This window comes from Solanum verrucosum, unplaced genomic scaffold (assembly GCF_900185275.1).
Source record: "Solanum verrucosum unplaced genomic scaffold, falcon-dt-bn FXZP01000062.1, whole genome shotgun sequence".
Classification (NCBI taxonomy): domain Eukaryota; kingdom Viridiplantae; phylum Streptophyta; class Magnoliopsida; order Solanales; family Solanaceae; genus Solanum; species Solanum verrucosum.
This window is the reverse complement of record NW_026020477.1, coordinates 4,284,650-4,356,738: the sequence shown is the minus strand read 5'-3', so window position 1 is coordinate 4,356,738 and position 72,089 is coordinate 4,284,650. Positions and strand designations below refer to the sequence as shown.

The window sequence follows — 72,089 nt, the reverse complement described above, 5'->3', positions numbered from 1 at the left end:
ACTAATAACTCTGTTAACCAACCTAAATCCTCCCTCAAGTTCTCATGCTAACACCCTGGCATTTTCAGATCAGTACCTAAAACTGACACCTTAACCCAACTCGTCCATCTTGACTCAAATCCCAAACATTAGACATGCTCTAGACACAGAACAACCATAGCCAACCCCAAAATGCGACTATGCATTAGACCCTCGGTCATCTACCGGACCTAGTAATCACGACCTTGCAAAAAAAAATCATACTATAATATCACAAGAAATATATAGCTCGGGCTTTCGTCCTTACGCTAAGTTAACATTCACATGAAATATGCCCCATATGATCACATATCAGCCATGCATGAGTCCAAATCATCTTCCAAGTAATCCAGATCACTCAAGGATCCAACACACATATATCACATAATAAAAGGTAAATTCGATTCACTCATGGAACCGCAAATACACACCCGATCCTCTCATTGGGCCTACATTCAAACTATTAATGTACCAGCGCGATACTCGAGCCAATAAGAGTTAGTGTTTATATCAAGCATGACATCCAAGTGAATCGTTAGTATTTCTGTATCGGCGTGGTACCCAAGCCAACCAACAATCACAAACAATCATGCACAAACACCATTACAATGAACAATGACACTTGAAATCCACAAGTAAAGTAAATATGTTCATTACATGAGATTATCAACATAATGTCATTACATATCCTTTCCTATGATTTTCCTAACATGCATTACAAAAGTGATACCATAAAGCAGTAAATATGCTTACATACCTATATTAGACAACACACAACTATCACCTCTGTCTCAATTGCCCGATACTAGACCATATTATGAGTACACATTTATTTTTCTTGATTCTCATAAGTTCCAAAAATAGATATAGCCCAACAACTTGATAACACTCTATCTTACAATTACCATAAATACCGCCTCAACAAGAAAACTCAAGGTTAACAATCCAGAACTAGAGAACCATTCCCCCTAGTCATTGTCTTTTTCCTCCATAACAACAATAAACAACAATCTTTAGCCATCCAATTTTACTGTTTTTTTAATCTAATTAAAAATTAATGATAGGATTACAACATAAGTAATGTTGCACCATAAATATTTATCAAAATAATTATGATCCGCCGATTCAAATAAATACAAATTTGAGAAAGTTTGATAAATATGAAAATAATTATAATTCATGTAACATCGTGTCATTATTTTACAAGAAATGTATTCAAACTTCAATGTATGAATTTGAAAAAAAATCAATATAAACAATCAATGATGTTATCATGTAGATAGAGTCCTCAACAAATTAGATTGAGTTCATCTTGAGAAGTAGTAATGAAGGGCTTAATCATAGGTGGCCCCTTAAAATTGTCTGATTATTTCAGTTAGACACCTCAATTCAGTCTTGTACCTATTAAACACTTAAATCTTAACAAATTTATATTTATTTGACACAAAATCACAATCAATTGAAAAAAATGCGGGTATTTCAAACGTCTGTACATAACAAACATACCAATAAAATGATGACACATGGCATTGGATCCAACTTTTTAAAAAACTCTATTTAAATAATCCAAAATGAATTTTAAGAAAATAAAAATCTATTGTTTTGAATTACCCTCCCACGCCGCGTCTTCTTCTTTGAGACCTATTTTCATCGTCATTCTTGTAGTAGAAAATATTATTTTCAATAGCTTTACATGCCTAAAGAGAGTGTAGCACACGTTTTTTGACATATCAGTAGTTTGTGTCTTATATGAATGACTTTTGAACAGATAAAGTGTTCAATAGGCACAAAAATAGGTTGAAGTGTTCAAATAAAGTATGCAGACAACTTTAAAGGGTTGCATATGACTTAAGCCGAAAAGAAATATTTTATAATAATGACATACATTGAATTTGATAGGTTTAAATGAAGTATTATTTAATAATTATAGTTCATATTTTTTAGTTCTATTACTGATGTTTTAAACTTATATATAGTACTGTGTTATACTGGTTGAGGTTGGAATGAAATTTGAAGGATATATATATATATATATATAAAATATGGTATACCTTATCGTTTAGTCAATGACATATATAATTCAACATAATTTTGTGTATACTTTCATAATGAATTGAGTAAGATTTGAATTGTCATTATCATCACAATCTCCAATTGCTAGAACCAATATGGAAATTTCATTATGAGATAATCAATTTTATTTTTTTTATATTTCATTAATAATTCTCAAGTTCCTTACCTTTTTTCTTATGATGGAAAGATAATAAACATTATTCCTTTTTAAGCTAGTAATGGATGGAAACAATTTAATTAAGTGTAGATTTTTTTTAATATTAAAGTCAAAGATCCTTAACTATTTCTCACAATATAAATAACACAATCACCATCTCACTTATCACAACAAATATACATATTAACTCTCAAATATTTCTACTACAATATAAGCATGGCCATCAAGAATGTTTCAGTTCTTCTTTTTACGCTCCTTATACTTTTCATAGGTATTTTTAACCAACATTAATTAATTTTTTTTTATGTTATCTCAAATCATTTTTGATTCTCACGTATTTTGACATTTTAATTTTGGACCTATTATTAAAATTTCAATTGTTTTTCATGATAAAAATTTTAATGTCAAATCGATCAAATTTGTATCTTAGATCCATCTTTTTATAATTGTGCATCTATCATCTCGAAATTCTGAATACGTCTCTGTTTGTAGGTTGCAATAATATAGTTGATGCAGCTGGAAAGTGTTGTTTGGATCACCCAGATATAAGTCCATGTATAGCAGGGAAAGATGATAATCCAGAAAATGATGGCAAATGTTGGATATTTTGCATTGATTCATGTGAGCGTGGAGGAATTTGTAAAACAGTTGGACAAAAGACTTTATGTCATTGCACATGTTCTTAGTTTAATTTCTACAAAAATTTAAATATGAAAGTTATATTTACATTTATTCATTAAAGGGCATTTTCGTCCTTTTCGATGAATCATAGTGAATGTTTTATTTCTATAAAATATGCTTCTTCTATAAAAAAATTCTTTTGAAATAAATTTAAATTTATTCCTCTAAAGGTAATTACGATAGGAGTTAGGAATTTAGTCAATAGAATCAGTTCCATTTGTTCTAAAATAATCACTCAAAAAAAAAGGTCTATTGAATAAGTTACTCTTTCTAAGTGTTCACTTTCGTATTAATTTATCTGGTATATCTTAACTTGACATAAAATTTAATAATAAAATGAAGAACTCCAAAATTTGTGATCTTTAATATGCCATAATTTTGGTGGATTATAAGAAAGGAAAAGAGTCTGATATACCCCAATTTTACCATTTAGAGGTTATGTACCCCTTGTTACAAATATGAGTTATATTTATCCTATTATAATACAAATGACTCACATATACCTTTTTTTCTAATAGAAAAATAAATTTTAATTTATTAAAAGAAAACATTTATGTCGGCGTATATTTGATTCTTCTCCCAAATATTTTCTTTATGCTTAGAAACGTCAATTTGAATTTATTATTTTGATTGTCACATTTATTTTTTTTCACTCACTTTCTTGTAAAATTCATCATCTATGCCCAAGCCTTTATTTTTACATATATAAAAAAATAAATTACAATATAGCCAAAAAAATATTTTTTACATTTTTTTCTTTTATTTTATTTCTCATATTTTAAACTAAAGAGCGAAACAAAAAAATAAAATAAGAATAAGAAACTCAAATAATGATAATCAAAGAAGTAAAAAAAAAAATCACATGTGAAAAGATTAGATATACCCCAACATGAATTTTTTATATTAAAAATAAAAAAATAAATTTAAAGTGAACCTTTTCATTTCTGTTAGTTAAAAAGATATATATGAGTCACTTTTATGACATGATTATATTTGAGCTATTTTTGTAACGAAAGACATATAAAAAACCAAACAAATAAAAAGTTACACAGATATAAGTTGTGGTACTCAAGAGACTTAAAAATTGAGTAGGCATTTTGTTGGTGTCACGACCCAAACCATCGTGATTGACACCCACACTAACCTTCCGGTGGGAGAACCATTCATACTAATTAGCTAACCAACTTAATAAAAATGCTAAGACATTTAAGTTATGGAAGCAAGTTAAATGCTAAGGAAAGAAATAGAGAGTTCCCATAAACTCCAACAAAAGTCTAACAACTAAACAAATGCGGAAATAACACCTAGAACCTGAAAGTCAATGTACCAAAACATCTAACAAGATCCATAAGTCTAAACAAGAAGGGTTACAACCCCAAACTAATGTGCTACCAACTATTAGAAAGCCTAAGTCCGAAATGTGGACATAGACAAAAAAAGAACTCATGGCAGCCCGAAAGAACTGGCTCACCCTTGAATTCAAACGACAATCACTGATCTTCTAAGCGAGGTCTGTCAATAGCCGCCTGAAGATGCCATGTACTCAACAAACAAAGAGCAAGTGCAATATCAGTACATAACCACAGTGTACTAGTAGGATTACGCGGCTATCCCACTAAGTGCAACATACATAAGTCAAAGCAACAATACAATAATATGCATACACCGAACATATACAATATCATCATCATTTACAACAACGAACAGTTTCACGATTCTCAAATATCACAGTTATATCAAGTCATTGGTCCTCTCATGGAGCTCAAACCCAAACTGTTAGCATACCGGAACGTGGTACCCGATCCAATGATTATGCCGGAACGTGGCAACCGATCCCATAATTATGCCGAAACGTGGAAACCGATCCAAGTTAGTGTCTCGGAACGCAACACACGATCCATTCAACAAGCCACAATCACAATCACAAAATACATTCTCATAATCCTACAATCAAGTCATGATTCATGGCATTCATCATTCATATATCCTCATTTACAATTAATGTGATCAATAATGCAACATTCGCATACATACATGTATCATAATGAAGCAAGAACAAATATATATCACACAATCATAAAATCACAGCCATACCTACCTCGAAACAAGCTTGAATCCCCTACGAAACTTGATTTTTCCCTTTCCAGATTCGTTCCACTTGTTCTTGGTCTACAAACAATTAATATAACACGGGAATCAATAAACAATAATTAGCAACCCGAATTATCAACAATCCTATCAACCATAGATCATACCCATGATCCTCATACCCAGATTAGGGATTTTTCCACCATAATTCCCAAATCAAAACCATCCCTCATCGTTAATTACCCACTACATTACGTTTTACGGATTGAAAAAAGGATTCGGGGAGTTAAAATCTTACATTTAGCCTCACGAATGGTGGAAAACTGTCAAGAAAACCCCTGGGTTCGTTCCTTAGCTCTCAAGTTCAAAAGATGCAAAATAAAATAATTTTGGGGATTTTTTTCGACTTTAAGTTGCGACTGTCCCTCCACAACGGTACTCACCCCGCTATAGCGGCTCGCCTAACATGAATAATCCTGCCTTAACGGCTTGCACGGGACCAGTGAGTTGATTTAAGAATTCTAAACTTCTATTTCACAACACACCTTCATCCCATGACACCCGCTCACGCTAAGATCAATTCAGGTAGTTCTACTCCCCCGAATTCAATTTCGTTAAGTTGTACGGGTTCCTTAACGTCTTAGCTATTCACTCATATGATCAAATTCATAATTGGATAACCCAATTATTACCAGATTTCCCTAGACTTTAATGACTCCTATTTTATCCAAATCTAGACTAGGTTGGGAAATCTCAAGATACTACGAAAAAGTTTTCCGACCCAAAATTTTTCCCCGTTGGCTTTTCTATAACGATGGGAACAGGTCGTTACTATAGATACCAATTTACCCATCACTCGTCCCCAAGTGACAAACTTAGGAAAATAGGCAAATGAAAGAATGGAGTAATACCTTAATCGACGAATAACGGGGGATACTTGTCTCGCATGTCCTTCTCGGTTTCCCAAGTAGCATCCTCAACTGGACGATGCTTCCATCGAACTTTCACGAAATTAATCTCCTTGATCCTCAGCTTACGCACATCACGATCAAGAATTGCAACCGGTTCCTCCTCATATTAGAGGTCTTTGTCTAACACAATTGAGTCACACTTAATGATATAATCTCTATCACCATGATATCTCTTCAACATGGACACATGAAATACCGGATGAACTCCCGATAGGTTAGGAGGTAAAGTCAATCTATAAACCACTGCCACTACAAATTCAAGAATTTTGAAGGGACCAATGTATCGCGGACTTAGCTTTCCCTTCTTGCCAAATCTCGTCACCTCTTTCATGGGTGATACCTTAAGAAGAACATTCTCACCAATCTGAAATGTCATGTCTCTCACCTTATAATCTGCATACTTCTTATGTCTACGCTGGGCAGCTAAGAATTAGTTTGGATGCTCATCACCTTATATTGAGCATCCTTCACTAAATCAACCCCCAAAGGTTTCACATCTCCAGCCTCGAACCATCCTATGGGTGATCTATATCCCCTTCCATATAATGCCTCCATATCAATATTGGAGTGATAACTATTATTGTAAGAGAACTCACGCAAAGGTAAGAACTTATTCCAATGCCCTCCAAAATCAATCACATATGCCCTTAACATGTCTTTCAACACTTAAATAGTCCTCTCCGATAGCCCGTCCATCTGTGGATGGAAGGTTGTACTAAAAGTGAGTTTTGTGCCCAATTCATCATGTAATTTCCTCCAAAACTTGGATGTGAATTAGGTACCACGGTCTGAGATGATAGAGAGGGGCACTCCATGCAACCTCACTATCTCTTTCACATACACCTTAGCCAATTATTTAGCATTATAATCTATTCTTACCGGAATAAAATGGGCTGACTTAGACAATCTATCAACCACTACCCAAATAGAATCAAACTTTCCCAAAGTCTTGGGAAGACCAACCACAAAATCCATGGCTATTATCTCCCACTTCCATTCTGGGATTGGAATTCTCTGAAGCAAACATGTAGGCCTTTGATGTTCATACTTCACTTGTTGGCAATTTTCACACTTAGCCACAAACTCCGCTATATCTTTCTTATGCCCAGCCACCAATAAATTCGCTTCAAATCTCGGTACATCTTGGTCACACCCGGATGAATGGAATATAGCGAGCCATGGAATTCTGTCAACAATTTTTGAATCAAGTCATCAACTCTAGGAGCACAAATCCTTCCTTTAAAACTGAGCACACCTTGCGCATCAAGAGTGGTCTCTTGTGCCTTACCAATCATAGTCTTCTTCTTAAGTTCATTCAAATTTGCATCCTCAAACTGTTTGGCCTCGATCTCCTCAATGAACGTGGCCCTTACTTAAATGATAGTTAATACTCCACCTCTTTCTGTAATGCCCAACTACATGAACTTAGATTCCAAGGTCTGAATTTCCTTGGTCGCTTGGATACACTCAAGCAATCTAAACTACCTATACTCATCGATTTTCGACTCAAAGAGTCTGCCACCACATTAGCCTTACCCGGAGGGTATTGGATGGTGACATCATACTCCTTAAGTAGCTCCATCTACCTTCGTTGTCTCAAATTCAGATCCTTTTGAGTGAACACATGCTGTAAACTACGATGATCAGTAAGCACCTCACACTTAACTCCATAGAGGTAATGCCGCCAGATCTTAAGAGCAAACACTACCGCTGCCAACTCCAAATCATGTGTTGGGTAATTCCTCTCATGCACCTTCAATTGACACGATGCATATGCTATAACATTCTTATCTTGCATCAACACAACGCCCAAACCAGAATGTAAAGCATCACAATAAACAATAAAATCTTTACATTCTATTAGTAATACCAAAATAGGTGCGGTGGTTAAGGGAATCTTGAGCTTTTGTAAGCTCTCTTCACATTTTTCAGTTCATTTAAATGGTATCTCCTTTTTGGTCAAATTAGTCAAGTGAGTGGCAATAGATGCAAAGTTCTTTACAAATCGACGATAATAGCTAGCGAGCCCCAAAAAACTCCTAACTTCCGTCACAGAGCTAGGCCGAATCCAATTCTTAACCGCCTTAATTTTTTGAGGATCTACCATTACCCCTTCCTTTGAAACTACATGCTCCAAAAATGCAACAGAAGTCAACCAAAATTCACACTTAGAAAATTTAGCATACAACCTTTGTTTCCCAAGAACACCCAGAACAATACGAAGATGGTTGGCATGCTCTTTCTCACTTTTTGAATAGACCAAAATATCATCAATAAAGACTATGACGAAATAATCAATAAATGGCTTGAACACACCATTCATTAAGCTCGTGAAAGTTGCATGCGCATTAGTCAAACCAAAAGACATAACCAGAAATTCAGAGTGCCCATAGCGGGTTCTAAATGTCGTCTTTGGCACATCCTCAGGCCTAATTTTCAACTGATGATAGCCAGACCTTAGATTAATCTTGGAGAAAACTAATGCACCTTACAATTGGTCAAAAAGATCATCTATTCGAGGCAAAGGATACTTGTTTCTAATAGTGACCATATTCAATTGCCGATAATCTATACACATCATCATACTACCATCCTTCTGCTTAACAAACAAAACTGGAGCACCCTATGGGAACTCTTATCAAGAAGCTCTTGGATTTGAGCTTTAAGCGCTTGCGATATGGAGGGATAGAAATGGGACGAGTACCAGGTTCTAAATCAATGCAGAAATCTATATCTCTATCTCGAGGCATACCAGGCAAATCATTAGGAAACACTTCTCTAAATTCTGACACCACAGGAATAGACTCAATAGATGGAGACTCAACCTCAACATCCCGAATATGAGCAAAATAAGCCAAACAACTCTGCCCTACCAGTTTCCTAGCCCGAATGAAAGATATGATCTTAATTTGCTTAAGCTTGTACACCCATTCTCACTCTAATTTTTCCCTTCTCAGAATTTCTAAAGTTACAGACTTAGTATTACAATTAAGCACAACATAATAGAGGGACAACCAAGTCATGCCTAAGATTATATCAAAATCAGTCATATCCAAAATCACCAAATTAGCCCAACTCTGAAAACCCATAAATAAAATAGGACAAGCACGATAGACATGGGTGACTATGACAAACTTTCCAACTCGGGTTAAAACATGGATGGGGCAATCAAGTATATCACAAATCATAGCAAATTCGGAGGCAAATTGCATGGATACATAGAAATAAGTAGAACCCGGATCAATAACACATTAGTCATCCGATCACAGATAAAAATAGTACTTGTGATCACTGTGTCAGACGCCTCTGCCTCATTCTTGCCCGAAAAGGCATAACACTGAGCCCTATCATCTTGACGGGCGACTTCTCTGCCTGGTTGTGTTGCACCTCTGTCTGTGTTACCATTTCCTCTACCTCCACGGCCTCGCATATTACCTTCTCACCCACCTTATGGACGCCCTCGACCATTATTACTATTTCCCACGGGTACCACTGCTCTGGTTTGCTGCTGCGCGGACTCCATCATACGTAGGTGAGGACAATCTCTCCTTATATGTCCAGGTTCTCCACAGTTATAACATGTACGATCAAAAGATGGCTTGCTGCCGTCGAAGGCGTGGCTCCCTGCTTTCCAGAATCAAATTATGAGGTGGAGTTCCCGAGTAATTACCTATAGAGGCGGGCATAACGGACTGAATTGGCCTAGCTGCAAGTGTTAGCCTCCCTGACCCCTTGGAATAAGAACCTTGAAAGTTACCCAAGTTTTGACCCTTTTAGCCAATTCCTTGGCCTGACCATCACGCCTCACCCCCTCCACTTTCTTAACAAAGTATGTTACCTCATTAAAGCTCCTCCCTGCAGAGGTCAAATGAACAGATAGTACCTGCAACTCATAATTTAATCCCCTAATAAATAAAAGGATCCTCTCCTCCTCAGTAGTCACCAATTGAGTAGCATATCTATACAAGGCACGGAACTTGGCCTCACAAGCAGCCATATACATACCACTTTGCTCCAAAGCCATGAACTCATCCTTCTTGCGATCTCTCAAAGTCCTAGGCATATATTTCTCTAAAAAGAAAGCATGAAACTGGGTCCAAAAGAGTGGGGGTAAAGTTGAAGATCTGCACTCCACATAAGCTCTCCACCATTGCTTAGCCTCACCTTGAAGTTGAAAAGTCACAAACTCAACCCCATGCTGATGGACAATTTCCAACTTATGAAGCCTCTCATAGCAGTCTAAGATAAAACTCATAAGCATCCTCACTCTCAGAACCAAGAAATACAGGAGGCTTTAGCTTAAAAAACTTAGTCAACATTTCATGCTCATTACCAGTCATAACAGAACCCAACAAAGGACTGAAGAAAGCATCATTACCTCCAGTTCCACCCACCTTGGGCGCAGTGATAGCAACATGGGGATTGGCAAGAGCTTGAGTTGGTTGAACAAAGGGAAGCACTCCAGGACCAACCAACCCATTCAAGAATGACATGATCTACTGAGATAACACTTGGTCCAAATGAGGAATACTTGTAGTCTCAGCCTGCACCTTTTCCTCTTGCCCAACATTTTTCTCATCATCAACCTCTATGTTCTCTTCTACCTCTTCATGATGCGCAGAAGGGGCCTCATTTCAGGAAGCATCTCCAACCGGTGCTCCATTCCTAGTAAGTGATGCCTTTCCTCGGCCTCTATCCCTAGCACTTCCTCTACCCCTACCTCGACCGCGACCTCTCGCTGTAGATTCCTCAGCTAGAGCATTGACGGGAGCTACGGGCCTGACGCCGTTGAATCTAGTATTAACCATTAGATACCAATTTGAATCACCACATACCAATTGGAATCAAGTTATAGCACGAAAGGAGACAAGAGAAAACAAAGAGATTTCCTAAAGTCCTATAGCCTCTCGAATAAAAGTACAGACGTCTCCGTACCGTTCCGGAAGACTCTACTAGACTCATTTTGGTAGATCGAGATCAACGAACCTAGGATTTGATACCAACTTTGTCACGACCCCAACCATCGTGATTGGCACCCACACTAATCCTCTGGTGAGAGAACCATTCATTCTAATTAGCTAACCAACTTAATCAAAATTCTAAGGCATTTAATTAAGTTACGAAAGCAAGTTAAATGCTAAGGAAAGAAATAGAGAGTTCCCATAAATTCCAACAAAAGTCTAACAACTAAACAAATGCGAAAATAGCACCTAGAACCTGAAAGTCAATGTACCAAAACGTCTAACAAGATCCATAAGTCTAAACAAGAAGGGTTAAAACCCCAAACTAATGTGCTAGCAACTACTAGAAAGTCTAAGTTTGAAATGTGGACATAGACAGAAAGAGAACTCATGGCAGCCCGGAAGAATTGACTCACCCTTGAATTCGAACGACGATCACTGATCTTCTAAGCGAGGTCTGTCAATAGCCGCCTGAAGATGCCATGTACTCAACAAAGAAAGAGCAAATGCAGTATCAGTACACAACCACAATGTACTGGTAGGGTCACACAACTATCCCACTAAGTGCAACATACATAAGTCAAAACATCAATACAATAACATGCATACACCGAACATATACAATATCATCATCATTTACAACAACGAACAGTTTCACGATTCTCAAATATCACAATTATATCAAGTCATTGGTCCTCTCATGGAACCCAAACCCAAACTGTTAGTATACTGGAACGTGGTACCTGATCCAATGATTATGCTAGAACGTGGCAACCGATCCCATAATTATGTCGGAACGTGGCAACCGATCCAAGTTAGTGTGTCAGAATGCAACACCCGATCTATTCAACAAGCCAAAATCACAATCGCAAAATATATTCTCATAATCATACAATCAAGTCATGATTCATGGCATTCATCATTCATATATCCTCATTTACAATTAATGTGATCAATAATGCAACATTCGCATACATACATGCATCATAATGAAGCAAGAACAAACATATATCACACAATCATAGAATCACAGCCATACCTACCTCGAAACAAGCTTGAATCCCTTAAGAAACTTGATTCTTCCCTTTTCGGATTCATTCCGCTTGTTCTTGATCTACAAACAATTAATATAACACGGGAATTAATAACCAATAACGAATAACCCGAATTACCAACAATTATATCAACCCTAGATCATACCCAGATTAGGGCTTTTTCACTATAATTCCCAGATCAAAACCCTCCTCCATCGATAATTACCTATAAGATTACGTTATACGGATTGAAAGATGGATTCAGGGAGTTAAAATCTTACTGTTAGCCTCAATAATGGTGGAAAACTATCAAGAAAACCCCTGGGTTCGTTCCTTAGCTCTCAAATTCAAAAATTGCAGAATAAAATGATTTTGGGGTTTATTTCCAACTTTAAGTTGCGACTGTCCCGCCACAGCGGTACTCACCCCGCTATAGCGGTCCCGCCCTGGCAGGAATAACCCCACCTTAGCGGCTTGCACGGGACCAGTGAGTCGATTTAAGAATTCCAAACTCCCATTTCATAACACATCTTCATCCCATGACACTCAGAGAATACCTGCTCATGCTAAGATCAATTCCGGGAGTTCTACTCACCTGAATTCAATTCCGTAAAGTCGTATGAGTTTCTTAATGTCTTAGCTATCCACTCAAGTGATCAAATTCATAATTGGATCACCCAATTGTTACTAGATATCCCTAGACTTTAATGACTCCGATGTCATCCAAATCTGGACTAGATTAGGAAATCTCAAGATACTACGAAAAAGTTTTCTGGCCCAAAAAATTTTCCGTTGGCTTTTCTATAACGACGGGAACACGTCGTTACAGTTGGCTTTTTAGCATATTAATATTAATATTATAATAATGATATGCATCATATATGTTTCAGTGTGTCCTTGGTAGGCAGGTTCTATACATATATAATAGGAAAAATTACTTGGATTGGTACCTTTTAATAAATCATTATTTATTTTAGTGATACTTTTTATTTATTACCATTTATAGCAATACTATGTTAAATCTGCAATATGTATTAAAAGTGAATTATGTATGCAATATATATGTATTATAACTATTTTTTAAATATATTATGCTTGTTTTGGTAAGAAATTGACACATTGAATTATAAGTGTATTAAAATGTGTGATAAATGTATTATCCATCAATAAAACTTGTATTATATGTGAATAATAAATTTTTCTTTGTAATATGTATTAAAACTGTATTATAAATGTATTAAAAGTGATTAAGTGAAAAAAAAAATTATTTCTATAAATGGTAAATATTTTCTTAATATAGTATATTTATGTAAATTTCCCTGTAATATATACTAGATATGAAGAGGCCCGTTAACGGGTCCAATATTATAGTCTTAAATGTATTTATACGTAATCAATCATATTCTTAAACAATAAATTGATTTTCAATATTTTCACATATATAAATTAAAGAGTAATAATGGTCATTGCACTTTGAAGTACTTTTTTTTATTTGTATAAAATTAAAAAAATAACTTGTAACTTATATAAGTTATCGTGACTAATATTAAAAGAATACGTAATCTAATATTCATTTTAACATTATGTTAGACATTAACATCAAAATGACAAATATATGTTGGATATAAAATATGTCATCTTCTTTAATTTTATGTATTCGACTCATATGTAAAAGGGTAAACCTCAAGCATGTTCTAATTGGGTGGACGTAGATATAATTAAATGAGATGACATATTTATGTGGTTAACATAACTATCTAATAAGCGTTTGTAATCACGCACATATAGTAATTTTTTTCAAAATTTGAACAAAAAATATGTGACGTGTTTAGATGCTCGATCGGAACAAGTCGTAGTTTGAGTATCAAAATGAAATTTAGTGACAAGTTTAATGGACTATTAATATATAAAGCCAAGTCATAAATTTATTTTATTAAATAATATTAAAATACTATATCTAACTCGCACAACTACAATTTCATTCAAAAAAATTTTGTTTATAACAAAATAACAAAACTTTGGGTAATATTACATTTGTTTTGTCTATCTTAAAGATAAAAATAATTTTTTTGGTAATAATATTTTTACTTTTTTAGTATGATAAAAAAATATTTTAATTTTTTTGATAATGGTGAGATGATTCATACTTAAAAGTATTTGTGTCATTTATGTCTCTAATGAAAGATATTACATGTATTTCAATGCATAAGTTGTGTTTGTAAGTTTTCTGTGTAGATTCAATTGATAAATCTTTTAATAATGTTTTTCCTTTTATGAATTACAGCTACATATAAAATATTTTTGAAATTTAAATTTGTCAATATAGTTTGTTCACGAAATTTATTAATATTTCAAAAAACGAGATAATTTGCTTAAAAATAAATTAATTCCTCCTTCTTATTTGAGACAAGAGGATAGTAGTATTGAAAATTAATTGATAATTTATCAAAATTTGCATTGTTTGACTTTCAAAAAAAAAAATTATGATAATTATTTAAGAATGACAGGAATAATAAAAATCACATTTTACTGTTTAAAAATCACATGACAGGAGTAATGCAAAATCACAAAATTTGCATGATTTCTATAGTTAAAAATATTTTTAAAATTGTACTATTGAAAAAGCTAAATTGATTTTAAATTGTGAGGACTAAATATAGGGCATCTAAAAAATATAGTGAAGATTGAATAATAAATGGGGTGCACAAAATATGAACGAAGTTGATAATGGTTTAAAATTTAGAATAGATAGTAAAATTGTAATGATATAAAGAGAATGGGCTCACATTGTTACACATGTTTAGAGGCTATTGGTGAGAGAATAAGACAAGGCTAAGTACACAGTACAATTTGTATTGCTCATTGTACAACTCTTCATAGTCATGGTCGTCCTTCCATGACTCTTCAATATAATAGAAATTTGTATTGCTCATTGTACAACTCTTCATAGCCATGGTTGTCCTTCCATGACTCTTCTATAAATATAGCAGCTCATGATCCTCAATTGTGGAACTCAGTAATAGACGTATGGAAAGAAATAGTAGTAGCAGATTACATATATCATTATAGTGAAACAGATGCAGAAACTATGTATAGATACATGGAAACCTTTTTAGGAGAATCAATCAAAGGAGTGTGGGAAGCATACAAGGTAACTTACCCTCAAGAATTCCAAGAACTAATAAATATGGGACCAAATCCGTATAATTTCACTAATAAAATACACAGCCTAGTAACAGGAGAAGACCCTAATAGCGGTTTAGTAGTCTTACAAAAAAATGCATTAATAAAACTAGAACAACTTAGCATTACAAATTGGAGTCATATAAAAAACTTTTTGAAAGACTATTTTTACTTATGCGCTATAAGCGGCAATACATTTGATCAGAGCTTGGAAAAAAAGCTTTTGATAATGGTTTAAAATTTAGAATAGATAGTAAAATTGTAATGATATAAAGAGAATGGGCTCACATTGTTACACATGTTTAGAGGCTATTGGTGAGAGAATAAGACAAGGCTAAGTACATAGTATAATTTGTATTGCTCATTGTACAACTCTTCATAGTCATGGTCGTCCTTCCATGGCTCTTCAATATAATAGAAATTTTTATTGCTCATTGTACAACTCTTCATAGCCATGGTTGTCCTTCCATGACTCTTCTATATATATATATATTCAATTGTTCATCAATGGAATCACAATCAACTATGAGTGCCTTCCCTTTCCTTTTCAAATCACTAGGGGTTCCACCACCCACGCACATTATCATGGTTTTCATCACCCACAACTGGATCGGCCTAACCTTTGTTGTGTTGACATCCAACTACAATGAAAAGCTTGACTCAGACATTGTAAAAATCTTTGATTCTTCGCCACGTACATTGTCACTATCATTGTCACAAATACTTGAATCAAGAGCACGATGACCCCACCAGCGAGTCGTTGCTATGTGTTTATTATTAAATGTTATCTCTAATAAAGAATAAAATGAAAAAAATAAAAATGAGAAAAGAATAAAAGAAAAAATAAAAATAATAAATGAGAAAACAACAAAAGTAATGAACAAAAAATAATTTATTTTATTTTCTTAAAAAGGTAAAAATATAGAAAGAGAAAAAGAGGAAGAAGAGGAAAAACTAATTAAAAAGAAGAAAAAAGGAAAGAAAGAAATAATAAAATTGTTAATAAATGGTATCTCTAATAAAAGATAATATGTATTTAAATAAAAACAATAAATGAGAAAAGAATAAAAGAAAAAATAAAAATAATAATAAGAGATACACAAAAATATTTTATTTTAATTTCTTAAAATGGTAAAAATATAGATTGAGAAAAAAAATAAAAAGAAGATAAATTAACAAAAGAAAGAATAAAAAAATTATAAAATGGTATATCTAATAAAAGATAAAATAAAAAAAGAATAAAAATAATAAATGAGAAAAGAATAAAAGGGAAAATAAAGTAATCAATAAGAAAGAATAAAAGTAAATAACGATAGGACAAAAATAATAAATAAGAAAAAAGAACAAAAATAAATAATAATAAGATAAAAACTTTGGGTTGGTGCGAATTGAGCCTAAATTTTAAAAGATTGGAGTGAAATTTGACCTAAATTTAAAAGAGGACATGAATTGTAATTTATATTGGGCGAATGTGTATTTGCTGAATTAATTTGAATTAGGCTGTGAAATTGTAATTATTTTATGTTTTGTAACCCATTTATGTAGTTTATCCTTATTTTTACTTCATAACTTCTTCTTTCACTTCATTATTTTATGGCAAATTCATTTTTAAAATGTTAATTACTTTATTTGTAACTATATTTTTTTCTGCAAAATATATATCAAAGACAAAATCTTTTGTGTTTAAAGTGAAAAAATATTGAATATTGAAATTGCATTTTATTATAAATATAAATTGAAGTTACTTTTAAATGTAAGTGAATTATATCGGTACCTTATGAATTTGAATATATGAAATAACATATAATATTGAAAATTACGTAAATGATATTATAAATCATAATAATTAACAAGTGAAAATATTTAAAATTCATACAACAAAAAAAATCACTGATTCTCTAATTCCATGTGTGCCACTTATATTAAAACAAAATGAGTAACATATACTATTTGAAATGACGTAAAAGGAATTATAAGTTATATAAATTAACAAAATATTTAGGATCATATAAGAAGTTTTATTGATTCTCTTAATTTCATAAGTACCACATAAATTGAAATATAAGGAGTAATATATATTATTTGAAAAATTGACGTAAAAAATACATACAAAAATGTAATTGACTCTTACGATTGAAATAAAAAAAAAACATATATTGGACGAGTGTTGGCACGAACACCTAATCTTCTATACTACCTTAAAAGCATGAACTCCCAAACTTAAATTTTAAATTACTATAATACCCCCAATTAAAAATAATCAATTTATTTTATTTATTAAATTGATAATATTAAAAGTAAATACCTTTTCACATTAAAGGATTGTGATTTTTTCAAAGGGTTGTGACTTTTTTGACGGGTTGTGACTTGTTCGATGAGTTGTGACTTTTCCGAAGAGTTGTGATTTTTCCAAAGAGTTGTGACTTTTCCAAAGGGTTGTGCCTTTTCCGATGAGTTGTGACTTTTCCGATGAACAATGACTTTTTCGAAAGGTTGTAACTTTTCTGATAAGGCAGCATTAGCACCTATTCATACTACTATTTGTTAGCTATAAATAGAGGGTTTCCTCTCACTTTTAAACTACAATTTTCTTTTTAAATTTTCTACTCTTCTTCTTCTTCTTAAAAAATCTCGAGGGTTATTTGGAACAGTTGATTAAGTTAAAATTTCAACCAAATTCGAGGTACCACATAAGAAAGAGTCCGTGAACAAATTGTAGCAAATCATTCATCAATTCACTCATATTTTTTCTTACGGTTTTCATGAGTTAATAGTGACGAAAAGTTGTGGAAAAGACAATAATAAACAAATGTGAAAAAAGTCACATGATTTGGGTAAAATATTTCTTCTTTGTTTTTTCATTTTTTATTCTTTCACACTCAAACAAAGGAGTTTCTTTCTAATTTTACTAAAACAACGGGCATCAACATAGTCCATTGAATTATTAGTTTTGATGTTATATCCATTATTTCAAAAAATAGATTTTCACTTTTACTTATAATATGATAATATAATCATGATAATAATTATATTATTTTTTAATACATATGTAAGTAAAAATGAACGGAGAAAGTAACGTGTTGATGGGAAGATATTTCAATCAAATGGAACGCTATAGTGAATGTAGCATGAACATATATTTTCTCTTCCTTCTTCATTGGCTATGTATTGTTCCATATGTTTTTTCTTTTTTGTATTTTTATTGAGTATGCAATTTTTTAAGTATGAATTTCCTATTATTTTGTGCGCATTTTAATTTTAGAAAATGTTATGTCACAAGATATACTCCTTGATAGCTATATAAAAATAGATAAGAAAATAGTGATTGGTCATAAAATATTCTTAAATCAAATTAAGAATTCTATAAATAACACTTTAAATTTTATTCATCAATTAATTTTTATTATTGAAAAAGGTAAATATTTTATATCACAATAAAACTTCTGTAAGATACTAGATACATTTCATTAGACAATAACTATATGATATGTATGCGGCAGAAAAAATGTAAAGACTACAATTCTACAAAGATAAGGTAGAAACTTAATAAAATGAAATATTTTTCACCAAAGGTGATGTTCATATATTAAAATTAAATTATGGTACTACAATGTATATATATAACAAAGTGTTGGTCAAGCTAAATATTTGACATACACTCAAGCCTCTATTTAACCACCATTCATTATAACAACAAAGTACCTTTTTTTTTTTTGTAAAATTACTTTTTTATGATAGTCTTACTCAAATATTAATTGAGTAATAATATTTTGTAAAAAATAGATTACGTATAAAGATAAAATATTGAAATATTTATGATAATCCTTATTAGTGTCATGTACATACTAAATTTCAATATGAATTTTTAAGAGAATAATTATACTTAAATGATGTCCATCATTTATGTTCATAATCTCAAAAAGAAAGGCTATTGATATTTTCTTTAAAATAAATTTGTTGGTTAGATTTGTTTACAAATTTGAGTGAAGTAAAAATAATACTTCTCACCATATTTAAATTCTGAATGTATTTTGAAATGTTTCAATGATATCTGATCAATATGATCTCAAAATACAAGTAACTCTATAACAATATATATTAATCATTTAAAAACATTGGTCCTATGTTCTTTTAATTATAATTATTTATTAAAAATATTAATTTAGTAATATTAATTCTATTTTACAACATCGTATACGCATGTGTCGTGAAACTAGTAATATTATACGCAAAGGATCTCCTGGCGCTATTTTCCCATTTCCCGTCATTCAAAGGGCTTTTACAACTTTCCCTCCTTCTCCAGTACGCTACTTCTCTGCTCTCTATTCCTCAATGGCCACACCTCTTTACATAGTTGACGACGACGACGATGTAAGCTCTTTATACGCTTGTGCTTTGTTTCCCTTTGCTTTCTGATTCTAAACCTTTTCTCTCTATTTTGTACAGGAATTTGATTGGGATTCAGCTGTGAAAGAAATCGATGAAGCAACAGCCATTTCTAACAGACCATCTTCTTCCGATTTTGCTTCTACTTCTCATTCAAATCAACAAATTAAGGAAACCCAGAAATACCCTTTTGCTTCTTCTTCTTCTAGACAATCCACACTTGATAAATTTATCCAAAATTCCACCAAGAATGCCGAGAAATCTAGTCGGGAACAGGAAAATCGAAATGGGTTTGGAGCAAAGAACGGAAATGAAGTTGAATCATATGGGCCTAGTTATGTTGAGATTGATCCGGAGGCTGCAAAAACATGGATTTTCCCAGGTTCTTTTTTTCACTGTTTTTTCTACTTCAAATTATCTGTTTTACATATTAATGTTTTATAGAAGTAAAAATGTGAGCAGTTATGTTCTTTTTACTTTATGTTTCATGGATTCTTCATTTGAGTTGATGCATATGTCCCAAATAATATGAACTTCGATTAAAGCTGAACATGTCTCTACCTGATGCAAACATTTATCCTACTCAGTGTAAACGTAGGATTTGTTGGCTAATATATATACCAATTGAAGTATAATGCTTTGAAGATGTCGGTTTTGAATTTTGAATATGAAAGAGGAATTCAAGTGGGTTGTTGGAAAAACATGAAATATTGGAAAATCACCATTGTTGCAAAATGAAGTTGTTAGATTTGGTGTTGTTTTGACAAAGTAATAATTTAGGATTTGTTCTTTATGATATTTGGAACTATGTTTCAAATTTGAGCTCATTTGGAGTAGCTTTAGGTATTGAATTGTTGAAATTTGAAGAACAAGTTGTTTCTAGGCAAAAGTCTGTTTAGACAAAAATGACTAAACTTCAAGCATATGTGCCCTAAATTCAAGCAATAAAGGTCAAACTTTAGGCATATGTGCCTTATGTTCAGGCAAAATTGCCCGAAGTTTGCTTTCTTTCAGATTGGCTGATGTTAGACTTTGACAAACCAAACTTCAGATGCGAATGTCTCATGCCAAACAAAACTTTTGCCTAACCAAACTTCATACACCTCATGTCAAAAGTTGATTTATCACCGCATTTCAAAAGTTGATTACCCGTTGAACTTCAGACATTGCGGGTCTGAAGTTGATTTAAAGCTGGTCCTGTAAACTGTGCACTTCCCCTGGGGTTACATCGTCTACTTTGGCCCAGGCCTACACGGTTTCCCCTAAAACGCTTAATACCATTAAGAGAATTCAACACCTCATAAGTAACTTCTTTTTCTTTTCTACTGTTCATTTAGGACTTTATTCACACGCACCCACAATCTCCCTCTTGAACCAAGTTCCACATGACCCATCACTATTCATGGGCTAATTTGAAGATTAACTGTGTGCCACCCACATTATTCGAGTATTTATGATCACCAAGCCCACAATCTTCTTCTTTGTGTGTTGTCTTCAAGCTACGAGTAAAGGTAGTAAACCCGACCCATAGGCATGCAAAGGCAATAAGTCGATTGAGTTGTTGATGGAATAAGGGCTGCTTTCAAACCTAAAAGAGGTCTAGATCTTGGAATTGGGCTAGGATCAGCTATTGAATTTGTCCAGTCGAAAGGGAAAGGCGATGACTATCAGTTTAGACTCTTTTTCAAAAGGAAGCGAGTGGAATATTAGACAACGAGTAAGGGAGTGAGTCTGTCCAAATAAGCTCTTAAGAAGCGGAGTTTCACTCGACAAAAAGGGTTTGGATTGAAACCATTCTTAGATGGAATCGACTGACTTCTAGTTGCATCGGATCTAGAGATCTGTTGCCAGTTCTGATAGAAGGAAAGGAGTAAGGTTTAGGCTTTGCCCAACAGTTGTTGAACCCGAGGTTGGTAATAAACTGAAGCTGCTCAGTCTTCTAGCATAGCGGAGTGAGATATATCGAAGAATAAACTTGGATGCCATGCCATCACTCCGCTACCTCTTCTGCCAAACCATTGGCTCTAATGCCTTTTGTTGGGGTAAATCAACCCAAAGATACTCTTAACATAGTGTGATATTATTTGTTTTGAGTCAAGCCCACATGGTTTTCCCCAAAAGGCGTATCCAAAACCTCATAAGTAGCTTCTTTTTGTTTGCTACTTTTCACCTGGGAGTTTGTTCACTCACCCAACATGTATGATAGTTACTTTAGTTGTTGATTGGGCTTGTTAGGAATTAATATATACGGTTTGTTGTATCCCCAAGAGGATCATTGAGTGGTTGAGGTGTACAAGTACAACTTGGAGTGTTTGAATCTCAACTACAATACTTGGTAGTATCTTTTCCATCCTCTGTGAGCAGGTTTAGCTGACAACTGCGCTTGTGTGTGTAGTAACTGCCAAATGAATCAGTCGAGGCCCGTGTTTATTGGTCGAACACCACCAGTATTGAAAAGAAAGAACCAAAGAAGAATCATGTGTTGTATTTCACTTGGTTAATTTATTGTTATGCTTATACATATAATAATAATAATCTAGCAATGGTGCGAATAGGTGGAAGTCATTTTAGGTTGATCTTTGGAAAATAATTATACTCCCTTTGTTCACTTTTACTTGTACACTATTCCGAAAATATATTTTCACTTTTACTTGTCACTTTTAACATATCAAGAGAAGTCAATTTTTTTTCCATATTTTACCCTTACCATTAGTTACTTATTCTCCAAATTGTTTCTCAAGATCTAATACTAAACATCAATTAATACGGGTAGTGTGGTAAAATTGCTATGTCAATTATTATTTTCTTAATGGGTGTGCCTAGTCCAAATGTGACAAGTAAAAGTGAACGGAGGTAGTAATTTGTTTTGCCAAGTGCTAGTGTCCCTCCTTTCCTTTTATAGTTTTAAGACTTCTCTTTTTAAAATTGTAAGTACCCTCAGTGTGCTAGCATGATACTTAAATACAGTAGATTATGCTGCTTGAATGAAACTTTTGCATGGACAATTATAAGCTCTATGATTTAACTGATAGTCTTTTCCTATCTTTTAGATAAATCATTGTAGAAGCTTCTTGGAATGAAGACTCATGTTCATTTACCTTCTTTTTCCTTGCAGTAAATTTCGATCGTCGTGATTATCAATTTTCTATCATCCGCACTGCTCTTTTTAGCAACACCTTAGTAACATTACCCACAGGACTTGGAAAGACATTTATTGCTGCTGTTGTAATGTATAATTATTTCAGGTGGTTCCCAGAAGGTAATGCAATGCTACAACTATCTTATTTCTTACTCTTTCAAACTTGTGACCATTCTATTTCCAAGAATTACTCTCATCATGTCTCTACATTGGAGTGCTAGTTTATGAGAAGCAAGGTTAGTCTCAGCTGAATCTGCTGAAATCTTGAGTTATGCAAGAATATTAAGTAGGTGCTTTGAACATTGGGATTTACTGTCCGCATCCCGATAAACTAAACCCAATTTAACCTCTACATAATTTAAGAGTAAAAGGTTGAAAAGACTGGGAAGTTTAAATAGTGGTTTAATTGTGAAATGGTTAGTCAATAGTGTGTCATTGGGGCTTTGCTCTCCTCTTATTTTTCATTGTATGGTTTCGATGGACTCAACATAATTTCCCAAAAAAACTCAAAACGGTTGTATCACATTGAGATGCCGATTCATTTTCCACCCCCAATAAACGGTTGTAAGCCCCTAGTCAGTCACCGGTAGACCTAAAGGGATCCTGGACACGCAAAATCCCTGCTTGTGAGAAATGCATGGTTCCCTGCTGGTTCAAGGGACAGATGTTTGTAGTCCTCCTCCTTCTAATCTAACACTATCTCATTTCAGATGACTAATGAAGTTGCGCAAGTGTGACCTGATCAGTTCTATAGCAATTTTAGGACTCCATGCTTCCCTTTATCCTCTTTACTTTGATGACATCTTTCACAATTTCAACTATCATGCACCCTGTATAACAAAAAAATGAAGGGTTTGTTTTAAAAGACGTATCAAGAACTCCACATGCGAAAATCCCCACTGTTACTAAACATCCACTGCTACATGCTGCAGAAGAGCACGTTTAAATTCATGATATATGAACCGGTAAACCTCGAGTATTTTGGCATAAACTTCACTTATTAAGCTCTTGCCATTTGCCAATCATCATTTTGATTTCGATGTACATCTGTTAGCTAAGTTGCCCGGACTCTTCACTTTTGGTGCCGCACCCGTGTCGACACGACATGGGTGTGGGATTTGTGTCCGATTTGGTCAACGGATTGTGGGTACTTTGACCAAAATCGATGGAGAAAGTCTAGACAGTTTTAATGATTTCTATAATCAATACAAAGCTAAGGTGAAATTGAAGAAAATGAAATACCTTTTATATAAAAAAGAGAAAATGGCCAAATGCCACCTCAACGTATATCCGAATTCTCAACTACACACTTTAATTTTATGGGGGTCCTATCATCCCCCTATACTATTTAAAATTGAAATTATCACCTCCCTAAATGCTTAGTTGGCAATGTGAGTGTATTTCACTCTCTTTGAGAGAGTGAGCATCAAAAGCTATTACTAAAACTTTATTTTTAATATCGCTTTTCAATAAATATATGTACTTTTAATTATTTATTTTCTTTCTTCTCCATAACAATATAAATCAAATCTCTCCATCATTCACCACCTCTAAATCAGTGCTGCCACCACCAATTTTATCGAATTCATTATTGTTGATTCCAAACAAATTTTCGAACTCATATAATACTCTTGCAAAATCAATCAACCCAAATAAACTGTAGATAAATTTACATATATTTATATCATTCCCAAAGATTTTGGATTAAATTTGAGAAAAATTGATGTGGGTTTATTTTAAGAGTCAAGGGTACTCTTTCACTATTTCCACTTAAAATGGGTTTATTTCAAGAGTCAAGGTACTCTTCCACTATTTCCATCCCTAACCTACCGCCACCATTATCATCGAAATTTCTCTGACAAATTAAAGCAATCATCAAATCGGAATATCAAAACAGAAGTGTTCAAATTAAAGCATGTTTTTCAAGTATTTATACTATTTAACTCTAATTTGCTATGATTGATTTATCAAGTAAAACGAAAGTGAAAAAATTGAAAGAAAAATCACTAGAGGATCAAGATTTGCAACAAGTTGTGAAGTTAGGGAGAAAAGATTTGAATCCCCTATTGATAGATTAGCTAGGTAATGAGTTTTAAAAAATCCAGATAGGGAGGTGATAAAGATGGAGGTGGAGGTGGTGACGACGATTTCTCATACAACAATGGTTAAAAAGATGGAGGCCCAGCGAATATATCTTGTGAGGAAGATAAAAAATAAATAAAAGAAGACCCCCAATGTATTCCCTAATATTTTCCCTAAACCAAGCTTTCACAAAAAAAATTAGGGCTGCAAAAAGATTGAAGAAGAAAGGATGAAGAAGAAGGAGAGAAAGCTTTTTAAAAAAAGATTAATTGGTGAAACACACGTGTCAGGCGCGTGTATTTCACCACATGGAAGATGGCTGGTTATCACGTTTTAGAGGGGTATTTATTCCATTTTCAAGTAGTTTAGGGGGGTAATAGGACCCCCGTAAAGTATAAGTGTATAGTTGAAAATCTGAATATAGCTTGAGGGGGTATTTGACCATTTTCTCTATAAAAAATTCTATGTCACCCATTTTCCTTTAATCTCCTTCCATGATTCTCCTCAAGTTCAACATATAATATCTCATAATTTAGGTTTTATAACTCCATTTTTAGATATTTTAATTATATTTAGGTGAATCCCCGCACCTATATCCACACGGGATACACGTGGATCCATATCCCTGAATCTTAAAAATTAGATCATGAAGGATCCGACCTCTACATCCGCACCCGCATCGGACATCCGCACCCGAGTCTGAGCAACTTAGTCTGTCAGAAGCTAATTCTACTTGTTACATTTTGCTTTGACTTTTCAAGGTATTAAGTTCTTGTGGATTGAGTGCACATCTTATGCTCATAACTGTGAAATATTATGCAGCAACCATATTAGGCCAGATACTTCATTTTATGCATTTTTTCGAGTTTATGAACAAAGGAGAAATGAGTTCATGGCTGAATCCTGATGAGCCCTTCAGTTACTGATGACAGTCCTGCTTATATATATATAATATATCTGTTTAGATGATATTTTAAATCCTTTGGATTAACGGTTTAGGATGGCGTCCCACTGGCAGGAAAAATTGTTTTTGCAGCTCCTTCACGCCCACTTGTTCTGCAGCAGGTGGAAGCATTACACAAGTTTGTAGATATTCCACAAGTAAGCTAGGAGTTTTATTTTGCTTTATATTGGTTTAAAGTTGTTTTCCTAATCCAATGTCCTAAAAGAGCAAATGTTCTGTTATTTACATTTTGAGACAATTGTATTAAACTGATTGCAGGAGTGCACAATTGATCTGACAGGTCAAACAAATCCTTCGAGAAGAGCAAGTTTATGGAAAGAGAGACGAGTTTTCTTTGTTACTCCACAAGTGCTGGAGAAGGATATACATTCTGGTGACATTCTGCACTCTAGTGTGGATACATTTTTATGTGTTTATAGTTTTCATGTTTTCCAGTTATTCGAGGTCTAACCTGCACATGATTTGTGCCTTCATGATAGGAAATAGAACTTAACTTCCAGTGAGCTATTTGAATTTCTGGATGTCAATGCATAAGCTAGAGGAGAGTCACTTATATTTGTATAATTGGATCACTGTAGCGTCACCAACCGTAATCTCTCTTATCAGAGGTGTTGGAAACATGTCTAAAACCGAATTGATATATTTGTATGTATTTTTTGACATATTCTTGGAGGTATTTTCAGATATTAACTCTACACTTTCTGCAGATAAGAATCTATTTAACTAGCAAGTGAATTTTGTGATTAAACTTTCTTATTTTAAAGAAAAATCAGATGTAAGTATCTAGAAGAAACTTGAGGACACTATTATTTTAAGGTTTCCAGGTTTAAATAAGAATTACAATAGGTTAATTGCTCGGCCCAAATAGAATTGTTCTGCTTCGGTACTATCTAAATATGCTCCAAATATGAAAAAAATATGGTATTAGAGGTATCAGATGGTTAAGATTGTAGATGTTAAGTTGTAGTAGGTTCAATTATGTTTTCTTGACGATAACAACTTTGAGTATAACTTGTTTAGGTTAATTGACACTCAAAACGTTGTTATTTGCTTTATGAGCTTTTAACAGTTTAATAACTGCTTAAATTACTTGGATTTGATTATGGATTTTCCTGTCCATTATGCTCATCATCAGTTCGGTCCTGATATTTTTATATTCCATGATTATGGTGTCATTGGTTTTCCGTCATGGAGGGGCTATCATATGAGTCAACTTCATTCTTTAGGGTCAGGTATCTGTTTTTAGTTAATGGTTATGGTACTTTTTCCAAGGGACTGCATGCTTCTTGGTAAACTTGATTGCTATCCCTTCTTGATTCAAAATGGAACTTATCTTGTGCTGTCTTGGAATATTTAATATAGTATACACAAGGGAAGTTCTCCAACAGTCAGAGTTTAACATATGATTGCTATAGCCAATGGCGAACACCCCAAATAGATCCAACTTAGCCTCGGTTGATTACTTTGTTATTAGTATAAATAAAAAGCTATTGGTGTAACTTTTTTGTTTTAATTCTTTTATAATGCATGAATGTGGACTTGGTGAAAAGTTGCTAGCACATCAATCAGATGAGTCCTTCCATATAAATGTGTTAATTCGAGGAAATACTTCATGACTAGAGGTTGAATGCACATTGGATATATTTCCTTTTGATTAAGATAATTGTAAATCTCATATCTTTGTAATATTCCCTTCTTGGACCATATTGAACATTTATGAAGTAATATCTGTAAATATATCACAGGAATATGCTTCATGAAACATCTAGTTTGCTTGGTAATCGACGAGGCTCATCGTGCAAGTGGAAATTACTCTTATTGTGTAGTAGTTCGCGAGGTTTGTCATTTTTTTTAAAGTAGATCTTCTAAACATTGCTTCATACCTGTTTCAATGTGACACTATATTGGAACTTTATGAGTTGCTTTGCTATGTGAATTTCACCTCGTATCTGTTTATGATTGTTCTCTCCTTTCAGTTGAAAATCAGTATTTCTAAAAAAAAATTTAGATGACTGGGAAATATACTCAATGTTCTCTGTGTCGACTATTTACTATTTAGTTTTATTGCATGAGAATATCTATTCTTGGGGAGGTGAGAGAAATAGAAAGGCGATCTCCCTCTCTCCTTTTTGATAGTAAGCTTCTATAATTTGGACAGTGTATCAACAATTACATCCTGCACTCCAGAATTAATTATTACAATGATGTGGAGCTGCATGGATATCTTTTTCAATAGAAAGAGGAATTCAGGAAATTTAAAGTCCTCTCTGTAACTTTTTACAAGTACAGTAGTTTTATTCATGACTTACAGCACCAAAATGGTACTGTCTGAGGTTCAAAAGTATCATGGATTTGATTTCTCAAGTGTGAGCAGAATAAGGAAAGGGCAGTACTAATTCTATGTCGGTTGTAAAAGACATTTTACTCCAAGTTCTTTAACCGAGCATTCCCATGTACTCTGAGTATAGCAAATCAAGAAGCAAAGCTATAGATATTCAAGAATATGGGACCAAAAAATTCATTATGTTCTCTTTTTTTTTTTTTTTTTTTGTATCTGGCAGTGTTATCAAACACAAAAAGCGCAAAAAATCTCTAAGGTCCATTGGGGTGTTAAGCGCAAATAAAGGCAAATGGAGAAAAAATATAGAAATATATGTGTAGTCCAAGACTAATAATTGTAAGCATGAATAATAATTATATGGACAAATAAATTGATTTTTTTATAATAAAGTAAAATAGGAGTTGTTTAGTGTCGCCTCTTAGGATTACACTCATTAGAGAGGAAAGTATGCCTTAGAGCTTTGATGACGGGAGTGAAGCACCCGCTAAGCAAGGCGAAGTGCTCATCATGTTTTGCATCTCGCTTTAGGGGTAACCGTACCTCACTGTTAAGGATGCATATGAGAGTTGGAGTCTATGGAAAGTTGACAAAGCCATCAAGAAGATCTGGATTATGATACTTGCTTGTATTTTTTGGTGTATTTGGTTAGAGAGGAACAAGAGATGTTTTGATGGAGAGTCAACTGCTTTAGGCATTTTGAAGACTAGGTGCATTGAAAATTTGTTTAGTTGGTCCAACTTGTATCCTGCTGTTAATGTAGAACAACTTCAGGATTTTACTAACTCATTAGCTCTGGCTTAGATAGTTTGTTTAGTTAGCCAGAGATTTTTTTGTAAGCTCAAATGCCATATCTTGTAAATTTTGCATCTTCTTGATGCTGTTATTAATACCACTTATCTTATCAAAAAAATAAATAAATTTGTCATTGTGATAACTGACATAAAGGGATTGCGGGAATAATTTATTTGCTTCATTTTTCTCTATGTAGATGTAGAAACTAATTGTTGGTCTAGTGCCAACTTTATATATCCAATTCAGCATTCTACCTCAGATTCTTGTTCTGCTTTTCCCTGCTAAAGCCAAATCCTCGGTTTGGCTCATTTCCAAATTCCAAACAGACAGGCTTCTATGAGTTCCAATATTCAAATGCTTATTTCATTTTCTCAAGGTCCATTGTGCTGTATACTTTTAATCTGGTACCCAAGAAAAATGTGATGATCATAAGTGTTTTTTTAAGTGGTTAGTTCTACTCATATAGCACAAAAGTTGTGTTTGAATAGAAGGAAGTCTTTACTTTTCTGTGTTTCTTTGAGGCACTTATCCCCAAAGGTTCTCCGGTGTGAGCGTTTGATACAGGTGCGGATCTAGAGGTCGGATCCTTCTTGATCTAAATTATTAGATTCTGGAATAGGGATTCAGGTACAGATACTGGTGCGGGGATTCAACTATAAATAATTTAAATTAAAAAATAAGAGTTATATGTATAAATTATGAGACATTACGTGGAAAACTTACAAGGTATTCCGAGGAAAAAATATTGATCAAGAGGAGAATTCCAGAAAGAGATTAAAGAAAAATGACTAACATGGAAATTTTCTATACACAAGGTATTTCATTTTCTTCAATTCCACTTAGCTTTTGTTTTGATTACAAAAGTTATTGTATTTGTCATGAATTTCTCCGTCAATTTTGGTCAAAGTATCTATAATCGGCTGATCAAATATGGTATGTATCCCCCACCTACATTCACACCCACGTTATGTCAATAGTCGACATGGGTGTGGCACCGTAAGTGGAAAGTCCGAGCAACTTAGCATTTTATCCCACACTTATCTGCTTGGATTCCTAAGGCACCAAGAAAAGTGTGTTTTCTTGTCTGGTTGCCATTAGTCTAGTGATCTTGACTGCTAAAAACATGAGGAAGAGCAGAATCCTTGTTAGTTGGTGCTTTATGTGTAAAATATTGGGAGAGGATGTCAACCTCCTTTTTCTACAGATAGTTTGGATTTCCATCGACCATGCATGGAACGGGGAAGGACACTTTATTTAGTTGAACCTTTAGAAGAAGAAAGAGGAGATACAGTGCATGGGATATTGTTCCGTTAGCTCTTATGCGGGTTTGGAGAGAATTAGGATAACTTTTGATAGAAACTGAATTAATTTTGTCATTAAAGAATAGCCTTTTATCCTTAATTTCTTTTTGGGGCACCCATGAGATTGCTATTTGTATTGAAGGATGTGTGTCTTTTGTGAAGAACCGCGTTTAGTTGTAGAGTACCATTTGGCCAATTTATGAATTCCCCCTATGATAGTCATTAGGATGCAGTTGTCTATAAGGACTACTCTTCCAGGATCGAGGCCATGAATAGATCATTGGATATGCAAATGATGATTGGGCAGGATCATCGTCTAATAGATGTTCGACATCCAGATATTGTGTTTTAGTAGAAGGTAGAGTAAGAAACAAAGTGTGGTTGCTCAATCTAGTGCAAAAGAAGAATATAAAGCAATGTTGTAGCAACTTGTGAGCTAATTTGGATTAAACAGTTACTTAGAGAACTAAATTTAGAGAATCAGTCAGATGGAACTTGTGTGTGATAACCAAGTGACCCTTAATATTGCATCACATTCGGTATTTCATGAGAGAACTAAGCACATTGAGATTGACAGAAATAATTTCGTGCATTATTGTTACAAAATTTGTGAAGTCGAGTGATCAATTTGCAAATATCTTCACCAAGTCCTTCACTGGTCTTCGTATTAGTTACATTTGTAACAAGTTGGTATATATGACTTGTATGCACCAGCTTGAGGGGAGGTTAGAATAGGAAAAAAAATAGGAATAGTATATAAGAATCTTACTTGGATGAGGATTGTTACGTAGTGTCTATAAATAAGACAATGTAATAATGTGGATACACAATTCAATAAAAAAATTAATTCTCCTATATTTCTCACAGTTTGTAGGTTCTCAATTTTTTGGTATACCTCTTGTACACAGGAGTGTTCTAGAACATAGATGGGTAGAGTTTCTTAGATAAAGTATCTAAAAGAATTGGATTCGGTCTCCTCTTTTTTCCTCCTCTAGTTCAAACAGATTTGAATACGTAATACATATTCGAAAGGTAAAATTAGTTAAATTGTTGAAAGGCTCAAAATATTTAATGAATATATTCCTTGATAATTTTCTTTTTTTAAGAAGTTCCAGTCCCCAAATATAAGAGAAACATTAAGCGGAAGTCGTAGATTATCAGACCAGTTCCCGTTAAGCATAGCCCCCTTCCGGAGTGCAGTTTGAGACATTACAAACCAAGCTAGAAGTTGTGGGACACCCCAACTCCTGCTTGAGGGGGGGGGGAGGGGGAGGATAGACATTCTTATCCTGGTTAGCTTAGGACCCTACAATCAGGTTGTATGTTGCTTACTGTTTTATGTGTTTAAGATTTACTCCTAAAACATAGTTGCCATTTAAAATCCTACGGGTATAGTACACTTGGTGATAAACTGATAACATAATGTGTGCGTGACATACACAAATACTGCTAGAAGATAAGCATAGCCCAGGAAGTAGGTTGGAGGACTCTTCAATGTGTGTTGTATATATATTTCCTTGTACAGGTATCATTAGCAATCATCAATACACAGAGAGGTTAAATTTCAGTTGTGTTCTTACTATTATTTTCTTTAGAAATTGCCATCTCAATTCCTTGATTTATCTGTATTTGGTTGGTGAAAATTCTAACTTTTTCGATTTATTTGTAGTTGATGGCATTTCATGTCCAACTCAGGATATTAGCATTAACTGCTACACCTGGGTGTAAGTAACTATTTATCTGCTGGACTTTATTGGAATTTAAATTGGTCTCATGCCTTATGTCATCTTCCTATTGGGATCTTCCATGTGTCAGCTAAAAGGCAAGCAGTTCAGAAAGTGATTGATAACTTGCAAATATCAACACTTGAATATCGAAATGAAACTGACCCAGATGTGCAACCATATGTGCATGCTCGAAAGATTGAACAGATAACAGTATAAATATAACTCCCTTTTGGCTCACTGCTGAAGCTTTTTCTTCGTTGTTTATATTCAAAATTTTGTAATATACTTTCAGGTTCCCATGGGCCAAGATGCTGTTGAAGTTGGGGAACTCCTCTTTGAAGTAATGGACCCATTAGCGTCTCGGCTTCGTGCATACGGACTACAAGTTAATAGAGACTGCCGGACAGTATGGCTACTATACCTTAAAATTTTTTAGATGTTTATTTAATCATAGTATAATTATTTGCTACATTTTTGGATTTGCTGGCCTGACTAGTCAGTCAACAACGCAGTTCAGGTTAGGATACTTGTTCAATGAAGTTCGTTATTTTTTTCACGTTCATCCTATTTTTTGTTCTGGTTATTTTTTTCTTTTCGTGTTTGCAATTCTAAGTGGATTATAGTGATGAAGTCTACTATTAAACAGATGCTAATGCCTCCATGTGGCTCCTTTCCTACGGTCATGGGAAATCCAAAACTTGTATAATAAGTCAATACTGGGTCAGTCGAAATTCTTTCTTAGTGAAGTGGGAAGACAACATCGAATCAGACAGGCACAAAAGAAGTGGTTTCATCCAATCGGTGGGATAATTCGATTTCTAGTCAGCTAACTGAGAATCCAATAGAGAAAATAGCTTTTCTAAAGATATCTCGGTAGAATGATTATTGTGAGCTGAGAAAGAGATAAATCCTAGTCGTTAGTACGAATCGCCGCTCTCCTTCTTTTTCCTTGTGAGAAATATAGGAAAAGAATATTTTTGAATTGTTGTTGTTGTCTACATTATTACATTGAGACCCTATTTATAGACCCTAGAATACAATCCTTTACCAAGTAGGATACTATTTAGTATTCCTATTTCTATTTCTATTCCTAGTTCTATTCTAATAGGATTGTATAAACCTATTCCTATTCTTATAGGATTGTATAAACCTATTCTTATTCTAATAGGATTGTATAAACCTATTCATATTCTAACACTCCCCCTCAAGCTAGTGCATACAATTCATGTACCTAGCTTGTTACAAATGTAATTAACACGAGGACCGATGAGGGGCTTGGTGAGACATCTGTGAGTTGATCACTCGACTTCACAAAATTGACAATAAATTTCAACGTGCTTGATCTTCTTATGAAATACTGAATTTGATGCATAATGCCGATAAAACACAAAGTGATAAAATTACAGTGTTGGAACTTCCCAAACCAAGCTTGCAAAGACTGTTTCAGACCATAGAGTGACTTATGAAATCAACATACAAGGCTACTAAACTCCCCCTGAGCAACAAAATTAGGTGGTTGCTCCATATAGACATCTTCACAATGCAGCGAACATTGTAAGTGCTCAAAATCTAATATAAAGTACATGGTTCATGTTGGAATCAATAGACAGTTGATATTAAACAAGTCGGAGTAACTGCCCAAAACATGCTCATATGCCGGAGTATTAGATTTGATGGGTAAAAGTGGTCACAATCTAAGAAATAAAATTATATGGGTAGGGTCGGAATGATGTCACGACCCAACTAGAAAATAGAAATTATATAGGATAGTTCGAATTGATGGAACGACCCCATTGAAAAAGAGAAATAATATGGGTAGGGTCGGAATGATGGCACGACCCTACTGAAAAAGAAAAATAATATGGGTAGGGTCGGAATGATGGCACGATCCTACTGAAAAAGAAAAATTATACGGGTAGGGTTGGAATGATGGCACAACCCTATGCAAATCAGATTTAAGGAGTCACCGGAAAGACGAATGGAACTATGCAAATCAAATTTGAGGAGTCACTGAAAAGACACATGATGCTATGCAACTCAGATATGAGAAAATAGTTCGGAAAAATCCTCGGTACTACACAAATTAAATATGAAAAGTAGTCCGGAGAGATGCACGGTGCTACGCAAATCAGATATGCAAAAAAAAGGTAGTCACCGGAAGGATGTCACGGTGCTACACAAATTATATATGAAAAAGTAGTCACTGGAATGATGGCATAGTGCTACACAAATTAAATATGAAAAAGTAGTCACCGGAATGATGGCACAGTGCTACAAAAATTAAATATGAAAAAGTAGTCACCGAAGTGATGGCACGGTGCTACACAAATTAGATATAAGAAAGTAGTCACTAGAATGATGCATGGTGACCCAACTATTGCTAACATAATCATTGGCCAGACGGGTAGCATATATGGGTGCCACCCGCCGGCAGCGGAAGCTCTTTAATTCTCTACCAAGTTCGTAGAGGCTCTGATACCATGTGAGAAATATAGGAAAAGAATATTTTTGAATTGTTGTTGTTGTCTACATTATTACATTGAGACCCTATTTATAGACCCTAGAATACAATCCTTTACCAAGTAGGATACTATTTAGTATTCCTATTTCTATTTCTATTCCTATTTCTATTCTAATAGGATTGTATAAACCTATTCCTATTCTTATAGGATTGTATAAACCTATTCTTATTCTAATAGGATTGTATAAACCTATTCATATTCTAACATTCCTAATTGGTTCCTAGTGTTAGTCAATCAAGTTTCACCATCAAGAGAGGGAAGTGCCTTGACTTTATACACTTCATTGAATTAAAAAAATTATGCAACAAAATTTCAGAGTTCTGGAGAAGCAAGCTGTAATACCAAGATTATTGTGAATATACAAATTAATAAACAAAGAATTTGTAATCTTTTTAAATTCTGACTAGTTCAAGAGAAAAAAATTCAATAGCTGTCTAAAAGAGAGAGGAGGTGCTGGTTCTTGGAGAGAGAGAGAGAGAGGGCATAAATAGAGAGGAAAAAACGACGTGTAAGCTTTTTGGGGAAATAACGCAGCATCTTAAAAAGACTTTGAATAGGATTAAGACTCTCTCACAGATTTGAGCGAATTAGATGCTTTCAGACCTATTAAGTGATTTTTAAAATTTAAAAACAGCACTTAATGGCGTGAAATTTTAACCATTCAAATTCAGATCCTTGTAAAGTGCAATTGAGGCCTTAATGTTAGTAAGGTATAATTTCTGAAAAAGTCAAATTGTAAATTGCTGTTTCAGATATCCTGATTTTTTTCTTCTTCTTAATGTCTTCTCATCACTAAACTCAGATGCTTGGGGTGTGTGCTCTTATGACGGATTGTACTAATATGATGCTAGAGGTTTCTACTCTTAAGTACAGATCAGGACGATTTTCATTATGCGAGATAATCAGAGTAATATAAAATACAAGCGGTCCTATATATGCTTTAACCAAAAGCACATTAGCATACAAGAGGGTACATTGAACGAGCAGGGAATAGTAGAATTGAACTATTGATTTGTTAATGTATCATGTTTTCCAATTTCTTAAGATTATACAGTCAGCATGCTAACCATGTTCATATGTACATATAGAATGTGCCCTTCTTCCATTTTATCTATTTTATGTTACTGTTGTCACTTCTAACATTGGATAGGACAATCCCTCTTCTGTATATGTAGTTGTCTTCGTTTTTTTGTTGTTTTAAGTCTCTCTCTCTCTCCTTTATATATATACACACATACTTGTTCCTTTCTAAGGTTTATTTGTCTTGTCCAATTTGCAGTTAAGCCCACATCTGATACTTGATTCACGGTCAAGATTTCGTGAAGCTCCACCTCAAAATTTGCCTCAAGTGAAGTTTCAAGAAATTGATGGACTATATGGAGTTCTAATAACACTTTCCCATATAGTGAAGCTGCTCTCGAGCCATGGGATAAAATCTGCATTTGAGATGCTTGAAGAAAAACTGCAATCCAAGTTTGTCTTCTTTATGCTTCCGGAATTTGATTAATTCAACTTGCTGAAAGAGTGCTATTTCGTTTTTGATGAGTGGATTTGGTTTGAACAATAATATCCCTTTTAATAACATACTGCCCCAATCCATTTCAATGTGCCATCACATTTCTAACGACCAATTGCATCCAAGATATAGTCATATACGTATTGTGCAGTTTATTTCACCATTTTGTAAAACTATTACCTCTTCTTTTCTGAAAGATTAGATAGTTTAATGGAAGCTTTTGTCTGTTCTCTAAATATGTGTATGTTGTTTACAGGTTCTTCGGACGACTGATGGGAAGAAATGAAATTCTTTTGAAAGCAAAGCGTTTAATGCAGCAAGTTGTATCTCATGGTGCTCCTAGTCCTAAGTTATCAAAAACGTTGGAAATACTGATTGATCATTTCAGTATGTTACATATCACTTTCTTCTGTTTGTTTAAGTATTTGTTAATTTTAACTGTTCAATGAGCAACCTGTCTATGTTATGTGGATGCAAAACAGCTTTGAAGCATGCTTTTAGTGGTTTTTGGTTAGGACATCATTTTATTGATGAAATCTTGATTGTTTGTTTATAGGTTTGAGAGTTTGGGTGTGTTATTCGATTCTTTTAATTTTGCAAATTCATTTAAGGATTGTACTTGTTATAAATTTTAGATTTCTCCCATCTTAGTAATCCTTATAGAGGTAAAGCTAGTGGCACATCAGCAACTATATCATTTGAGTTTAATACTGGAGAACTGTGATTTAGTTTCTACTGTTTTCTGTGAAGCTTTTGTTACTTATTTGGAAAAAAAAATCGAACTTAAGAATGTTGTTTAGTCCTAGGGAATTTTAAATGGGATAATACATTCTTCTACCATTCCTGTCTTCCACAAAACCACAATTTTTTAACTTATTTCTTCTGTTACAGTCTGGACTGTTCGTAAAACTCTTGAACCATGTCAATGAAAGATAAACATTGTCTACTGATAACTTTGTTCCAAGTTAGGGGTCTTGAGGCCACCAAAACAAGCAGTGCAGATATTTAGGCCATAGATAAGCTCCTTTGGTAATAGTACCTTATTACACATTGATTTTGATGTTAAAAGATGAATCATGAATGCCTCACATGCTTTAGGTGTCATCAGCTTATCAGCACCGTGGTGTACTCATGCTCAGGGTATTTTTACCCTCGTGAAAATGACAAACCAAAGTCAAGTTGATAAATAGAAATAGGTGAATATGAAGCATTATTCTTTGCTGATGGTGGATTTGAAGTTCATTTGTAGCTTCTGATGCAAACTGGAGTACAGTCAAATCTAGGCTAGCCATTTATATTTATAACATTTTAAATATGTAGCTAACTCAATTTCCTGTATAGTGCACTAAATTAGCAAGAAGAAATGTCATCTCTTGTGCAAATTGTCAATTGGACTTTATGGAAAGTGGGATCCTGTAATATCAGATACTAAGTTATTAGTAGTTTTCACTCTCTAGGATTTCCTTTTTCTTTTTCAGAATTCTTGCTTGGACCTTCTCATGGTAAATTTAGTGCATCCTACTTTGTAATTTCCTTTGATATTCCATCTGTTGCAGAAATGAGTGATCCAAAAAAATCAAGGGTTATCATTTTCTCAAATTTTAGACAAAGTGTCAGGTAAAGCTTCTATGAGTCCCTCGCAATGCTATTCTCACACTTCAGTTACTTGATTGCAATATTATTCTTACTTTAAAATTCTGAAAACCTGATTTTGGCTGCAGTGACATATTGCTTTCTTTGAGGAGTTTAACGGATTTAGTTAAAGCTACTGAGTTCATAGGCCAAAGCTCAGGTACCCCTACCCTATACGTTTCAGTGGATCAATTTCCTACTGTGTTGGTATTTTAATCTGTTCTTTGTTAGACAAGGGCTATTTTCCTCTTGGAAAAAGGCCGTCAGACTGTTCTTGCGCAATAATATTAAGAGGCGTACTGGTCATTTCTCCTTATGTAGCAGTTTATTATCATTACCATGTTTACTGAAATCAAGGTTTTACCCAGCAATGACTTCATATTTGATCTTATCAGTTGGTCTTCAGTCATAACTCATGATTGCAATTTTCTGAACATACATCTGTTTTAAGATACGACATATACTTGCATTGCCATTTTCCTGTGTCTTCCCAGTTACAACATGTTAGAACCACATCTTTCGGTCAGGGTGTGAGCTTTGGCGCGAGCCCCAAAACCAATATGCTTGAGCTTCAAAATTTAAAAATTTGAATCCCTCCTAAGTTTGATGTACAGTCAGCTATGTAGTAATAGCTAATTCTGCTTCCCTCCTCCCCCAAAAAGACAGGTCAAAGAATGACGTTATACCATGGAGAAATGCATGCTGTAGCAAAAGTAATTTATGATAAGTGAAACTTAAACTACTGTGCTTTAGTCTTTATGACAAAGTTTGTAGCCGCAGTGTTGCTAAAGACTCACTTTAGGCATGCGTAAGTCCTGATGTTATGTGAAGCTCAGGTAGGCGCTTGGGTGCAGGCACCAAGGTTTTCAGGAAAACGCCTCATGGGCCATGGATTTTCCTTAAGAGGGTAGCACTAGAAAATAAATATCTAATAAAGTAACTATATTTATTGTTAACAAAATGTAATGTATTTTTAGTGATTAGGTTTATAAGAACCTGGAAATTTAGTAACAGAAAATAGTCACGAAAAACTTAAAATTGTATTTTAGCATCTAAATCAAATGCTTGACATGATTGTTTCCTCATATTTTCTCTTGATTATAGTTTTCTCAATTCTCTTGTCCAAAAAAATTGATTGTCTTCACAATGATTTTTTTTCATGCATCACACGCACACACATTCCTCATTAGCCTTTCTCGCTAAAACCCATGCTTCAATTGTGCTTTACGCTTAAAGCCCCAGCAGAACGCCAAAACCTTGGCACCTTTCTGTCTTTCTGCCTTTGACAACTCCCCTTGCCTATTTCTGGTGCTCATATCTCATTTATCACGTGAAACACTTATTATCTTCAGTCCTCAGGATGGAATTACAATGGTAGCCCTTTCACTAAATTGAAGGAGGAATATCTTTTAACTTTTATGGTGTATCTTTCGTCAAATATTTCAGTTTGTCCTAATTCCTGATGATGATATGTCAAACTGAAATTTTCCTCCACACATCTCTTCCATTTTTAGTTCTAAGAATCTGCAGTTCTCATGCCATTATTTCATGAACTTCTTTGCAGGCAAAGCATCAAAAGGCCAATCACAAAAAAATCAACAGGCTGTTTTGGAGGTAATTCTTTTGCTCTCTTTCTGTTGTCACTTGACAGTCGACCTTTCTTGAATTGACTTTTTCATGTAGAAATTTCGAACTGGTGAATACAATGTCATTGTTGCAACATCAATTGGTGAAGAAGGTCTGGACATCATGGAAGTAGATCTTGTCATATGCTTTGATGCTAATATATCACCTTTGAGAATGATTCAGCGCATGGGCAGAACAGGAAGGAAACATGAAGGAAGAGTTGATATCCTTTTCATCTAGTTTAGTTTTTTTTCCCATTTCAGTTGCTAAAAATTGTTTTCTTCAAGTACACGCTTTTTTTTCTCTGCACTAGAAATATCCAGTTTCTGGCACCCAAATTTTTTTTTGATGTGTTTATTTCAATAGATTTCCTTAATGAAGTTCTACTGGTTTTAGCTTACGAAGGAAGAGAGTTAAAAGGTTACTTGCAAAAGCAAACAAGCGGCAAGACAATTATCAAAGACATGAGAAATGGGGGAATGAATAGCTTTTCATTTCATTCCAGTTCGAGGATGGTATGTCATATCAACAGATTTTCTCACCCCTTCATGTAAACCATTACCTTCTTAAGTTTGTTTGTTTGTATATTGTAGATTCCACATATTTTTAAACCAGAAGTCCAGTTTCTCAAGCTATCAATTCCACAGTTTGTTCCTCGAGGAAAAAACACCAAAGATGTTCACCCTATACAGGTGTCTGCATTCCAGAATAAATTAAGTGATGAAGAAGCAAACTTGCTCGCAAAATATTTCAAGTTTACTGGTCAGGAGGCTCAGGACACATGGAGACCATCGCTTATTGCCTTCCGTCATTCCCAGGCATTTCCATCCAAAGTGCACAGAGTGGTGCATTCATTTAGAACAGGCATGCTAATAGATGCCATGCAAAATTTGCAAGAAATGCCTTTTCCTCGAGATGCCAAAGCTTCTAGCAATGAGGTTCTCGCAGTGACATTTGCTTAACTTCTTATTTTGTAGAATAACTGAAAATTGAATCACTTCTCTTTGATGACTCAGGGTGAAACTTCAGAAACTTTGTCCATGAAAGTTGAAGCTACCGAACCATGTGAAGAAAATCTGAAAGGTAACTTTTATACATACTCAATAGATTCATCAGCAAAACTATTCAGCAGTTTGAACATTTTAGTAATTATGTTTGATAATCTGTTTACTTCCCTAATAGATTGGCTCTACATTATCACTGAGTCTGACCGAAATTGTTGATCTTTTCATCAAATGGAATTGGTATTAACATTCAATAATTCAACTATTACAAATTGTGTTATGATATGTTAATTTGCCTTTGATAAGATACCTTCAGCAATTTACACAAGTTTAACATGATGCAGCAGATATATCTCCAGCCATTTCAATGTAACAACACTTTTTCTTAGTATCCATCATAATTTAATGGAGACGTGTAAAAGATGAAGGTTGCACATTTTTGTTTATGCCACTACAACAAAATAGATCATCCTAGCGAAGCTTCCCCCCAAACAAGAAAGTAAAAACCTGACTTATGGTGCCAGTATAGACAAGATGTCCATTGGTCCAATTTGGATTATGAACTGGAACTTAACAACATAAATTTGCATATCCCATTTAGCCCTGGGGTTAATCTCAATGTAAGAAACATTGATATCATTCAACCTGTTGCCTGCATTTTGTCATTTTATATATGAATTAACACCAACTTTCAAAAATATTTTGAGTCTGTTGTATCTGGTTTTGTGCTGTAACTAAAAGAGACAAGGGAAGAATTCCTTATTGTATTATTCCAAGAATAAGAGCTATCATGTACAACTGAATCTATCTAAGGAAACAAAACCAGAAAAATCCCTAAATATCTCTACCAATAATTGTGTGATGTGCACTATTTGAAAAGGTGCCTGTGTTCATACTTCATTCTATAATGCTTCTCCTCAAATTGGTCCATAGATATTAATAGTGCCAATTTGTTACAAAGCTATTCTACCTGAATTCCATTTAAAGCCTTCGTGAAGATGTGAATATGTTACCCAATTGCTTTTCCGTCTTCACATGGCCCCTAGAAATTAGGCTTCCTTGGATCTTCTCACGATAAAGAGACAGTCAACCTCAAATCCTCAAACATTGCTTTGTGCCATCTAAGATGATTCAATGCGTCCTTCACGGTTTTAGGGATAGAAATAGAGTTTAGAGAGGCAATCAAACACTGGATGCAGGAGATAAGAAAAAAAAATAGCAATGGTATATGTGGATTTGCATTGATGTGTACCTTTGCGAAGAGCAATTGGAATGTCAAAAATTTTGGGAGGATCAAGGGGAGGAGGGTCTGATGACAAAATAATTGGTGCATGGATTGACATGTATCATTGGTCTCTCTCCTTCTGAAATAAACTTGGACAATTGGTGGTCATGTTGAAGCAGAAGGTGCAACTACTGATTTGAGACACTGAAATCAGTTGGTGCTTAATAGAAGAACTGGGAGATGTAGGAGGAACATCTTATTTCAGTTGAAACATCTAAAGGTGTCACTTGGTATATTAACCACTCATTTTCCTCCCCCTAACTTATAAAATTTGAAGGTGCACAGTAGAATGGTGTACTTTACAAAAATACCACATTAGTGGACACAAAATGTTTACCAAGTTTAGTCAGTAACAACTAACAATGATAGAAGACAAAAATAGTCTAAGCAAACACACTTCAACGCATACATCTTGAACATAACATGTGCTCCTAGACACCCTAGGCCACATGGAATGATGAATTATTTGGAGAGAGAATATTATAAGGTACATCACCTTTAAGCACAATAGAAGGTTGCAATTTATTAGAAAACGAATTGTAGAGGTTGCATCGGCCCCAAAACTGTTTCGGAACTTTTGTTGGAACATTTGTGCCCAAGCTGTCTCAAGCAGATGCATATTCTTCCTTTCAACTACTCCATTTTGAGAAGGTGTTTCAACACAAGATGGCCGGTGGAGAATCCCTTGCTGTCTCATGTAGGTTCGAAATGGTATGACATGTACTTTTTGGTATTAATACATCTTAATACATGCACCAAAACATTGTATTGAGTTTAACTTTGGGACTAAAGGCACACAAGTGGGAAAATACTTCCAAGGGGTTCTTCATTATATAAATCCAAGTCAATCGAGAAAAGTCATCCACAAAAGTATCAAAATACTTGTACCCAGTTTTGGACACAACAACGATGGTCCCCAAACATTGAAGTGAACTAACTCAGAAAATACACCAGTTTATTTACCCTTGGACCTAATGGGCTATGATAATGTTTTGCAAACTGGCATGACTCACAATCCAATGAAGAGATATTCGTGAAATGAGGCCAACTTTTTAACGTAGGGAGGAAAGAAGTCCCAACGGACAATGTGCTTTAAATGGAGACGTGACACTAGAGCTGACAACTGACCGAGGCACCTATTTGTCAAAATGTAGAGGCTTTACACCTTTGCTTCGTCATAAGATCTTGAACAATGAGATTGAACAATTGATCTTTGACAAGTCTATTCATAGTGATTTAATTGAATGCAAGTTTTGGCACCCATACAAATGACAAGATAATAGAGGAGGTTGGTTTAACAGTCCCAGGTCCCAAGCTATTATAGGTTGGCCTATCAACTACAACCTTCAGAGAGGATGCTTTGTATGATTGAAAGCTAGAAAATATCAAGATTATCTGTCATGTGATCTGTGACATCTTGTCCTACACCCTGAAAGGAAGAATAGGCATCTTGTGGGACTTCTCGCACTCTTCTCATTGAATCTCATGTTCCATTGCATTTTTGGGGCGATGTAGTCCTTGCATCTTGTTATTTAGTTCGTATAATTTCCTCATATTCTATTCAAAATCAAGTTCCACGTTCCATACTATTTCTTGAGTCACATCTCTTCTCTATTCTCCTCGTGTCTTTGGGAGTACATGCTTTGTTCATAACTCAGCTCCTCGAGAAGATAAATTAGCCCTCTTGTGCTCTTAAATGTTTCTTTCTTGGTTACTCTTGAGTTCAATTAGGGTATCATTGCTATTCACCTAATCTCCATCTATACCTTATGTCCGCCGATATCACATTCTTTAAGTCTTAACCTTACTATACATCTTCTGATCATCCTGATGACTTTGAGGTCTTATCCATACCTCATGTCTTACCTGTACAGACTTTTGACGAATCTATAGTTACTTCTAGATCTCTAGTTGTAGTGCCACCACTCTTGACTTAGAATCGCCGCCCGCACCCAACACTAGTCCTAGATGATATGTGTCATGCGCCAGACCCTACTCCTACTGCGGACTTGCATCCTCCTAGCCAATCAATTACACTTCAAAAAGGTTTGCCATACACTTAAAATGCTAACCCACATTATACTTTCTTGAGTTGTCATCGTGTATGATTACCCCATTATGCCTTTGTACCATCTTTGTTTTCTATTATCCATTGCTATGACTACAGGGGAAGCACTTTCTCATTCTGGATGGAGGCATGCTATGATTAATGAGATGTTTGTTTTACATATGAGTGGTACTTGGGAGCTTGTCTCCCTTCTTGTAGGTAAATCAACTGTCGGTTGTTGTTGGATTTATGCAGTAAAATTGGTCCAGAAAATCAGGTTGATCGGCTTAAGGCTTACCTTGTTGCCAAAGGGTATACTCAGATATTTGGGCTTGATTATAGTGATACTTTCGCTGCTATGGCTAAAATAGCATTTGCCTGTCTTTTTCTATCTATGGCTGTTGTTCGTCATTGGCCTCTTCATCAGTTGGACATTAAGAATGTTTTTCTTCATGGTAATCTTATGAAAGAAGTTTATATGGAGCAACCACCAGTTTTGTTGCTCAAGGAGAGTCTAGTAGCCTTGTATGTCGATTGCGTAAGTCACTCTATGATTTGAAACAGTCTCCTCGAGGTTTGGTTGGAAAATTCAACACTGTAATTCAAGAGTTTGGCATGACTTAAAGTGGAGTTGATCACTTTGTGTTTTATCAGCATTCTGCACGAAATCTTTGTATTTATTTGGTTGTTTACGTTGATGATATTGTTATCCCTAGCAATGATCGAGATGGTATCACTAATTTGAAGCAACATCTCTTTAAGCATTTCCCCTAAAGACCTTAGCAGATTGAAGTATTTTTTAGGTATTAAGGTTGCTAAGTTTGGACCAGGTTTTGCTATTTCTCAATGGTTTGTCTTGGACATTCTTGAGGAGACAAGAATGATGGGATGTAGACCCATTGACACTCATATGGATCCAAATGTTAAACTTGTTTTCGGACATGGGGAGCCATTCAGTAATCCTGAAAGGTATAGATGAATGGTTGGAAAGTTGAATTATCTCATAATGACTAGACCTGACATCTCTTTTCCTCTTTTCCTCTTTTCCTGTGAGTGTTGTAAGTCAGTTAATGACTTCCCCTTGTGATAGTCTTTGGGATGTAGTTGTTTGTATTTTGCGATATATATAATCAACTCCTAGTAAAATACTCTTCGAAGATCAAGACCATGAGCATATCATTGGATATACAAATGCTGATTGGGCAGGATCACCCTCTGATAGACGTTTTACATTAGGATATTGTGTTTTAGTAAGAGGTAATCTGGTGTCGTGGAAGAGTACGAAATAAAGTGTGGTTGGTCAATCTAGTGCAGAAGTAGAATATCGAGCAATGGTTGTAGGAACTTGTGAGCAAGTTAGGATCAAACAGTTGCTGAGAGCTTAAATTTGGCGAAATCAGTCAGATGGAACTTGGAACTTGTGTGTGATAATCAAGCGGCCCTTCATATTGCGTCAGATCAGTGTTTCATGAAAGCACTAAGCATAGTGAGATTGCTTGTCACTTTGTCAGAGAAAAGATACTCATTATTACAAAATTTGTGAAGTCAAGTGATGAGCTTGCAAATATCTTTACCAAGTCCCTCACTTGTCCGCGTATTAATTACATTTGTAACAAGGTAGGTGCATATTATTGTATGCACCAGTTTGAGGGGAGTGTTAGAATAAGAATATACAATCTTACTTAGAATTAGAATAAGAATAGTATGTAGTATCTTACTGGGTAAAAGAATGTATAGTAGTGTTTATAAATAGGGTCTCTATGTAATAATGTAGATATACAATTCAATAATCCTATATTTCTCACAAACATAATATGGGAGCCCAACATTAAGTAAACCAAGAATTTGGATGGAAGAATTCCTCATTGTTTTGTTCCAAGAAAAGAGCTATTTATACATGTACACGTGAATCTATCTAAGAAAACAAATTAAAAAAAATCCGTAAATATCTCTACTTATAGTTTACTATGTATATTATATGAAAAGGTGCCTATGTAGTATGTGCCTTTTGTAACATGTGCAAAGGTGGTTATGAGTATCCTCTTCAATCTAGTTGTAAGAAAAGTATTCTCTTCAATCCTCTGATAGACTAGCTCTTATTTTGTTCGTCAATTATTTTAGAATCTGGTTCTGGTGCTGTAATGATCTTTAACACATGAAATGCTGCTATTATTGTATGATAGACTAGCTCTTATTTTCTTCCGAATTATTTAAGAATCTGGTTCTGGTGTGATAATCATCTTTAACACATGAAATAGTTGGCTGTGCTTCGTTGTCCATATCTGTAATATGTTAAGCCTTATCCAAACAGCTAAAGCTACCATTGTTATGTTTTCACGAACAGGCTCATGTTTTATTTTCTTGGTGAAATAGAGGCAAGAGGGCCAAATAACATTGAAATTTATGCTAATGTCCCCTTGATCCTGATTTTGCCAAATTTAAGAGGATCGTTTATTTCTTCTGTCTTCTACATCAAGCAAAAGAAAATAGAAGAGAAGCAAGAATAGTTCAGAAAAAAAAGAATTTGGATGTATATGTGTACTCGTATCTAAAGTATTTCAAATTCATACAGGCTGTTCTATTGAAGATGATTGTAAAAGAGAAAAAAACAGTGACTCCATTCCAGTGGAAATCCGAAGTAATAGAAAGACACTTCTTCTTGACATATTTCCAGGGAGAAATTCTCATGCGCATGGCTTCCTATTCAATTCAGATTTTGTAAGTGTTGATGATCAGGGGAGGGTTATAGTCTCATCTCTTACCCAACTATCTCTTAAAGAAACTCTGGTTTCTAAATTTACAAGCACCAGATTATTTGCAAAGTTCAACCTGCCAGAAAAAGATCCTCTTCATGGGAAGGTTTCAGTGAATGATCTGGAGGAAAAGACCGATGGAGTCAAAGGTGTTTATTCTACTCAGACAGTTACTACAGAAAAAAATAATCTGGAAGCATCAAGAATTTGTGTGTCTAATGCAAAGCAACAGAAGATATCTGATATCTGTGAGAGGAGTTTTGGAAGTCCAGATCACAAGGTTAAACCAGAAGGTAAGAGCATAGGTGAGAGTCTGGAAGTCCAAATTCGGGGGACACCAATAGGAGCTGATGAGCCAGACGAAACTATTGGAGATATGGAGCTTAGTCCACGTCTGACCAACTTCATCAATAGTGGCATTGTCCCAGAATCTCCTACAACTGACAGTCTGTTTCTTTTCCTTAACCCAAGTCTTTTAAGGGAATTATGCCCTTATTTTTTGCAGCCCTATCTTTTGTTACCTTAAAAGTTTTATTTTTTCTTTTGCAGCAGTGTTTAAGGATAAGAGTGTAGAGATCATGGTTAAAGACCTATTTTCAACACCAAAATTATCTTCGGAACAGAATGAAAAGACAGTGGGTGGCAGTAGTACCTGTGGAAAATATAATGAAATGTCAACTCCTATACAAAACATTGACAATACTGAACCCAGAAGTTGCAAGTACACTAGTCTAGTTGTTGAAGATAAACAAACTCCTATGGAAAAAAATTCAGGCAAAAGCTGCAGCGAAGACTGGCAACTGCGCTCTACAGATAAATCAGATAGCATTGGGAAAATACAGAAGTTTAGAAGATTGCTCAAACATGGTGATCTTCCTAGAAGAAAGCCACCAGACGAGCTAAATACTAGTACTTCCAGAAGAGGGGCAGCTCTGTGTGGCACTTCCAGTCATACTGGTTTCAAGCGTCGAAGAGCTATAGGTAACTTGAGTGTTTTCCTTTTTATCGAAAGAAACAGCATACTTGCTGCTAATCCTTCCTGCCTTTCAATGCTAGAGTGTTTTAATTGACAATATACTTTTCACAACCTTCTAAAGGATTTAGTATTCTATGTCATTTGAGAAGTAAGCTTATCTTGATGAAAAAAAGGATATTGATGCATCTGCTATTGCCATCAGGTGAGAAACGACTGCCAAACATTGTGACAGACTTCATTGAGGAGGAAGCTGAGTAAGTTCATTCTTAGAGAACTGGAAAATTTCATGCTTCCTATTATAGTTGGTGCTACTTAGCTCACTTGAAATAAGCACATATAGATGGATTGCATAGTCAATATGCCGACATTGGTGCTGGTAGTACCTAGTGATGCTAAAATCTACTAGTATACGTTCTATTTTGTTCATTTGATTTCACTGAGGAATATTGAAAGTTATTTGACTTCCTTCTTGTTTTTCGTATTTCATTCTTCATGAGAATTGAGTATCTGGCCTTTTCATTCTTTTGTAGTCGGGGGAGTGTGAATAACTGAAGTCTAGATTGTAATCTCGAGCTCTTTGCTTCTCTTCTTTGTTTATTGTGGCTCTAACAAGGCATTCCTTTCATTCGTGTCTGATTCCTTCCTGTCTTATAATACTTCTTTCAGTTTTGTGTTTTTCCTGTCCGACCGCTGTCCACTACAGAAGAGGGAAATGTAAAAGTTCCTCAAGTGTCTGAGGGGAAAAAGTGAGTAGCAACAGATAAAAAGGGAAGCCTGGTGCACTAAGCTCCCGCTATGTACGGGGTCTGGGGAAGGGCCTATGTATACAGCCTTACCCTGCAATTTCGCAGGTTGTTGACCTCCTGGTCACATGGCAACAACTTTACCGGTTATGCCAAACTGTTAGGTTCTCTTTTTTGATTAGTGAAAACCTTTGGGTTTTTTCCTGCTGAAAGAGTTCTCAGGCAAGGTGATGCTCTTTCACTTTTTCTATTCATATTAGTTATGGAAGGACTTATTAGTATGATGAGGACTGCTATCAATAATGGGTGGTTGAAGGGTTTCAAACTCAACAACAGGACAAGTGAGAATTAGCAAATATGTCAACTGCTTTATACAGATGGTACTGTGGTCTTCTATGAGGCTAAAACAAAACAAATTAGCTACATCAAAGTGATACTATTGACTTTTGAGGCAGTTCTGGTTTGAGTGTGAACCGGAGGAAACGGAATTATTTCCTATTAAGGAAGTGGCACAGATGCAGGGGTTTGCTAATATCTTGGGGTGTAGCACGGAGCATCTGCCTACTGTTTATTTGGGTATGCCTTGAGGCAATAAACAAAACTGAAAGATATGGGATGGGATAATTGAAGAAACAACGAAAAAGGTATCCGTTTGGAAATTCCAATATTTGTCACTAGGGAGCAGACTCATTTTGATGAATGCAGTGTTAATTTCATTACCAACCTATGTTATGTGATTATTTCCAATCCCCTCCAAAGTAATCAGGAAGCTAGACAAATTGAGAAGGGACTTCTTGTGGTTTGGAAACAAGGAAGGAAAGGGTATGCATTTAGTGAAGTGGTCCACTGCTCAGCTCAGAGAATTCAGGTGGTCTTGGTATCAAAAATTTGAGGTTTTGGAATGAGTGCTTGATGATGAATGGTTATGGAGATATACTAGTAAAGACCAAACACTGTGAAGGAGGTCATACATAATAAATATGGCCTAAGCAGGCCATGGGTCACCAACTCTGTCCCTAATACCTATGGAATTTTAGTTTGGAGGTCAATCAGGGGTCTTTGAACTAGATTATCTGAGAATGTTATCATGAAGGTGGACACTAGTCACAAAATTCTTTTCTGGAAAGATGAATAGAATGGCCAGGTGGCTTTGGTGAACTCCTATCCTGACCTATTCTCTTTCTGCACTAATCCTGAGGCTACAGTGGCTGAAAGCCGGTTCATTTATAGATGAGAAATTCATTTTAGGAGATATGCGAAAGATTGGGAAGTGGATAGATTGACTCATTTATTACATGAAGTAAGCAGCTTCAAAGGAGCTTCTTCAACTCCAGACACAATCAATTGGAAGCATGTTACTGATGAGAAATTTTCTGTGAACAGATCACAAAATAGGGGTGAGGAAGCAGCTAGGAGGGGGAGAAGGACCATGTAAACAAATCTGGATAAGTTGGGCACCAACTAAGGTTAGATGTTTTTCCTAGTTGGTGGCTAAGAAGGCATGTCTCACACAAAAGCTGAAATGAAGGGGATTCAAATATTCTCTACATGTTTCTTATGTAACGAGGCAGAAGAGACTAATAGCCACTTGTTTTTCTATTGTAAATAGCTTCACAGATCTGGTCATCATTCCTAAGCGTCACAGAAACAAATTGGTTGATGCCAGAACATACTGTTAATCTTCTGAGTTGTTGGATATTAGGAGAGGTGGAAGTAAAAGCCAAAAGAAATGGTGGAAAGTAATCCCAGCTTGCATATGGTGGACAATAGAGAGGAATGGGAGATGTTTTCAGGATAGGTTTAATTCCACTCAAAGTAAAATGGATTTGTACTATATCCTTTCTTTTTTGGTATAAAGAGTATGTATAGATGAAGTTGAACAGATAGTAGGTATCTTAGGCTCCTTATAATTCTGTTCTCTTTTGGGTTTTCATCATGTCCTTAATGCTGAGGAATACAACCTTTTGCACTAGAGGAAAATTTGTTGTCTTATAAATAGTTAAAACTTGATATATTTGTTTCTTTCTTGTTACTTATTTTGTTTTTCTGTGACTTGCTTGATGTACACAAACACAAGAAGATGTGTAATTGTATAGTAGAAAATGATGTTATTTTGTCTAACTATTTATTTATTTTTAAATGGAACAATCTCAAAACGACATTTTTCAAGGGTATTAGGGGAATATATATACAATAATCCCTACTGTCCAACTATCATATTCAAGTTTTTGTGTTCATTTGACCCTTCAAAATCATGGGTTCACCACTATCTCCTGATATGTTTCTAAAGTACTGGTTCTTACACAGGGTGTCTTCAGAAGTTTCAGTATCTGATGACGAGGAGGATAAGCTGGATTTTGGTTCATTTGATGATAGTTTTATAGATGACAGGATAAATCCTACAGCAACAGATAGTCAAGCCGAGGCTGGTGAAGTTGACATGATAGCAATTTACAGGTTTTTATTAAGTTATCTCTTCATTTTCTCTTTTGTTTTAAAAGTTCTTCCTCTCTAGGCAATTTTTAGTATTGATTCTTTTGAAGATTTAGAGGTTAAACATCCACACTTGAATTTTGGGAGGGAAAACTGTCCTATTTCCGATGCCGCACCTGTGTCGGACTCTCCCAAAATACAATACTTTTGGAGAATCTGACATGCACCTGTTGACGGTTTTGAAGAGTCCGAGCAACATAGCCTATTTTGAACTGAAATGGTGGTAACTGATCATTAGGTCTAAACAAAGGGAAAACTCTAAGAATATTTGGGACGAATGCATAGTGAGACTAGGCGTCACATATGACTGAATCTCTAAATAGCTTACCAGAAGTAAATCAAAATTGAACAATCAGGTCAGGTTATTGAATTATTCAGCTTCTACCTGCAAGGGGCTGGCGGGCGTGCTCTGGATTTGAACACAATTAATTAGTATCAAGTTATCAATAAGTTGCCGTTCTTGCTTCAGAATTAAGAAGAGGTTATAACCACTGATCCCTTTGTGCTTCAAAATGTATCATCTACGGGTGCTTTCAATGAGACAAACCACTTCAGTAGTGAAGTGTGATGTAATGCGGCTACAAACTTCTTGGCTGAAATTTATAATTTCTTAGCTGGTGATGCACTTTGCTTTATCTGGTTTCACCCTAATGTAGTGGCTGTAGTGGCATTGTAAAATCCCCTTCCAACCCAAAGAAGGAAAAAAGAAAATAAAAAAGTTAGAGAAAAGTGAGGAATCTTTTATCATTAAGTGCTTCATTCAATTATCTCTAGTTAAATCTCTTTTTATTAGATGTGCTTTAGTTCAGTAGTTTCTTTTTTTTTTCCGAATCAACATGAAGCCTATTAAATTACTATGTTCAGGAACTCAATAATGCTTGTTGATGTAGTGCTAAAAAGATGCAACATTTGTGGTCTATCTTGTTTTCTTGGACTTTACCAAGCTGAAAACCCTTATAAATGTGAGAAACAGCTGGTAGCCTCTCTTATGAAAATCTTGACCAAAAGGTTATTGATTAGTGTCTGATTAGCAGAACCTGGCCAGAAATTACATAAATTTCTTATGCTTATGGAACACTGGGTTATGTCTTTTTTTAAAAAATAAAAATAAAAATGAAGTGCCTGGGCTGTGTCAATGTTTCCATGATTTATTTGCTTCTGCTGCTAAAAATGAACTGGCCTTTTAGTTCATCATTGCAATATTTATTGAATTGTCAATTAGGAACTCATACATCAATTTGACATTCTCTATCATCAGCATTCTTCCAGGATTCTTGAAGTTCGCTAGGAATTTATTGATGTACATAATGGTTTTGGTTCAGAAATCTGAAGATGCATGAAAGTTAAAATTTGATTGACTCAACTGATAACGATCTGATTACTTTCACATTGATCTCGAATTTTAGGACTAGAAAAATCATTCATGTATTTGCTTAATGGAAAAGGATCATATTTACCCATGTACTTTGAGAAATTGTTTATATATACCCTCTGTTTGAGTTATTGGATTTAAATTCCTCACGTTACACTTTGGATCACAAATGCCCCTCCGCGTAATGGACCTCTTGGACCCACCTTCTAAATGGACTCATGGAGTTCATATGTTGATACCCAATTATTAGCCAACTCATAACCAAATTTCTGAACCCATTAGCGATTTAAGCCATCTCCTTCTTGCAAAATAGCAAATTAGGGTTCTTCCACATTCTAAAATTGTTTTTTTTTTTTTTGATGACAAGGAAAACCTGCAGCCGCTACCCTTTGTGTCACGCTCCAAACTCGAGGGGCGCAACTGGCTCCTAATGCCAAAACTCAGGCCCGAGCCGACCCTGCCGAACCATTTGCTACTAGCGCATGGCAGCCACGCGCAATCAAGGAAACAAACAAGTATATCTCGGCTTAAAACTAAGCCCTCGGCCGGCAAGGCCTCTGTCAACATATATATAAAAGAAACAGCTACTCCCAAGAGTTCATATAAAGAAATAGCCAACTAGCACAAAAGTCTTGACTGGGCCGTCGAGGCCACCATGATATCTATACAAAAACTGGAAGCAGGTATATATCAAGACAATACATCAAACAGCTCACAAGCTTTAGCAAACCAACAAAACTAGGCCAGCATGGCCATAACCTAGATGTACACCCAACACACTAGTCTGCAAGCCTCTAAGAGTAGTCAAGATTGGCGGGACAGTGCCCCAGCCTACCCATAAAAATATATACAACAAAAGCTAACAAACCTCCCAACTCTGGCAGCTTCGGAGGAAAGGGGCTAGCCAACTAGATAGAATTCAATCCTGCTGCTGAGGAGGTCTACTGGGTTGTCTATCGGGTCATGCATACATGAATGCAGCGTCCCCAAGCAATGGGGTGTCAGTACAAAACAGAGTATGAAAGGGTATAAGACCAAATTTAGATAAGCATGCTAACCCACTACTAAATCTAAAAAAATACAGTAATGATCAAACAACAACCTAACCAAGCCCCCATAAGCTCGGTAGGTACAAACAACATACCACCTACCTAGGCCCCCATAAGCCCAGAAGGTGCCAAATCAATCTACATAACCCTATCGGTACCCCTTTGTTTTTTTAAGAAGTCACATTGCCCTTTTTGGCAACGATATAGCCCCGTATGCAGCACATAGCCCTCTTAGGCAACATCATAGCTCTGTGGGCTGCACATAGCCCTCTTTTGGATCAACACAGCCCTGTAGGCAACACATAGCCCTCTTTGGCATCAAAATAGCTCCGTAGGCAACACATAACACTCTTTGGTATCAATATAGCCCCGTGGGCAACACATAGCCCTCTTTGGCGTCAAAATAGCCCCGTAGGCAACACATAACCCTCTTTGGCTTCAATATAGCCCTGTGGGCAACACAAAGCCCTCTTTGGCAATAACATAGTCCTATTAGACAAGATCATAGCCCCCCATATGCAGTTCTTAGCTCAACAACTAACCACAATAGCCCCAAGGGCGACAACAAACAATTGAATAGGCTAAAGGCGAGCAATTTAGCTATAAACAATATGTATGAATAATCTCCAAGTCGTTCCTAACTTAGGGTCTTTCTTAACAGATCGTGAGTCCTTAAAATGAGGGTTTATAACCACCCAATCAGCCAACCACTAACAATTACATCTACAAGATCGCCAACGTTAACTACCTCTAAGGAAACATGTCGAACGAAGGGAATAACCTTAACATACCTTTCCAATGAACGCTCGAAAGACTGTAGTTCCTTCACGAAACGTGTTCCTTATGTCCTAAGCTTCGCAAACACTATATATACACAACTGGTACACACCTATAAACAATTCATAATTAATCTTAAATCGACATATTTTCCATATTGCCCCAACTTGTCGAAACGTCCGTAGAAATTCATAAAAACAATCATAAAAGAGTCCCGAGATGATTACCTTAGTTAACCAAGTTTAACCCTTGAAGAAACACCAATAACTACAAATTTATATCTTCAAAAACCAGCTCCAAACGCAGCTAATAGAAGGGAAAAACGATTGTCACGTGTAGGGATTACGTTTCTAGGCACGGGGGCAATGTTTAATGGTAGAAATCGTCAAAACTAACCTTCATCATGCTAGAACTCCATACGAACCCTCTCTTAAGCTTTCTCTCTGGTTTGGAACTGAAATGAAATGTTTTCATGGCTTAAAACGTTAAATAAGCCGACATACCATATTTTTGACCCGACCCAGATTCTGCCCCGGCAGTCCCTAGTAAAACCCTCATAACGTTTTACTCTGATGTCGGTTTGATACGGGGTTTTGTGCATTGCAAACTAGACTCATAGGCCTTCCACCCACCTTTCATAGTGTGTCTCCTTTGCCCTCTTCTTTTCCATTTTCATTTTTTTTGTTTTTTGAAAAAAGAATTTATTGCGCTCTTAAGGAACAAAATCTTCTGCTGCCATTTTCAAATTGTCATCCAAGAAAAAAATTAGAGCAGAAAATAGGGAGATATTCCTCTTCCTTTTTTTTAATCTTTTTTATGAAGTGAGATTTCATTAAGGCATCCAATAGATGCAAAGATACAAAAGGATCTGCCAGCTCAGTAAGAACAAAATCTTATAAAGCTAAGGAGCTGACAAAATCCAGGAAGTGATCTAAGTTATTTACAGGGGAAGAGTTAGCACAACTAAAAAGGTTTAACTAAACAACTAGCCTTATGTTAAAAAAATGGAATTATAACTCCATCGAAAGATGTCCTGTTTCTTTCATTTGAAAAACACCAAAAAATACAGGCTGGGGTCATGATCCAGATTTTTCTGATGGATTTTCTAACTTCCATAGAGCTCCTACTAGTGTAGGCATCTCCGATTTTAAAGGGCATAAACCTGTTTATATGTTGCAAAAGGGCAGTGAAGCACAAGGTGGTTGATGCTTTCTGATGTTGACTGACTCATGTAAAACCTAATGACCAGTTGGAATCTTCTTCTCATGAGATTGTCTTGAGTGAGGCATGCTTCTTAAGGCTGTCCAAGTAAAACATGAAACTTTAGGGGGAAGTTTAGTTTTTCAGACTAACTTCCAGGGCCATAGATCAATCATCATCTTATTGGAGCTCAAGTGCTCATATCCTGCCTTGACTGTGTATAAACCTTTACTGTTGAAGTCCCGTTTTAACTTATCACTGCTCTGAATGTTAATGTTGCAGTTCTCTAAGCTTTTCATCTGATTCAATAACTCTTCAAATTCTCAATCTTGCAAATTTCTTCTTAGGTTCAGGTTCCAAGAGTTTTCATCCCTGTGCTGAGCAGTAGAATAATTAGGATGTCTGCAATGTTGAATATATTTGGGAAGGCTTCTTTCAAAGTGGAGTCTCCTGTCCATTTGTCTAGCCAGAATCTGATATGGTTCCCATTCCCTACCTCAAAGTGAGTTTGTTTGAAAAAATCACCCCACGAGGTATTAATGGCCTTCCATTATCCAGTTCCGTAGGAAAGTGTGGATTGTTTTGTACACCATTGGCATTGGATGTTGCTGCCATGCTTAGCCACAATTACCTTTTTCCATAGATTAACATCCTCCTGAATGAACCTCCAATGCCACTTCATAAGCATACACTTGTTATGTATAGCAAGATCATTGATACCAAGGTCACCAAGATGTTTGAGAAGAGTGACTTTTGGCCACTTCACAAGGTGTAATCTGTGAGATTCACTGTTGCCTTCCCATAAAGTCTTTCCTGATTTTATTTAGACGCTTCAAGATTTTGTCGGGGATTGGGAAGAGGGACATGAAATATGTTGGGATGCTATCCAAAATACTGTTTATTAGAGTCAATCTTCCTCCTAGAGAAAGGTTCTGCATTTGCCATGTAGCCAGTCTTCCCCCAAATTTCTCAATAACCCCATCCCATATTTCAGTTGCTTTGTGTTTGGCCCCAAAAGGTAGTCCCAAATAGGTTTTTGGGAGATTGCCATTGGTGCACCCCATAATATCAGCCAGCTCCACCAAATTTGGCACCACATTTACAGGATAAATAGCACTCTTCGACATGTTAATATGAAGGCCAGATAATGGTTCAAAAATATGAGGGTGAGGTTAAGGTAGAGAACTTATGATATTTCAGAACCACAAAAGATTAGTGTGTCAACTGCAAATTATAGGTGTGAGATGAACCCAGGAGTCTCGCTGTTGGTTCCAATCCTGAAACCCTTCCTCCACTGTCTCTGTTTGCTTTCTCAAGCATGCAGCTAGGACCCTCCATAGAGAGGATGAAGAGAAATGGAGAGAGAGGATCCTTGTCTGATCCCTCTCATGGGAGAAAAGAATCCCACTGGACCACTATTAATAAGGATTTCACAGTAGACATGCTGTATCTTATCCGTCTGATCCAGTTTTCCCCGAACCCCATCTTTCTGAGAATTGAGATTAGGAATGCCCAGTTTATATTGTCAAAAACTTTTTCTATATCAAGCTTAAAAGGAGACCCACTTCCCATTTTTGTGTTTCCAGTGCAGAATTTTATTAGCAATTTTTTGTAGCGTGTGTGATTTGCCAGCCTTTAATCAAGGCATTTTGATATCCTGCAACCAGCTTTCCAGTTACCTTTTTGAGTCTTCCAGCCAGCATCTTAGCTCTGATTTTATAGAAGCTACCGATTAGACTAATGGGTCTGTAGTCAGTTAGTGCCATAGCTCCCTTTCTTTTTGGTATGAGGGCAATGAAAGATGCATTAAAAGACTTTACCATGTGACAATTGTGATGGAAGTGATTGAGAGCTCCAAGTACATCATTCTTAATTGTATCCCAGTTCTTACGATAAAAGGCCATTGTAAAGCCAAAACCATAAATCTTTTCACAAAGTTAAGTTCAATCCATATCAAAATAAAGAGAACTTGGAAGAACCCCTAAAGTTTGTTCTTTTCAGTGAAGGAGATAGCTCTAATGGCTAATGGATTTTTGGTTTGGATAAATGGGTTCAGAAATCTAGGATGGGTTGACTATAACCAATATTGACACATGGACTCCACATGTCCAGTTAGAAGGTGGGCCGGAGAGTTCCGTTAGGTGAGGGGAGTTGTGACTCAACGTGTAAAACCAAGGGCATTTTAATCTGATAACTCAAAAGAAGGGTAAATATAAATAATTTCTCAAAGTATAGGGGGGTAAAAATGACATTTTTCCGTCTGCTTAATCGTATATACCTTCATGGTAAGGTAATGTCGTTTGAAGCATATATCGTGTTAGATAAGAAAACCCATGTTAACATGGATCCTGATTATTCTTGCATCCCCCATGCTTTTCTTATAAAAAAGAGATACTATGTTCACACAGATACAATTTGATATCTAACTTTGCTGAAAGAAGTCTGTCTCAAGAGAGCTTCAATGCTGATTCTTTATGCTTTAAACCGTGTTATTTGCACTCCATGTTTTTTTGTGCATATATTCGCACAATCTTAAGCTATAAATATTTCATATCTTGTCCTTGACTACGCACAGCATTCTAGGTATTAACCCTCTTCCCCCCGAAGTCAATTAATAAAAATAAGAAAAGTAACCAAAGAAAGGGAAAAGATCAATCTATTCCGGGATGGAATGCATGGGTCTTGTCATTCATGTGAAGTGTGTCAAATGTTGTAAACAATATATGAATAGTTATATTTTTTGAGGATGATAATATTAGAATATATAATTTTGCAGCACCTTCTTGAATGTTATTGTGAATTGTTTCAGGAATGAGGGGGGGTGCCATTGACAAATTAAAGTATCAATTTTATCAGGGAGATAGATTCCCTTTTAGATATGTTCTTATGTTAATTAAATTAGCATGTCAAGTCATAGATCAACTGATGATCATGGCTTAATTGCCTTGTTTTTTTGGACCTAAGCCAATCTTTAATCACAGGCGTTCATTGCTCACTCAGTCACCATTTCTAAACCTTTCAACTGATTGTACTCCTGATTCTGAGGTTCCTACTAGCAGAGCAGATGAAAGCAAGAGCTCATCTGGAACAGCAGATCATCACACACCTCAAACTGACCCAAAGTCTGTGACGAGAAATTCCTCAAGCTTTCAGCAAAGTATTAATAAAATCTCACCAGAAGCTATGCCATGCTCAACCACTCGTTCTTCAAGAGAAAACAATGGAAATTTAGAGAGTCGGAAAAGAAAGTTGAGCTATTATCAAGCAACTTCACTGCCCGTTATAAATTTACAAAACGAATTCTCCCGTCATGCTACAGCTGCTGGTGAAAACTTGCATCTTTTGGAAGAAGCAGCTGAGAATGTAGTTGGTGATCCATTTGATGATGACCTATTTTTTCAAAGTATCGATTTTGATGCAGTGGAAGAAGAGGCAACTAGAATGCTTAGAAACAAATCACAGTCCTTGGTTCAAAATACAGTGACCTCAATACCTATTACTCAAATTTCTGATGGCGTAAACGCTCCTTCATTTGATCTGGGAATTTAGTGTTGCTGTCTTAACTGTCAAATTTTGTATGACAGTGTGAATGATCATTTATGTAAAGGAAAAACATATTAAGTTATTATCTGTGCATAGTTGTATTTATCATTTAATAGGTTACAGGAAAGTCTATCTTGATGAAACTGAGACTGTACTTGCTAGGAGTATGGAAACATTATGATTGTTTCCAAAATGTATATAATTTCAAAATTAGTGTTCCCTTGGTCCAAGTAAAGTTGTGGGGCTTTTGTTAATAGCCTGTGTTTTCTCAAGGTGGTGTGTTTCTCTTATTTGTCACGAGTAGCTTAATGTTTAAAGGACTTGTATATTGGGGTGACAAATGGATAAGTCGAATTGGATATGGGTCAATAGAAAATGAGTTAGGTGATATGGATAAAATATTCGATTTGACCCATATCTAATAAAAAAAAAATCAGTAAACCCAATGGATGATATGTATATCTATATTATACATTGCCTCTTAGAGTTTTGGCGAAAATCATCCCTCAACTATGACTCAAATCTAATGTATATCCTTGTATTATCTATGTGAGCAAAAAAATATCTTTATACTATTCAAAAAATAACAAGAATCATCCTTCAGTTTATTTTTACTTTTAGAGTGTGTTTGATATGAAGGAAAATATTTTTATGTTTTCCTAAAAACATATTTTTTTGAAAAATGAATAGTTTGAGTCAAGGTCAAGAGGTCAAAACAAGGATCTCGGATTGAGAGATGGGTCATGATTGGGTGGGGGTTGAAAGTTGGATCCTAGGTCTGCATCTGTTTCGAGTGGTGAGGTTCAAGGAATGTTTTGAAAAATATTTTCCTGATTTAAAGAAAGCTTTGAATTTTTTTGTTCCTTACTTTATATACGGAAGTTATTTTATTTTTTAAAATTACAGGAAAATAAGTCGATTTAAAAAATATTTTCAAAATATTTAAGTCAATCAAACATAAAGAAATTGAAAAATATTTTTAAAAATTATATTCTTCATTCCAAACACATCCTTAATAAGTGTATTAACAAAAATAATGTATGCATTAATTTTGTGTATTAGTAGTATTTTGTTTGATATACTTTTTGTACTATGTATAACTAAGACCATCTCCGGCCCACCTCTATTTTACTCTCCATTCTCTATATTTGGAGAGTAAAATAGAGAATGGACACTCCAACCCACCTCCATGTCACTCTCTATTCTTCATATTTAGAGAGGTGAATAGTAATTCTCCAAATTTGGAGAACTATTGTTCACACACTCTATTTCACTCTTTGAATATTTTATTATCATTTCTATTACTTTCTAATTAATATATTATTTTACATATAATGTCATTAATTAAATATCTAATATTCATAATTCTTTTTAAATGTAATATAATATTTAAAAATATATATTATTTAATATATACTACTTTCATCCCGAATTAATAGTATTTTAATTTTTCTAATTTTCGTCAATGATATAATTTGATTTATTATTAATTTTCACTATAAAGAATACACAAAATTAAAATGAAAAGATGAAAATTTAATTTAAAAATACAATACATAATATGATAATTTAAATACAAGATAACAATACAATACATAACATAATAATTTAAATACAAGATAAAATACAATACATAATATAATAATTAATTCGTGATGAAACAAAAATCATGCCGAAAAGATGTTGACGTGCATTTGGAGTTTCGCAATCACGTTTTTCAATTATTGTAGGGCCGTCATGTTTTTGGAGAAAGGAAGTGCTACATGATATAATGACTACATGTATTATACTGCACAACATGATAATTGAGGATGAACGTGATCTTAATGCACCAATTCAAGATGTCGTAGAGGCTCCAACTCCAACGACAAAAATGGTGGTAGATGAAAATCTCCGATTTGAACAATTTTTAGCTAGACATAAAAAAATTAAGGACAAAAATGCTCATTTTGAACTCCGTAATGCATTAATAGAGCATTTATGAAAGCAACGTAATAATTTCAAAAATTGAGTGTTTATGTAATTGTATTTCACTTTTATTTGAATTTGTCCATTAATTTGTATATTATATAATATTTTATTGCAATTTATGTTATTTAAAAATTTAGAATAAAATATAATTTTATATTAAATAAAAAAATTGAAAAAATAAAATTTTATATCACATGAAAATTATATAAAGTAATTATTGGAAAAAAGAAATAAAGGATTTATATTGTGAAATAAGAAAATAAGAATAAAATAGAAATAATAATATAATAGTGAGGATTAAAAAAATAAAAATAAAATATATATATATATATATATATATATATATATATATAATATTGAGGAGAGAGAAAAAGATAGTTTTTTGGAGAATAAAATAGAATATTGGGTTGTAGTTGATTGTCTGGAAAAATAGAAAATTATATATTTGGAGAGTAAAATAGAGTGTAGAATTGGAGATGCCCTAATACATTCACTCTATTGGTGTTTTAAGGAGTGTAATATTAATACCATAGATTTCAAAGGGAACAGATTTTGTCCGTATAGGTTTTAGATTTTGCTGGGTGTAATATTAATACCATAGATTTCAAAGGGAACAGATTTTGTCCGTACAGGTTTTAGATTTTGCCATGGTCAAAATGAAATTTGAAGGTTGAAAAGTGTTCCTAAAATTAAAACTCACGCAGTAAACTTTATTATATAAAAGAATCATCACCTTCCAACTCCTTCCTTTTAATAGTCTGACCAATATTTACCTCTAAATGCCTCCATTACTTTCATATCCCTCCTTTTTTTTTCTCCCTTTTTTTCTTTATAATGACATATATCTATTTTTATTCGCACGCCAACGTCATGTTGATGTTAGTGTCTACTCTTTTTTTCCCTCTCTCATATCATCATAGCATATTATAATAAATGAATATACTTTGATGGTATCAAAGAGTAATTGAGCAGTGTCTTCATTGACGGACTGCTTCTTCCTTCTTGATATCATCAAAGTATAATATACTCTGGTGGTATCCGAACATTGTTTTTGTTAAAGTTTGCTTTAGTCCTTCGATATAATTACTCAATCATACATAATACCATTATGGTATGGTATATCTACATACTGTCATGGTATCATTGAGATATATTTCAATTCCTCAATATTTAATTTTAATTTAAAAACAGTTATAAAAAGAGTCATAATTTAAAATTTCCAAAAAGAGAAAAAAAAACATAAAAACATATTTTATACTAATTTAGAGTTTAATAAATACGATTGTGACTTTAATAATTCTCCCTTAATTGCTTTTATTTATTTCTTTAAAAAAGAGCACAATCCTATATGATACCGATAGGGTATCAATATGCCGACAGAGTATCACAGAGGATTAAGCTTAGTTCTATATGATACCGATCGGTATCAATATACTGATGGAGCAGGGGCGGCTCAACATAATTTGTGGCCTAAAGCGAAATTTTTATTAGAGGCCTAAAATCTATATAAATTTTATCTATATCTATTTATTTTTCTAAATTTCTAGATGTAAATTACAACTTAATATCTTTTATATAAATGATTTTTCAAACACTTTTTTTTTTAATTACTAGTTTTAAGTAAGATTTTATCAATTCAACATTGAATAACATCCTTTTATTGAGACAATTATTATATGAATTATTAACACAATTATATAAGTAATAAGTTGATAAACTTTAAAGATAAGAGTTAGAATCATAGAATTTGATTCAAAAAGTTGATAACTTGGTATACCTACTTTAATATGAAAATTAAGAAATAAATTAAAAAGTAAGAATTTGTAATGCACTTTGTTCAACACTTTTCGACTATTGATTCATATTTTTGAGAGTGTATTACTCTAACTATCAAAGATTTGAAGAAATAGAGTGCAAAAAGAGTTACAAAGGATAAATAATGTGAGTGTTAACGAAGAATATGTAAGAATCCAAAACAGTGTTTCCTTAATTTCTTCTATTTGAATGGGGTTAAGATACATAATTTTTTATTTATAAAAATTTGAGGCAATGCCTAAAATTTTATAGGCAAGAGCCGGCCCTGCGATGGAGTATCACAGAGGATTAATTCATAGTAGTGATGTTGATGTCATGCTGACATTATGCGTGAAATAAGAAAAGAGAAAGTGGGGTAAGCATGTAAACAATTTGGGTCATGAGTCCATTAAAGATAAATAGTTTTACAATTGAATCTATTTTGGATAGTTTTCCCCCTTTTTTCACCTCTTGTTTAGATTTATTTTCTTTTGTTCTTTTATCCATAATCGTTTTAACCACCTTCCTTCTAAAAAAAAAAAAGTTCCAACATTTGTTACAAAGCATCTGTAGAATATGGTTAATTACTTTGTCTTTTATTTTGTATTACCTACGTTAAAAGATCATTTGTGGGTTTAAGTTACGAATTTGATGAAATTTCATAGTTTGTATTCAAATAATGTATTTATGTTTAACAAAAATCATTTAATATATATACATATTTATTGGGTGAAATCAAATTAGTTGAGGTAACAGGTGATAAAAGTAACCGATCAAACGCTTCAGTTAAGAAGTCGTTGAACAACATTGGTTCAGGAAAAATGCATTATCGAGACCAGTGGCATACATCCGGTACACCCCACCGGACAAGATGAAGATGAGACATGTTCCCTATTTATTGAGAAAGCATACAATATTAATTTGTTACGAGGTCAAGGACATATTTCTCGATTTAACTCCTGGATTAGCAGTCAAATATATTTATAAATTAATTAAATCAAAACCCTTTTTTTACATTTAATCCTTTTCTGAATTCATTTATTTTTTTTACATTTTAATTGTGGAAGATATCTTTGTAAATAAACATTTCAATGCAATGCATGCTATTTTCAAATACACAAACAAACAATACATAAAAAATAATTTTATGTATAATTAATTCAGGCACTATTAATACTCTATTTAACATTAGCAAAATGAACCCTTAAATACTTTTAAGAGGAGTACAGTTGATGGATACCCATGAATTATCCATATTTTAGATTATATATGTTAGATCCACTTTTAGATGATTGAATATATAATAACCAAATAAATTTCAAATCCATATTTACGTTGCTACATATAGAGGCATGCACTGAGGAAACATGCTGCTAGTCTGAATATGAATTCAAATCAACAAAGAAGGAACTCCACTGGCCACTGCCATCAAATGAAAACAAAGCTTTCACTAATCAACATCCTACCAACATCCACATACAACCTACTCCTACACCACTGCAGGCTAAAAGCTTTGAGTAGTCAAAACACATTTTTACACGGAGAAAATAAAACACATTGCTTCCAAAAAGTTATGGATATGGCAAGGATTAGCAACATGCACTAGTGAGACATGAATGACATATTTCGTCTGAAATCCAAGTTCAGTGCCGATTCCGAGAACTTCCCACCAGGTACCCACAGACCTCCGTTTTGAGGCAGCAACACCGGTGCATGATTGCCCTTAGGCTGTTCTTCTCCAGCTCCTGGCGTGACTTCTTTCTTCTTTTTTACAAATTCAAAAAAAATCAGCAACTTGACGAGCGTACCTTCAAATAGGAGGACAATCAAATGAAACATATTGTACAGAAACAAAGCACAAATGACAGGACATTCCTGATACACATCAAACTTACTAAAGATAAATGTTAAAGTCAGCTGGTAAAAGGATTTTATGAGCTTCAAAAAGTGACTCTACAATTCACGTTTAGCAAGTGCTTCAGCACAGAATTGCATATAAAAGAAATTCCGTCGTCTATAATCCACTTTGATCATTATGGACTAAAGACATCAGAAAACAACGATTACCTGTTATGATGTGTAGAATAATAGATCCCAAATATTATGAAGGAGAACTCATTTTGAGGGATATAGATCCTTTTCTGGGGGGCAAGTATTAGATAATGGGAGATACTTTTTCTTTCATCCTCTTTTTAGTGATCAAGTGTTAACAGCTGCAAGATCCTATTGTGTGTTACTGTAACATGAATTTAATCAATCAAGGTTCTGTAACCCCCACCGTCCCCACCCCAAAGGAAGAAAGGATCTCTTTAGCCTGCATCTCAGGGAAAGAAAGACCAGCTCTCTTGCACTGTCAGATCTTCATTCCTCACTTCCTCAAGCCTATCATGCTTATTTTTGGTCCATATCAAGTTCCCTGTTAGAAGTAACCCTACAAATTACTGGAGCTGTCAATTAATTGAAATACCTATCATCCATACTTCAGAAATATCTACTTGACCTATATGGCTTATTAGACAATCAACTGTTTCGGACATTTACTGGAACCAACACTCAATCCACAGCTAGGATAACCATTAATCTAGGTAACACCTAAAGACATTAAGACAATATTTAACAGTTACAAAGGTGTGAAGACAGATAAAATGATCAGCACTAACATAAGTTATATAAGCAGCAAAGGGCAGCTGCTAAAAAGAAAGTTGGTTTGCCTCAACAGAAGTACTAAATAAAACTGCAAAAAAGAAGAAGATATCCTTGGTTTTAAAGATTTGTAACAAGTAGATGATATCCTCCAGTGGGTATATATTAAGTGAAAGAGAAATTAGATAAAAAAATAATATTAGTAAATAAGGAAAAGTTGACATACTGCCTCTTTGCTTCAATATCTTTGTTAAAGTCAATGTTAGGCTCACAGTCAAGAACCAACGCAGGAACCTGCATTATAATAGATAGTTAGACACAATGTTGACTGTAACACAAATATCTAGGAACTGCTTTATCAAGGAAAAAAATGTCCATAAGCGGAAGTTACATTCATAGAAAGTACCTTTTGAATACTTGGGTGCATGTGATTGCCCTCCAGATAAAAAACACGATCCCTTATATCTGGGGGTACAGATTTGTCAAAGTTTAGGGGTAGCTCGCTGACAGACAATACCCCATGATTTCCACTTTCAAATGGGAAAAGCCAGCTTTCATGCTTCTCATGCAACCCTCGCAGATATTCCAAGGAAACTCCACCTTCCTCTGTTCTCTTACGCAACATCATTCTCTTGTGACATGTGTCAGGGCTTGCTCTAAGATAAATAAAACCATCGGGAATCAGTCCAGGCAAAGTTGAAACAACCGGGTCAAACCATGAGTCATAAATGCTGATCTCCATCTCATTCATCCAGTTTGCTTCATGAACAGCTCTCACAAAGACCTTCATGAAAAACATTATGCATCATATAGTAGCCTTGTCATGGTATTAATAACCAGGTATACTACATTGCATACAACAACAACTACTCAATCTCAAACTCGTTAAGGTCCGCTAGGTATAGTATGTTGTGTATAGTACGAAAATCAACTCTCAGTTGATTGTTTGAAGCATAGCACATAAAGCAGGTAGTGGTCAGATACTCTCCTCACCCATTTTATTTAACGTTACTATTCAGGTATCAACACAGTTTTTCTGACTTTGATTGTTTTAATATCATTTTAATATTTTATGTACGACGTAGATTTTTTTAAAATAAGGACTTACAGTACTTTAATGTAGCTTCTAGATATGTAAATCTCATCTTTTGAAATCAAAAGGCATTGATGTTCATATGTACATCAAATATTAGATGGTTTGATTGTCGTGTTCTGAAATGTAATCCTTCTTTTCAGAATGAATGGAACATTTTAGTGTACTGTGCACCTTCTTTAAAGGTTAATCAGAATATATATATATGTGTGTGTGTGTGTGGAACTTTGCAGAAACGTAATGGCATAAACATGTATTATTTTAGGAGTTAAGGGAATGCTACACAATCAAAGATCAAGAAAGAAGACGCGATCAATGATTATCTTTACAAGCTTGTACAAGGTGAGAAATTTACCATCCTGTCACTGAACACACTTCTCTCCATCAACCTGAGGGGCCTGATACCACCAGATGATTCTCTCTCCTGCATAACTCTCGTTACAAAAACATAGTTCTGAAATGTGTAAGCATATCTTTGTGGTTCCGCATAGAATGCATCTAATATGTTAAAGTGATCTGGCCCAATATCCTGCCACTTGGCAATAGGTTCGGGAACTATTTCAACAAGATCTTGCAATTCAAGTGTCTCATTAGCTATTCTCTGCAGAAAGGTTGTTTTTCCAACACTAATATTTCCCTCAACACAGAAAGTAAGTCGTTTCTTTTGTGCTGACTTCACATTGGAATCTGAGTTATTCTCCTTCAACTCTTCATCCACGCTCTTTCTGATATATGAGGTGATACTCTCAGCATGGTTTCTGTGAATGATTCCAACTGAGCTTTGTAAGAACTCAACCATCTTCTCGTTGGATTTTCCAAAAAACTGCAAAGAAGCCAAAATAATGCATTTACTATAACAAAGTATATCAAGTTTTACAGGTCAAATAAGCTGCACAATTTCCTTGACATTACCCAAACATATTCTTTTAAGCTAAGTACTTCACCCTGTTCAACTCAATAATAACTGCAAAACAGAGATACCAATTACTATGTTGGCTATCCAAATTGGTCAAGTTAAACAATTAATTGGATTCACAACAGAACATGCAGCCCTAGAAAATCCTAACATATCAAAAAAACAGAGCTATATATGCCATGCATAAAAAATGATACGAGTCATGACCAAAAAACTACAACTCAAGAGTTCACACTCATCCTCTAACACTTGTAACAGAGTCGTCCATCCATTTCGCCATGGAGGTTTCTATGCCATGCAGTTATTCAGCTACAACGCTTGGTTAAATTAATCCTTTGTAGTTAGTCCGCTTTATTCAGGGTCTAGTCATTTCAATACTACTTTCTGTAGACCCTCTAAAATTATAGGATGCCTTCTTAGGTATGGAGGAAAATGTTTTCCAGTAAATATTTTCGGGAGAAAATCATTTACCCATGTTTGATTTGGTATAAATAAAGTGGCATATAATAACCATTACAAGGTGATAGATGGAGTATTTTTTTCATCAAAACTGGTTTTTCCATTTGATGGAAAATATTTTCCCTAAAAATTATATCTAATAACCAAACACCAGAAATTGACTTCTTTATGGAAACAAAACAGACCTATAAAAACAATCCCACAGGGACCTATGAACAGAACAACACAACAAAATAATGAAATGAAGAAGGTATCGGAGGAAGGCCGACAAACTTGTTACTTGTGTTTGATTGACTACTTACTGGTAAACTACTTGTTCTTTCTCGTAAGTGGGATACCTACACCCCACAAACTTAATCCTAAATACAAAGTCTATAGCCAGACTAAAAAGAACATTTTTCTTTCATTAATGAATTTTCACTTTTTAACATTTCAAAACTATATACTTCAGGGAACCACAAAACTTAATTGTTTATCATTATACCTTATCTCTGTAGAGCTGTTTGAGTTGATCAACACCCATAAAACCCTTCTGCACCAGCTTCCTCAAATTCCTAGGCCCAACACCCGGTATTGTTAGCAAATCTGGACTAGCCATAACCCCTCCTTCCCCACCACCACCACCACTCCTCTGCCTCCTATGCAACCCGGGCTTCTCCTCCGAGGCACTCACATTCTCCTCTTTATCCTCAACCCCACTTTCGAAATCCTCCACCTCCTCAGCAGAAGTCACTGGAACACCCTTCTCTGACCCAGAAGCCGAAGCCAGAGTGCCGAACCAGGCAGCACTAGTTCTACTCTGCTTCAAAACAACCCAAGCCCTCACAGTCGCAGTATCAAGAGAGCATCTACAAATACGGCAATTATTACCACTACGAGGAACAACTGCCTTTCCAGAAGAATCCGTAGACAAATTCCGGAAACCCGAAAAGGGTTTACCGAAAGTGGGATGGTGAAGCCGGTGGAGGGCGGCAGAAGTCATTCTAGGACTGGGAGCAAGTGGGTGTTTGTAAAACCCTATGGGATGAGAAAGAGGTAAAGAAAGAAGAGGATTAAGGGATAGAACTGGAGGCGGTAACGATGGGTTTCTGCTTAACAGTTTCTGCATACCTTTGGCGCATTTCACAGAGTCACCTTATGCTGTCTCAAAGTTTCATACAGTAAAGAAGAGAGTAATAAACCCTAGTAAAACTAAGCCCTAGTAAGGATTTGCTTATACTTTATCTACCTCGACATAGATAGCAGTGAAGATAGAGACAGATATTACAGAGAGAAACACAAAGCGGGAATAAGAAGGGTTTTTGTGTTGTGTTTGGCTTTGGGGAAGAAACAAAAAAAAGGCAAACACCAAAATATTTGGATTTTCTTTTTATTTCAAAAAAAAAATCATCATTATTTTGCAAAATCATTATTTATATGTGATCAATTATGATTTGATTATATTATTGATTAAATTATTTTTTAAAAAAGAAAAGAACTCAAATCTATCATCGCATTTCGCGATTCATTTATGTCATTCGCTAACAAATAATGGTATGAATATTAGGGGTGTGCATCATTGCTACAGGATCCTCTAAGGCGTTAGGATCCAAATAGCCGCCCGACATTCAAGCAATCAATCATTCTTTCTATCGGAGACTTCGAGACAGTATCGGTCGATTTGATTCGGTTTTATGTATTATCTGTTCGATTTTTGGTTTTTAAATATGTTAAATTAATAACCAAATCAATAAGATACTTTTAATTGATTTATTAGTTTTAGTCCTTAACGGTTCGATTTTCGATTTAACCAATAAGAAAATGCTTATCAAATAAATATATGACTTCTTTAATAACTTTGACGCGACAGGATAATAATGTAACTTTACAAATGCTCATACAATAATAACAAACATGAAAAAAACTATACATCTATAACACAAAAGAGAAATTAAGAGGAATATGGTTCTTACTTTAGGTTTTGACTATTTGAATAATGTAAAGTTGTGAACTCAAATTCAAGGTGAAGTATGAATTGAAGGCTAAATGACAAAGTCATAACTAGTAAGATATTAAGATTAGTATTTAATATTTATGTATATAGGTAAAAATAGTAAATTACTATAGTCTTAATGAGCTATCAGTTTACCCAATAACCCAATATTAAAAACCAATACCCAACCAATAGCCCAATAATTGTTTTTTATAAAACAATTAAAAATCATTAACCCAATAAGCTAATAACAATAAACCAATAACATTCTTTTCGTTCACATCCCTAATGAATATGCCTTTTTCTAAACCAAAATAGTATAAATGAACCAAACTTTTAACTGATAATATAATGATTCTTTTTTTAAAATTTGATGGCATACGTAAGTCTTTTCCCTTTTTTAAAATGTTAGAAAAGATTTTTTTAAAAAAAAAAACAAAAAAAACTCTCATGGTTAAACAGATAATTAATTCTGCTAAAAAAATAATAAGGATATGGATTTTATATATATTCTAATATGATATTGAACTTTGAGAAAAGACTCATTTTTTGTCAGTTGTTAAAAGTTTAGCTCATTTATGTTATTTTTGTTTGAAAAATTGTTCATTCATGTCATTATTTGTTAACTGAAAATAATATGTTTTATAAAATCTTATTTCGGGTGAGTTTATAAATTGAATATTTTTTAATTCAACTAAGTTTTAGAAATTTGACTGTCCTTATTTGGTGTGTTAAAAGAAATTTTTTAAAAGGTATTATGATGGTGGACTGTATGTGGTCAGAGTATTTGTCTTCTTTGTTTTCTCTGTCCTCTCTGAATTCGTAATCCTCTTCTAATTGTGTTGTAACCACGTGTATATCTATATATATATAAAATTCAACAATAAAAAGGACTAATACTACAATAATTAATTGTACAATATGTTGTGTGAGTTGTAGTATTCATATTTTATCTATATTTACCTTTATTTTAGCTTATCAATATTTAGAAATCAATTCTTATAGTGTTAGGAAAACCATATTTATAGAAAAGGAATTTAACTATCATCTTTATTTCCTCAAATTATTTTTTGAATGAGTGTCAACTGTCACATGTCTAATATTAACAGTGGCGGATCCAAGATTTAATGGTTGTGGGTGCTCAAGCCAAAAAAAAAAATCTTTCTAGAAGCTTACTAATGTTTTTAGTTTAGTTAGTAGATGAAATACAAAAAATAAAAAAAGTTGAAAAACAATTTAAAAGAATATAAGCAAAAAGTCATCCGTAAAAGTATATATAAAAAGAACAATAAAAAAACTATGAAAGAAGAAATTCCAGTTTGCTTTTTTCAACCAAAATATAGACGTTGTTACCAGGACTCGAACCCTCGGTGGAGGGGGTCAGTGATCTTTAAATTCACCTCCAGAACCAACGCAACAGTGAGGCCTTTTGTATAATGGGTGCTAACAAGTTTTTATATCAATTATCCAGTATTTTCTATATGCATATATAAAGTTTTCGTCGGGGTGAATGGGTGCTCAAGCACCCGAACCTCTCTATGTGGGTCCGCCCCTGAATATTGATGTCAATGACTTATGTTTAATTAATTGTGGGCAATAACAATAATCAATGATGGCTATTTTCCAAGGAAATTGACTACAATTGCAATTCAAAATTAGGCAAAAAAAGAGAGCAAATAAACTAACAATCCAAGTCTCCCAAAACCAGCTAATCTATGTATGCTACAGAGGCAATCATATGGATTGTGCTTCTTTACCCTAAATTTAAGTCATCAAAACTCATCCAATGGCTATAATACAATTAATTATATTTTCATCTAAGTTAGGAGATAAAACACATGTAAAATTTGTTAGGAACAAACTGTAGAGCCAGAAGAAGAGCCATCATCTCAGGAGAAACCATCCTATTTTATTTTACATTATCCAATTTCATTAGTTCCAGATTATGCATGTCACGACCTGAGCCTACACCTTGGACGTGGTCGGCACTCGAGAACCATTTCTGGTCCCCAAGCAAACCCTCATCCTGACTGACTATGAGTGGAAATGTAACCGGGTTCCGTCATTATAGAAAAGCCAATGGTGAAAAATTTCGGCTGAAAAACTGTTTTGTAGTATCTTGAGATTTCCTAACCTAGTCCAGATTTGGACAAAATAGAATTCATTGAGGTCTAGGGAAATCTGATAGCAATTGGGTGATCTAATTATGATTTTGATTACAATAGTAGTTAGATAAGTCGTTAAGGAATCCGTATGACTTTACGAAATTGAATTCGGGTGAGTAGAATTCCCAAAATTAATCTTAGCGTGAACGGGTAGTGTCTGAGTGTTGTTTGTTAAAGGCGTGTTGTGAAATGAGGGTTTTGGAATTTTTTAATTAGCTCACTATTTCGTGCAAACTGCTTTGGTGATGATTTTTGTCGCCAGGGCAGGGCCGTTGTAGCGGGGTGATGACTGTTATGGCGGGCCATACGCGACTTAAAGTCATAAATAAACCCCAAAAACGTTTTATTCTACAATTTTCAAACTTGAGAGCTAAGGAACAAACCCAAGTCTCTTCTTGACAGTTTTCCATCATTCTTGAGGCTAAATGTAGGATTTTAACTCCCCGAATTCGTTTTTCGATCCGTAGAACGTAATCTAATGGGTAATTATCGATGGGGAAGGGTTTTGATTTAGAAAGTATGGTGGAAAAAGTCCTAATTTGGATACTTGGGATCATGGGTACGATCTAGGATTGTTAGAATTGTTAGTAACCCGGTTAATTGGTGATTGCTTATTGATTCCCATATTATATCGATTGTT

At 34.6% G+C, this 72,089-nt stretch overlaps 2 protein-coding genes across 3 annotated transcripts; one reads left to right on the top strand and one right to left on the bottom strand.

Moving 5' to 3' along the window:
- The first annotated feature begins 19,481 nt into the window (after positions 1 to 19,481).
- LOC125809335 (DEAD-box ATP-dependent RNA helicase FANCM) lies at positions 19,482 to 58,523 on the top strand. Of its 2 annotated transcripts, XM_049488992.1 has the most exons (23): positions 19,482 to 19,537; positions 19,613 to 19,934; positions 22,668 to 22,811; positions 25,792 to 25,874; positions 25,996 to 26,110; positions 27,483 to 27,574; positions 31,841 to 31,895; positions 31,987 to 32,108; positions 32,191 to 32,304; positions 35,700 to 35,893; positions 36,193 to 36,323; positions 37,493 to 37,553; positions 37,658 to 37,728; positions 39,133 to 39,182; positions 39,252 to 39,417; positions 39,582 to 39,709; positions 39,788 to 40,132; positions 40,211 to 40,277; positions 46,103 to 46,729; positions 46,833 to 47,264; positions 47,462 to 47,513; positions 50,310 to 50,459; positions 57,875 to 58,523. In XM_049488992.1, exons 1-23 carry the CDS (start codon positions 19,499 to 19,501, stop codon positions 58,440 to 58,442), a joined length of 4,128 nt encoding a protein of 1,375 aa, XP_049344949.1. In that variant the 5' UTR covers positions 19,482 to 19,498; the 3' UTR covers positions 58,443 to 58,523. The 2 variants fall into 2 exon arrangements, 1 of the variants encoding a protein (XP_049344949.1); XR_007441792.1 differs by lacking the exon at positions 47,462 to 47,513 and having other exon boundaries at positions 57,875 to 58,094.
- A 5,106-nt stretch (positions 58,524 to 63,629) lies between these two features.
- On the bottom strand, positions 63,630 to 68,584 carry LOC125809339 (uncharacterized). The gene is given in 6 exon segments (XM_049488996.1): positions 63,630 to 63,986; positions 63,988 to 64,009; positions 65,071 to 65,138; positions 65,251 to 65,628; positions 66,293 to 66,760; positions 67,797 to 68,584. Coding segments are annotated over 6 exon segments (1,743 nt in total). The 5' UTR covers positions 68,421 to 68,584; the 3' UTR covers positions 63,630 to 63,803.
- Between the last annotated feature and the right edge of the window lie 3,505 nt (positions 68,585 to 72,089).

Bases quoted from the DNA above. Each gene is read 5' to 3' on its own strand.
- LOC125809335 (XM_049488992.1), top strand. From the start codon at position 19,499: ATGGCCACACCTCTTTACATAGTTGACGACGACGACGAT. The intron at 40,133-40,210 runs GTTCTCGCAGTG...TTGATGACTCAG, and splicing joins CCAAAGCTTCTAGCAATGAG to GGTGAAACTTCAGAAACTTT. The intron at 50,460-57,874 runs GTTTTTATTAAG...CTTTAATCACAG, and splicing joins GACATGATAGCAATTTACAG to GCGTTCATTGCTCACTCAGT.